At 38.6% G+C, this 72,089-nt stretch overlaps 2 long non-coding RNA genes across 4 annotated transcripts; both read left to right on the top strand.

The window, feature by feature from the left end:
- Window positions 1-36,707: 36,707 nt before the first annotated feature.
- On the top strand, window positions 36,708-49,777 carry LOC124777116. Of its 3 annotated transcripts, none has more exons than XR_007015688.1 (3): window positions 36,708-36,739; window positions 45,287-45,426; window positions 49,717-49,777. It is a non-coding gene; the product is annotated as an uncharacterized LOC124777116 (long non-coding RNA). The 3 variants fall into 3 exon arrangements; XR_007015687.1 differs by lacking the exon at window positions 36,708-36,739 and adding an exon at window positions 36,963-37,406; XR_007015686.1 differs by lacking the exon at window positions 36,708-36,739 and adding an exon at window positions 36,967-37,102.
- Window positions 49,778-49,791: 14 nt separating this feature from the next.
- Window positions 49,792-69,127, top strand: LOC124777114. Its single transcript, XR_007015685.1, has 3 exons — window positions 49,792-49,852; window positions 67,202-67,357; window positions 69,067-69,127. It is a non-coding gene; the product is annotated as an uncharacterized LOC124777114 (long non-coding RNA).
- The last annotated feature ends 2,962 nt before the right edge of the window (window positions 69,128-72,089 follow it).

Here is a 72,089-nt window from a genome sequence, read left to right as displayed (position 1 = left end):
TAAACTTCATCGACAAACGTAGCATATTCGTATAAGACACATCTTTGTTCACGTTTGTTAGTGCTAGTGAAATTACAGACCTAAAAGTGGACACTGAAGGACAACTTACTGACATATCAACGAAACCATTGTTTTCAGTTAGATTTCAATGGTTGTGTAATAATACTGGATTCTGTAAGTTAGTAAATAAGGGAGAGTGGTGCTGTATTTTTTTTTCATCTTTGGAAATTTAATAACTGAACTCTGTACCTTTGTTTTCAGCAGTTGGTAGTACAAGTGTGTAATCTTTTACCTTTTGGTCATGTGCCTTTGTTTGGTTTGGTTTTGAATAAAGCTTGCGTTATTCAACTGTGTAAATGTTCGTTTTTCTTCTTGTGTTTTTCAAGTGTCTAAATATTCATTTGTGATACAGTAACTCTCAGCAATATGTAAAATAACAAGATAATTAAGTCGATTGATCTTAAATAAGATTCGATAGATGTAAAAACGAAAACCTTCGTTCATTAGGAAAGGATGATAAATGTAATAGGCAAACGAAGGAAGTGCACAAATCTAGTCCCATTGCCCATTCAAATACTTTTAAGAACTGAAAACCTCCTCTCAAGTTCTTTTCGTGCTCATTTTATCTATTCAAAACTTACAAAAACATGTCTCTATCACTTATCAATCTCTCTCCATCAAAATCTCTTTTGTAAAAATTTTACAATTTAATCGACACCTGTAGGATGCCCAAGAGTAAATTTTTCCAATGATTTGAAAAATTTTGCAGATTGGTTCCCAAATCTACTCTTGAGTGATGCAATCAACTGGTTGAAAACTTCAGACTCTGATTGCTGGCAAATTCAGGAAGCGTTTTGAATTTACCTTGATCGAGACATTTTGGATTTTTGTGCTGACACAGAAGTTTAGATTTGCCAACAACAAGGTCAGCAACATCTTGATAACTTTCACAGCGAATTTCCTGAAATTTAAATTAATAGGTAACCATTCACCCTCAAAAATAGAAGCTAAAAAAATGATATGATTGTATCTGTATGTATGTTTCCATTGGTAACTTGCTTACACTGTCTATATTGCCTTCTGAAGAAGACGTTTTTATAGAAGTTGAAACTCTGGTAAAGGGGTTTTAATAAACCAGCCAATTTGCAGCTGATTGGCTGTGTTCTATCTCTAGAAAGAAAGTATGTTTAACCATATCACAATCCCTGTCAAACTCTTCACGCAGTATCATATCTCCCATTTAATCTTCATGTACATCCTCTTCCATTTCCATAATATTGTCCTCAAGTGCATCGCCCTTGTATAAGCCCTCTATATACTCCTTCCACCTTTCTGCCTTCCCTTCTTTGATTAGAACTGTGTTGCCATCTCAGCTCTTGATATTCATACAAGTGGTTCTCTTCTCTCCAAAGGTCTCTTGAATTTTCCTGTAGGCAGTATCTATCTTACCCCTAGTGAGACAAGCCTCTACATCCTTACATTTGTCCTCTAGCCATCCCTGCTTAGCCATTTTGCACTTCCTGTCGATCTCATTTTTGAGACGTTTGTATTCCTTTTTGCCTGCTTCATTTACTGCATTTTTATATTTTCTCCTTTCATCCATTAAATTCAATATTTCTTCTGTTACCCAATGATTTCTACTAGCCCTCTTCTTTTTACCTCCTTGATCCTCTGCTGCCTTCACTATTTCATCCCTCAGAACTACCCATTCCTCTTCTACTGTATTTCTTTCCCCCATTCCTGTCAATTGTTCCCCTATGCTCTCCTTGAAACTCTGTATAACCTCTGGTTTAGTCAGTTTATACAGGTCCCATCTCCTTAAATTCCCACCTTTTTGCAGTTTCTTCAGTTTTAATTTACAGTTCATATCCAATAGATTGTGGTCAGAGTCCACATCTCCTCCTGGAAATGTCTTACAATTTAAAACCTGGTTCCTAAATCTCTGTCTCACCATAATATAATCTATCTGATATCTGCTAATATCTCCAGAATTCTTCCACATATACAACCTTCTATTATGATTCTTGAACCAAGTGTTAGCTATGATTAAGTTATGCTCTGTGCAAAATTCTACCAGAGGGCTTCCTCTTTCATTTCTTACCCCTTTTCCATATTCACCTACTACATTTCCTTCTCTTCCTTTCACTACTATCGAATTCCAGTCACCCATGACTATTAAATTTTCGTCTCCCTTCACTATCTAAATAATTTCTTTTATCTCATCATACATTTCATCAATCTCTTCGTCATCTGCGGAGGTAGTGATCATATAAACTTGTTCTCCTGTGGTAGGCATGGGCTTCGTATCTATCTTGGCCACAATAATGCGTTCACTATGCTGTTTGTAGTAGTTTACCCACACTCCTATTTTTTATTCATTATTAAACCTACTCCTGCATTACCCCTATTTGATTTTGTATTTATAACCCTGTATTCACCTGACCAAAAGTCTTGTTCCTCCTGCCACCGAACTTCACTAATTCCCACTATATCTAACTTTAACCTATCCATTTCCCATTTTAAATTTTCTAACCTACCTGCCCAAGTAAGGGATCTGACATTCCACGCTCTGATCCGTAGAACGCCAGTTTTTTTTCTCCTGATAACGACATCCTCTTGAGTAGTTCCCCGCACGGATATCCGAATGGGGGACTATTTTACCTCCGGAATATTTTACCCAAGAGGACGCCATCATCATTTAACCATACAGTTAAGCTGCATGCCCTCTGGAAAAATTACAGCTGTAGTTGCCCCTTGCTTTCAGTCGTTCGCAGTACCAGCACAGCAATGCCGTTTTGGTTAGTGTTACAAGGGCAGATCAGTCAATCATTCGGACTGTGCCCCTGCAACTACTGAAAAGGCTGCTGCCCCTCTTCAGGAACCACACGTTTGTCTGGCCTCTCAACAGATACCCCTCCGTTGTGGTTGCACCTACGGTACGGCCATCTGTATCGTTGAGGCATGCAAGCCTCCCCACCAACGGCAAGATCCATGGTTCATGGGTTGGGGGGGGGGCGGTTATATAAATAAGGAACAGCAGAAGCTCTATAACACTACGTTAGGGAAAGCCTGAAATCTCTTCTGTTTTACGCGATGACTTTCCGTCAATTACTACGAACTGTGACCTCTCTGACAGGGCCGGCTGGGGTGGCTGACCGGTTCTAGGCGCTATATTCTGGAACCGCGCGACCGCTACGGTCGCAGGTTCGAATCCTGCTTCGGGCATTGATGTTTGTGATGTCCTTAGGTTAGTTAGGTTTAAGTAGTTCTAAGTTCTAGGGGACTGATGACCTCAGAAGTTGTCCCATAGTGCTCAGGGCCATTTGAACCATTTTTTCTCTGACAGGAAATTGCAAATCCAGTCACATAACTGAGACGATATTCCATAAGCACGCAATTTCACTAGGAGCCTCTTGTGTGGTACAGTGTCAAAAGGCTTCTGGAAATCCAGGAAAACGGAATCGGTCTGAAATCTCTTGTCAATAGCACTCAGCACTTCATGTGAATAAAGAGCTAGTTGTGTTTCACAGGAACGATGTTTTCTGAACCCATGTTGACTGTGTGTCAATAGGCATAGTGTTGTGGAAAACGGTGGACAGCATACTGCACATGTTTTGCGCCAGTCACATGGAAATTAATAATACGATTTGATTTTTATTGATGCTTTTTACGCGCTTTTTTGCTTCTGGACAATTAAAAACCGATGTGATTGATCCTTTTTATGCGGTTTTTGGCTTCAGGACAATTAAAAACCGATGTGACTGATACTTTTTAAGTGGTTTTATGCCTCAGAACAATTAAAAACCCATGTGAGTGATGCTTTTTATGCGGTTTTGACCTCAGGACATTAAAAATCGATTTTTCCCATCTTATGTGATATGACCTTGCCATGGTGGATGGGCTTACTTAACTAACAGTATCACAACTGTACACCCATGCACACTGAGTAGTACAGTTTGTTTAAAGTCAAACATACACCTTAGGTATCGTTGTATGATTCATTCTTCATTTTTAGTCGACCACTATTAAATCATGATGCTTACAGGGCCCTCTTTTGCTACATTTTGTAACTATTTGTTTTTCTTCTGCCATACGTTTTCCCCCTTCTCCGATAGTATTACATATCAATTTGAAGTTATTCTGACCGGTGGTGTTATTTCTACAGTGGTTTGAAAGTTTAACTTTAATTATAATGTTTCTGTATTTTTAATTATTTCTAGTTCATATTCCACATCATGGTCTCTATCCCATCTCCTTGGATTATCATTAACATAAAATTAGGTAGAAGCAGAAAGTGTGAAAAAGCTACCTATGATGTTAATGTTACTTAACACAAATTTAATCTTTCATTTTGTTGTCACAATGCTACAAAGGCCAGTTCCCCTGCTCTTGGTAATCAGAAGTCCATACCTGGCTCTAAAGCTGGGTTTCTACTGGCATGAATTTCTTACAAGTAGATCCCCTGCTACCACTCCCATAATTCAACATACGTGTGGAAACATACAATTTGCATGTTGTTATACCAACTTACACCTAACCTTTGAAAGTTAAGTGGCGTTCTACCTCCTCCACCATCATCTACAAGTTTCAGCAACTATGATTAGTGGATCTGCTCTCATTCTACTCTGATTCATTCAACAGCACAGATCTAGAATCGTTTGTTTATTTACGTGAAAAGTTAGCGTCATACCAAAATAATGTGCTTGCTCTTCAACTAAGTAAATGAATACCTTCTAAAGTGACAAAATATTCTTAAACTATGTGACAGGGACATCTTTTTAACATTCAACAACTCTTTATAATCATTTATTTGTATCAGAGTAACATATCATCTTTCAAAGCGATGAAATGATTAAACAGTATCGTTACTGGCAGAATGGACTTGTTGAAGTTCATATTACAGCAGAACACTCAATACTGTAAAGGTATTTTTTATTTCAGTATAGTGATAATAAGGTCTTGCTTTAGTCATTGAGTGTAAGTATGATGGCGAAATAGAAGTTTATTTTTAACTTTAGAGAATTAAAACTACTCTTGTCCATCATTAAAATACTATGCAAATATGACATTGTTCATATTGGTGCTGTTACTGAGTGATTACTTTTCTCCACAGCTTTGTAAATTTTGATTACAAAATAAGTGCTGCACCAGTGAAACAAACATATACAAATATTGCAGTGACTTCAGTTTGCCAGATGTTTCAGTGTTACTTCTAATTTAATGTGAGGTGGCATGACAGCTTGCATACGTGTACTAGATCTTGCTACAGAGCCACAAATATAGCTCAAAAAAGATTTCAAAATTGATGTTACTCATTCAAAAATGATTTTAAAATGAATGCTGTCTCAAGCAGATAACTTCCTTATTAGCATACTGGATGTTCCCAAGTGATTGCTACAAGATGTCCACTCCCATATCCAACTTTAATAAAAAAAATATGACCTTTTAAGTTGAAAAAACTTTTTGAGTATCCCATTCATCAAAAAACAAAGTTCATTGTATATTTTATTTTTAGTTTCAGAAATGTTGATGTACGAAATCATATGATTGTTTTTATACACACTGTTCATAATTCACTGGGTCTCAGCGTGGTTTCAGGCCCCAATGGTTCATATTCAAAGATGTGAAAATGTTATTTCTTTCGTGCAAGCTTCTTTTGAATCAAAACCATCTACTGAAGGCACTCTAGCTGATCTGAGTAATGTATTTGATTTAATAAACTGGAGATACCAAGGCATTATGGCACCCACGACTTGGAACCTTTGCCTAAGGATCAATTCTTCAGGCACTGTCATTTGTAATGTTTCTTAATGATCTTCAGAGTAATTTGTCATGTATATCTGTACATGATGCAGATGACACAATGACTGCAAATTCTGGAAAAGAGGTGAACAAACTGAAACTACAAAACGGTGAGTCCTTCAAGTTATCAAATACTTGGTTTAATGCCAATGAATATCTGGTAAACTACTTGGCATGTATATGGATGCAGATTTTATCTGTTGAGTAAACTACATAAATGTCTTTCTGAAAAACTGTACCTTTGTTCATATTGTGCATTCTTTCACTTTTATATAAGATTTGGTTTTGTTGGGTGGGGTGATTCTCCTGGAGAAAAAAATGTAGCAGAAGTAGATCATTAGCTGTTTCCATAACTGAAACATCTTGTGGGCCTTATTCCAAACAGTAAATTGTATTAATAGTTACATGTCTCTTCATACATAGTTGTCCCTTGCTTTAAAAGAAAACCACCGCCAGTATAGCCTAAGGCAGCCTGTGCACAAACATAATACTTATCAAATATTAAAAACAGATACACAAACAACTAGAGAAAACGCAGTGTAGTTACAAGTGTCTAGTTACAAGACGTTTTAGTATATTACCTTCATAGGTACCTCAGGTCTCACTAAAGTGGCTGAAAGAGAAGGTCTATCTTAAACTTGAAGAATATGAGAATTGTGTAGAGGTTGATCTTAATTAATAATTAATTAACAAAGTTTACAGCTTCCACCACCTGAGGAGGTGCAGTGGGGAATTAGTCCACATTAAAGAAGAATTACATGACTGTCAGAACACTCAATAAAGAAGTAGATCATAAATTGAAATAATGGCCGTAATCTAAACATACTGTCTCACAAAAGGGAAAACACTTCATCCTGACAACTCATTGAAGAGCCCAGCCTACGTCTGTGCTGTAAATCTGATAAGAAAAATAAACAGAAACCCAGGAAAAAATAACGATTTTGAAGGAGGTTTCATCGAAAAATATTGTTGTTGTTCTTAACTATGTGACCAATTGTTGAGATTACAGTAGCACACGAGCCATTACCAGCAATTCAATAAAGAAACTTTAGAATACCTGCTTGGTTGATGAGTAATTATTAAAGCCATCAACTCTGCTGTTGAAGAATGGGTGGGAAGATCGTCAATCACAGTTTCTAAGGACTAAAACTGTTTCATTGGTTCCACAACTATGTCATAGAATTGAGAAGTGAATGTGTCAGCCACCCATTAACTTTCAGCAATGGAGTCCACCTGCCACAGTGATCCAGCTCGTCATCAGTGTCCGCTACACACCATACTGCACAGCAACTGTGGTGAGCTGTACTTAATTCATACTACTTTTTTGTGACAGTAGTACCTACTGTGAAATAATTTAAAAGTGTCTACATCCAAAAACAGAGACGTTGAACGAAATATATATACGCCAGCTTGACAGTTCATGGGGTCGCGGGTAAATATTCAAATGGTCATTTCTTTTGTTATGTAGTTATGAATAAGCACTTAAATTTTGTGTGCATCCTTTACACCTTCCTTTGATAATTACAAGAGCCCGGAAACTAATTTTGCAATCTGGCAGAAAGTAGTGGAGAACATACTGAGCATAATTTCCAGTCTGCAAGTCCAGATTCATCTTTATGCTCACTGAAAGAAAATGTGCCTCTTTGCTGCTTACTCAGCAGGATCAGGAACTACGACTATTAGTAAAACTTTTGAGTTTTAACTGATTGCTATATTCTGTAAAAGTTCACATGTACAAAATATAATAATATCCCTGATAATAATAATAATAATAATAATCGTTTCAGAAACAGCACTATTAACAGTGCAGAGATGACCACTGTGGGAACTTCCAAGTAAAATGGTATATCATCCTGATTTCTAATCACCAAAAGTTACTTCATTGCCAATATAGCGGAAAAATAATTTCCTCACTTGCCACGTGGTTTTGTCAGCATTGTGGGCGACACACAGTTACTTCTGTGAAATTTAAGGGAACCAGGATAGTGGAATATCTTCACAGGTTCACTTCCAGCTTTTATGGAAAATCGCATTCAACTCTGCCAAGCTCTGACGTTGTCCAAGACACCAGGCAAGCAGGCATTTGACTGACATGAACATATTGATATCCAGGTTCAAAGTGTCTCTCCTAACTGCCTCTCTGGCCATTTTTATATATGGCCACAGTGGACCACCAAAGGGAACATCTGCTATCAGTCGTCCTAGGGACAGGGTCAGAATCTAAAAGGCCAATTTCTCGGACACGTATTAATTAATAATAATTGTTTAACAATTTGTAATCTTCTCAATTTGTATATAAATAGAATTAAGTTTGGTTTAGTTATTAAAATGTTTTAGCTGGCTACAATTTTTTAAAGCGGAATCGACAGTAGAACATGACCTCTGAACTGCCTTTTTAAGATTCCTTGTTCTCACAGTTATTTATGAACTCTCTCGAAACTTGCTATAGCTGTATTACCGCATTATTGCAATTGCGTGCTATAAGTACAACTTTCTATTACAAATACAAATTATAATCAATTATGAGTAAGGACTTCATTTCAAATTTGGTTTTTAGTAAATAATTTGAAAACCAATAGAGGTATCTTATTGGTGCTACATATAGAAAATGTTTACATCTTACTGAGGATGTTTCTAAGTCTAGTATTTAGAACCTTTAATTTTTCATAAAAACCCAAATAACTTTTGATTGTGATGTACATGATGTGCATTTGTATATTATGACCAGTTTTTAGATCTATAGTTCTATTATTTAGTGCCACTATTTTTTCTTAAGGTCGTATATTTTGCCTGACATATGAAGGGCTTATTTCAATAGTATAATTGAATATTTCTGGTATCTCAACCGCAGATTTTTCAGCGCTCATTTAATTTTAGGACTCCATATCTCAGAATGAACAAAAATGGACTTTTACAACTATTGAAATAAGCCCTTCATATTCATTTGATCATTCTGAGACCTTAAAATGTTAAAAATAATATACTTAAGCCTACACTGATGAAGTTTGGAGCATTTATTTTAGATTTAATGTCACAATTATATTATGGTGTAATCCTTTGTATGTTAAGCACAGATGTTATGATGATGTGACATTGGCAGTAGTGAACTGGAGTAAACCCCTGCACACTAGCTTTCCCCTGTGCCTCTTATAACGATACAGCACTTGTTTAGCCTCAAGTTAGCAGCAGTAGAATATTAGGTGCAAACTCGTTACGGATTTACCATATGCCAATATGAGATGGAAGAGCTATTCAAGGTTTTTGCAGAATTAAAATCTGACTTTAATAATAAATTGGATACTATTTATGCAAATATTGAAACTGGAGGTATTAAGTTAAACCCAGAGGCAGATGTACATTCTACATGTTTTTAAAGATATTTTATAAGTCCCTGCTTAAGTGTTGTGATGAATCCAAAAAACTGTTTTTCCCTGAGTTATTTGGAAGAGGATGGTGCTAAATGAGGAACCGGTCATTCGAAGAATTCCCTTCTTGGAATGATTTTCAGGAAATGTTTAAGAAGTACTGGTTGCCCAGCACACAGGAAAAGTTAATGCTAGAGTTATTTGGCCCAAAATATTATAGTAATAGTTGGCATCCTGGTAGTTATAAGAAATACAGAATGTCCCAAAATAATGTATACATTCTTTGAAACTGAACATCTCTTTAATGAAAGGGGTTAGAAATACAATTTTAGTGGTACTAGGTGCCTCATGGCCCGACTTAAAATGGTAAATGTTCAAAGTGGTGTCTGTCCATCGCAATACACTCTCGACAAAGACTTACAACTGAGCGACATGCCAATGTTATTGCTTCCAACGGAATAGCAGCACAGACTTGTTTAATTTGCTCTCTAAGGTCATCCAGTGTGTGTGGTCTCACAGTGTAAACTGTATTCTTGAGAGTACCCCAAAGAAAGAAGTCTAGAGGAGTTAAATCTGGAGATTGAGCAGGATACTCCACACTCCATCTTCGTCCTATCCATCTGGTACGGAATGTATGATTGAGAAATGCCTTCACATCCAGGTGAAAGTGAGGTGGCGTCCCATCCTGTTGAAAGTAATAATCTTCATTTCCAGACACAACGCTAAGACCAGGAGTTATCATTTACAACATTTCCAAGTACGAGTCACCCGAGACAGTGTTGTTGAAGAAGTACGGCCTGATTAACCCTCTAGAAGTCAGACCACAACAGACTGTTACTCCTAGTAGATTAATATGCCTTTGCTCAGTTACGTATGGATTCTCCCTGGCCCAGTACACGCAATTATGGTTGTTAATTGCTCCATCAAGTTCAAACGTCGCTTCATCTGACCAAATAATTCGATCTTGAAAACATTGCTTTTCTTCACATCTGTTAATGTGCCACTCACAAAATTCGCTTCGCCTATCAGGATCATCCTCGTTAAGAGCATGGAGAAGTCTTGGAATGTAAGGCTTAAAGTTCTGAGACGGCAAAATTGTATGAACACTGCTTCTGCAGATCCCAGCCCCATGAGAGCATTGCCTCACATATTTCTTCGGGGATCGTGTGTATGCCTGGATTACTGCATCAAAACCCTCGTTGTCTGTTGAACTTCTCTTTCGTCCGCTATGTCTCTTCTTCTCATTGTGCACTGTTTCTTCGATTTCAAACTTATCTCTGATTATTAGAATTGTTACTCTTGTTGGTGGTGGTATTCCAAATTCAGCTCTCCAATGTCTCCAATTTTTCCCGAGGACATGCAGCTTTACTGTATGATTACATGATGATGGCGTCCTCTTGGGTAAAATATTCCGGAGGTAAAATAGTCCTCCATTCGGATCTCTGGGCGGGAACTACCCAAGAGGACGTCGTTATCAGGAGAAAGATAACAGGCGTTCTATGGATAGGAGCGTGGAATGTCAGATCCCTTAATCAGGCAGGTAGGTTAGAAAATTTAAAAAGGGAAATGGATAGGTTAAAGTTAGATATAGTGGGAATTAGTGAAGTTCGGTGGCAGGAGGAACGAGACTTTTGGTCAGGTGATTACAGGGTTATAAATACAAAATCAAATAGGGGTAATGCAGGAGTAGGTTTAATAATGAATAAAAAAATAGGAGTGCGGGTTAGCTACTACAAACAGCATAGTGAACGCATTATTGTCGCCAAGATAGACACAAAGCCCATGCCTACTACAGTAGTATAAGTTTATATGCCAACTAGCTCTGCAGATGATGAAGAAATAGATGAAATGTATGACGAGATAAAAGAAATTATTCAGGTAGTGAAGGGAGACGAAAATTTAATAGTCATGGGTGACTGGAATTCGTCAGTAGGAAAAGGGAGAGAAGGAAACATAGTAGGTGAATATGGATTGGGGGGAAGAAACGAAAGAGGAAGCCGCCTTGTAGAATTTTGCACAGAGCATGACTTAAACATAGCTAACACTTGGTTCAAGAATTATAAAAGAAGGTTGTATACCTGGAAGAATCCCGGAGATACTAAAAGGTATCAGATAGATTATATAATGGTGAGACAGAGATTTAGGAACCAGGTTTTAAATTGTAAGACATTTCCAGGGGCAGATGTGCATTCTGACCACAATCTATTGGTTATAAACTGCAGATTGAAACTGAAGAAACTGCAAAAAGGTGGGAATTTAAGGAGATGGGACCTGGATAAACTGAAAGAACCAGAGGTTGTAGAGAGTTTCAGAGCATAAGGGAACAATTGACAGGAATGGGGGAAAGAAATACAGTAGAAGAAGAATGGGTAGCTCTGAGGGATGAAGTAGTGAAGGCAGCAGACGATCAAGTAGGTAAAAAGACGAGGGCTAATAGAAATCCTTGGGTAACAGAAGAAATATTGAATTTAATTGATGAAAGGAGAAAATATAAAAATGCAGTAAATGAAGCAGGCAAAAAGGAATACAAACGTCTCAAAAATGACATCGACAGGAAGTGCAAAATGGCTAAGCAGGGGTGGCTAGAGGACAAATGTAAGGATGTAGAGGCTTGTCTCACTAGGGGTAAGATAGATACTGCCTACAGGAAAATTCAAGAGACCTTTGGAGAGAAGAGATCCACTTGTATGAATATCAAGAGCTCAGATGGCAACCCAGTTCTAAGCAAAGAAGGGAAGGCAGAAAGGTGGAAGGAGCATATAGAGGGTTTATACAAAGGCGATGTACTTGAGGACAATAGTATGGAAATGGAAGAGGATGTAGATGAAGATGAAATGGGAGATATGATACTGCGTGAAGAGTTTGACAGAGCAGTGAAAGACCTGAGTCGAAACAAGGCCCCCGGAGTAGACAACATTCCATTAGAACTACTGACAACCTTGTGAGAGCCAGTCCTGACAAAACTCTACCATCTGGTGAGCAAGATGTATGAGACAGGCGAAATACCCACAGACTTCAAGAAGAATATAATAATTCCAATCCCAAAGAAAGCAGGTGTTGACAGATGTGAAAATTACCGAACTATCAGTTTAATAAGTCACAGCAGCAAAATACTAACGCGAATTCTTTACAGACGAATGGAAAAACTGGTAGAAGGGGACCTCGGGGAAGATCAGTTTGTATTCCGTAGAAATGTTGGAACACGGGAGGCAATACTAACCTTACGACTTATCTTAGAAGAAAGTTTAAGAAAAGGCAAACCTACGTTTCTAGCATTTGTAGACTTAGAGAAGGCTTTTGACAATGTTAACTGGAATACTCTCTTTCAAATTCTGAAGGTGGCAGGGGTAAAATACAGGGAGCGAAGGGCTATTTACAATTTGTACAGAAACCAGATGGCAGTTATAAGAGTCGAGGGGCATGAAAGGGAAGCAGTGGTTGGGAAAGGAGTGAGACAGGGTTGTAGCCTCTCCCCAATGTTATTCAATCTGTATATTGAGCATGCAGTAAAGGAAACAAAAGAAAAATTCGGGGAAGGTATTAAAATTCATGGAGAAGAAGTAAAAACTTTGAGGTTCGCTGATGACATTGTAATTCTGTCAGAGACAGCAAAGGACTTGGAAGAGCAGTTGAACGGAATGGACAGTGTCTTGAAAGGAGGATATAAGATGAACATCAAGAAAAGCAAAACGAGGATAATGGAACGTAGTCAAATTAAATCGGTTGATGCTGAGGGAATTAGATTAGGAAATAAGACACTTAAAGTAGTAAAGGAGTTTTGCTATTTGGGGAGTAAAATAACTGATGATGGTCGAAGTAGAGAGGAAATAAAACGTAGACTGGCAATGGCAAGGAAATCGTTTCTGATGAAGAGAAATTTGTTAACGTCGAGTATAGATTTAAGTGTCAGGAAGTCGTTTCTGAAAGTATTTGTATGGAGTGCAGCCATGTATGGAAGTGAAACATGGACGATAACTAGTTTGGACAAGAAGAGAATAGAAGCTTTCGAAATATGGTGCTACAGAAGAATGCTGAAGATAGGGTGGGTAGATTACGTAACTAATGAGGAAGTATTGAATAGGATTGGGGAGAAGAGAAGTTTGTGGCACAACTTGACTAGAAGAAGGGATCGGTTGGTAGGACATGTTTTGAGGCATCAAGGGATCACAAATTTAGCATTGGAGGGCAGCGTGGAAGGTAAAAATCGTAGAGGGAGACCAAGAGATGAATACGTTAAGCAGATTCAGAAGGATGTAGGTTTCAGTAGGTACTGGGAGATGAAGAAGCTTGCACAGGATAAAGTAGCATGAAGAGCTGCATCAAACCAGTGTCAGGACTGAAGACCACAACAACAACAACAACATGTCAGCATACGACACTCACATTCTCTGTTTTCCAGTAACACTTTAGCGTCCATTTCCTTTGTTCAAACGATAACGCCATGTTCGCTGACAATCCTGAAACAGAAGAAATCATTGTTACGTTTTTCACCGCCTTCTTAATTATTACCCATAAAAATTGTATTTCTGTCTCCTTTAATTAAAGATATTCTCTGTTTCAAAGAGCGTATACATTATTTTGGGACACCCTGTATATTGAGTGGTAGCTAAAAAGCTCAAAATACGTGGACAATCCTATAAAGGACAGCCTGTAATGAAAGTGTTAGTGCAGAGGATACCTTACTATGTCAAGAAAGATATATAATATTTTAGCAGATGACGGCAATCTGTTTATTGACATTAATCAAAGGTATTGATATACTGAACAAAGAATGAGGAGACTACGCACAAGGTGACAACTGCCAACCAGACAATAATGAAGAGGAAGGTATCCACACACATTTTAACGAAAAAGTAATACGAATTATTGTGAAGTAAGGATGTGGAATAATAATAGGAGAAATAATCAAGGAAGTAACGAGGGCATAGACAATTCATTCTAGTAATGTAAACAACATCATCAGAAACTAGGTTGACACTTAGTGTGGTGGCTGATGTGAAGGTGGCTGATGTGAAGGTATCTCCAGCAGCTGTCGCTCCCATCAGCCACCATGCCGAGTGTCAACTTGTTGCGTGAACAGTAATGTAAGTACTAATATGCTGATTGACTGGAGAACACCTTGCAGTTTGTTGTTCACTTTACTGATCAGATGAACACGAGCTCAATGCAACTCACTTTGCTTATGTTGCACAATAGACAGGGCATCACACAGCTGAGTACCATCAGCTTACAGTCATGTGATGCCTTTTGATACCACTGGAAAGTTGGCGTTGTTTTGTAAACTCACGTCACCAGTTTTGTAAAGGGCTCGTCGATACTGCTGTGGAGGCCGAGTTGCCACCGTGTTACGGCAGGCTGAGTTTGAGAGTTTGTGGAATGGCTTCTGGTGCAGTACACCGCTAAGACAATTTGTCCCTGCCACTATTACACAACTGTGCCCCAGGGTCAGGTGACAGGATAGGTGAATGAAGGTTCAACAACACTCCAACAAATTAGCAACAAAATCACACAAATTAGTTAAAAAGGTTTACTTGTCTTTGTGACTTGTTGAATGATTAAGTCTGCAATACTGCATATAATATAAGACAAAAGAGGCCCTCAATGGCTAAGTGCAAATGATTGAAGGTAAACTTCACAGTACATAGCAAATGAAATTTTTACAAGAACTGTCTGTTCACTTTTAAGAGTTCACTAAATGACGTTCCCTGTCCGAGTCAGCCCTGGACGATGATCTATAAACAAGTGGGCGAGAACTGCTCTTCTATCGTCCGAGCAGGCTTCTTTCCGTTGTCGTCTGGTCATTGGCGGACTGTAATCGGTCAGCAATTGGCTGAGGCGAGGTCGATATCTTTACCCTCAGCGCCATGGAGGTAAGAATAAGGGGAGATGGCGCTACGTATCCCAGCCGTACTACGTTTTGAAGCCATGGGGGCGTGGCTAGCTGCCATGACACTCTGACCAATACATTGTCAGTGTGCTATAGCGCTGCGTGTATTACAGTGGCTAATTGCACCATATACACATGTAACGTCATCAGATTGGTTGTTTCAAAGTTTTTGTTTAAAATAAAATCTCGTAAAGGCGAAATTCCGCATGTCTTCTGATTAAAAATAGTTTTTAATGTAATATTACGAACAGCTAGCCTTCAATGTAAACGATACAATGTTGTTAATTTAGTAATATACGTGTATCACAAACTAAATAATAGAAACTGAAAACTAAGTTAGCTATACCCTCCCTCCAAAGCCCCATAAATACATCTTGTTTGTAATACGTACTGGGACATTTCAGTTACGTTACACTACTGGGAAACACTCTTCATTACCACCAATATTTACTGAAATGTGGTACATAGAATGGCAAATCTACACAGTGTCCTGTTTAGGCCAGTTAATGTAGTGTTAGCTTTTAATTTGGTACATGATGAAGACAAAGTGAGTTACTCAACACTTCGATTATCGACGATACGTACGTATTATACTGAAACGTGAACTTGAAAACTAAGAATTTAATTCTTTGAATTAACATACCTTTTGCAAATGTTTTGGGTGTGTAGGGAAAACTGATGGTACAGCATTTTCTCGGAGCCTTACTGTTGAAACGGAAGTTCGGTCTATGTCCTCTTCTCGGAAATGCTGAGAACATATAGTGCTCCATTTAGACGCACACCAATTCTTCCTCCTCACGGCATTCTCCCACAGAGCTTTCCGACTTTCATTTTTAGGAAATCTACAGGAGAAAAACACGCTATAGTACAAGTACCGATGTAGCACACGTCCATTCACAATGAAGTTGTAAAATCACACTTAACGAGACAACTTACACATGAAATGTTATTCCCTTCGATTTCGCATCACAATCAGAAAGATTCGTACATCCGAACACCACACAAGTCACCATAATAGCGCAAAATCCTTCCAAAAGTGAGCGACAAGCCTATGCACACAAGCTTACAGCAGCAATGTTTCGGTCGGATTGAGATGGCTACCCTCGTCTTCACATAGCTTCACAGCTGTGACGTCATGGCGTCTCCCTCTATTCTTACCTCCATGCTCAGCGCCGACAGTGGCGCAGGTGGAACTCGCGCAAGTGGAGAGTCTCTATGGCACTGGCACCAGCTCGCATCTTTGCACCTGTGTCTTGTTCGGACGACACAGCGCGTTGATGTATGTCAAGTTTAGAGACAACGTATCTGTAAAGAACTCTTTCGCAGTTCTGATAGCACTTTATTAATCACTATCAGGCTCAGAAAAGATCATCTTGTTTTGGTGTAATAGGTACAGTAATACTCAACAACATTAACCCAAGAACCTCATTGTGTAAGTACAAGCTGAGGGGGAAATGGAGGGAAGCTCCTGTTCTATAATTTTTGTACTCTTAGTGGAGCTTTCACATAGATTTTCTTGCTAGAGGAGATCGGTTGGCTCACATCAGTGCAATTTAATTTCACCTCTTCTGCAGCTCTGTACAATGCGTGTGCAAGGCAAGTGATGTGTACCACACTGGGATAGAGACTCTGAAGTCTGTAGGCTGCTACAGCCATGTATGAAGCACCATTTATTGGTCTCTATTCACACCAACTAGCGACAGTAGCTTCATTGAGTTGTCAAACGCAAAGGCGGTTGTCGAGCTGTTTATTCTGCTGAGAGCTTCACACCCTTAGGAGAAACATTTCTCCAGGTCCGTCAACTTTAAGAACACCAACAAAAGTATTTACAATTTAACCCCTATCCAAATTGGTGATTTCCGATAGACGCCCTAATCTCTTGGTCAACAACTTTAGTTCGTATTTTGTCGAGCACTTCCTCGTAGCACACAGATAAATAGTCGTTTCTCAGCGTAGCTTCATCTGGAACTGGATTTATTTTGTACTTCAAGAACTGTCTGAAGCGAGGATTCTTCAGCTTCTCCAATAGGACATTGCAAGACACCACCTTCTTAAACAAGTTCTTGCACCTCTAAAGATGGACATGTCTACTCAAATAACAGCGTTCGTCTGCTGTCCTTTTCAGCACTTATCTTCGTGCAGCTACTGTGTTTGGAGGTGTTGCAGTGTTTTTACACGATAAAGCCATTTCCCCCATTAACCTTAACTTCATATAGTTTATAAAATAATATTTCCCCGTCATTGCTGAAGAATTTCTCCCCTGGTTTCGTCGAATAGGACTAAGTTTGTATTCAAACTGAATGGGGCGACTACTTGTGCTACGTTTATTACGCCAGAAGCCACCCTTGTTGGCTTCGAGAATGTTTTGTAGACTCTGTGCAACAATCTTTACATCAGTGAATGGACTACATAATGTGTTACACTGCTTGTCTACTATAAACCCGATAAATAAATCTTTGTAGTAATTGTGTTTAATTGTGACAACATTACCTCAAACATTGTCATGTGAGCAAAATTTTCGTGTTTATATTCTTGTGTACTTAAAAATACGACAAACATTTGGATTTCTGGAAAAAAATTTGGTCGAAATATGATTCATTATGGAAAAAGTTGTCCGAAATTTGACCTATTACTAAAAAAGATATAAACATAATTTTTGCTACATTAAAGCTTTGTGGATGAATTGCTGTAAAATTCACCCTAAAGTTCGGGAAAAAGATTTGACACTAAGATCCATGCCAAACTAATAATAGAATAGTAGGCCCTCATTCAGAGAAGACAGTAATCCTCACATGGCTGAGACCTATTCTTGAATAGTTGTTTAAAGAAGGAAAAGTAACAGCTAAGGAAGAACATTGTAAACCAATAGTAGTGAGTGACATTTTTGGAAAGAAAGTTGATGTTCACCTACATTCTGTGCATAAAATATCATTAATCTTACACCATGGCTAGCGCTAATGAGGAAGAAATATTGTTGCCTCCTAGTACCAGTAATGGGAGTGTGTGTTACTGGAACCACCTGTAATAAAGGGAAGCAAATTAAAAAAGAAACATGACTACCAGTTACGATTAAAAAGTGGAACTTCCATCAAACATTGTTGCTGGTGCCATAGATATCCTGTTAGGATAAGATTGGTTACTTGATAATTATTATCGATTGGATTTCAACCAGAAAATATTTGTGTGGAAAATAGGTAAAAAGGTAGCTAGCATAGCTTTCCAAAGTAATCCATTGAAATCTAAGCAAGGCCCATCATCAGAGGAGCATATTCATTTAGTTGTGTTTACTGATATTATTGCAACAGATGAAAATAAACAAGAAAAAGAAGGGAGGTATTAAATCAAGAGGAGTTGGCATTTAATCGATAGCAAGAGAATCACCTGTAGTGCCAGAAGAACAGAAATTTTAATTAGAAGGTATTCTGTTAAAACATAAAGATGTGGTCACAGATAACTTGGGACTAATGAAGGAATACTTCTGTAACTTTAAAGTAAAAGATGACACAGTTTTTTTCCTTTTGCAAGTCATATCCACTACCAATAAACCTTCGAATTGCAGTGAGAGATGAAATACGAAAGGAGATAGACAGCAACATAACTCAATGTATTTTTAGGGTCTGTTGTGGGTACTTAAGAGACTTGTGGTAGGTGTTCATTTAGTTTTAGATTCATGATCACTCCATAAACACAAAGAGACAGAAAGGGTTAGAACCCTGAGTACAGAAGAGATGTTATCTAACTTTGATGAAGCAGAATTTCATATTTCCATAGATTTCATGGAAGGATACTGGCAGGTAGCATTACATGAACACTCAAGGCCATACACAGCCTTCTTATTTGAAAGAAAATCTTTACAGTTTAAAGTAAATGCCATGGAAGTATTACAATTCGCCTTGGGTTGTGAACTGCACCAAGGAGAATGGAATCCAGGAGAGGGTGATCACAGAACAATAGCTTTCATTAGTTGAAGTCTTGGCAAGCATGATTGAATTACTCCATTACCGAATTGGACATTCCTGTGTCAGTTTTCATTCCTGCTCAATATTTATTAGGGAGGGAATTAGTGCAAGAATTAATAATGTATGTCAATGACTTATTAATAGTCTACAAGACTTGGGAAGACTGTTGACAATTATTGATATATATTTTGAGGTGACTGGAAGAAAAAGGGTTACTAATAAAAGTTTCTAAAACATACTTTTGGTGACAAGAGTTGACTTTTTGGGACACAGTGTGGGAATAATGGGAATACAACCATGTCCAGAAAGAATGCAAGTTATAAAAGACTGTCCAGAGACTAGAAATATTAAGCATCTATGATCACTTTTAGATTTGGCTGGATTCTATAGGAGCTTTGTAAGAGGCTAGGCTGTGAAAGATGCTCATTTATCGAACTTATTGAAATAGAAAACTATCTGGAACTGTGATGAAAGTACAAAAGAAGACTTTAGCAATATTAACCAAGCTACAGCAAAAGCATCATCCTAAAGTGAATCAGGTGTTCAAACTAACCATTGATGTATAATAATTCAACTTGGGTTGTGAGCTGTACCAAGGAGAATCGAATCCAGGAGAGGGAGCTCAAAGAAAAACAGCTTTCATTACCTGAAATATTGGCAAGCATGAGTTGAATTACTCAATTACCGAACAATTTGGAAGCAAGACAAGTCACTATTTCACACTGACTATGAACTTCACTACATAATAGATGAGAATAAATATTTTGTGAGTAATATCTAGATAAGTATGCATGAGAAGATAGCATTTACTATTAAGGAATTACTCATTACTCACAGAAGTCACCATAATTTACCACAGCTCACATTTAAAAAGAACAAGAGATCAGAAGAGACATCAGAACTGAATAGATTCTCTCTTACATGCATAGCCATCACCACATAGAGAGATGGTAATAAATGGCAAGAATATCCAGATTACATTCTAAGTCCAAAAAGGCTACTCTGTAAAAGGAACAACATATATTTTGTCAAGGACAACCTTGTTCTGTAAGTTCTAAGCTTTTCGATCTCTGATAGTGGCAGGAGCTGAAGTGGTGTAATAAATGAAGAAAATCTTAATATCGGTCTAGATGACTTTACTCAAAATAATGTTTCTTGCTCATGCTGAGTTGAACAAAGAGTAGTATATTTAAGAGACAGTCGTATATTTAAGAGACAGTAGTATATTTAAGTGGAAGCTCAGTAATAAGGTATGGGTTCAAAATACAATAGAATTAAGGTAACTAAAGTTATAAGAGGGAAGACGAGAAAATAGTGGTTTAATGGGAGTGATGTAATAATGAACAGGCTATGATACGCATATATACATGAATTATATTATGAATAGTGCAGGTGGGATAAAGGGAGTATTACTTAAGTTTAAATGGAGGAAAAATGGAGGCATATATATAGGGCCAATATAGCTATAAAATTTGAATGGTCTTTATGAAGGATTTTTCTGTAGGAGGAGGAGTATTTATGGGTTTCTGCAGAAGTAGGAGACTATTAGCTTTGAGGATTACTCCAAAGTTGCAAAATATAGGAATGAACCTGAGTTTTGTGGTCTAATTCTTATACTCATTTCAGAAATGGATAACTAGGACAGAATTGTCTTAACTTTGTGTGCTGCTCTTAACACAGAAAGTAGGAAGTTAACGAGTTTACTACACTAGTTGTTCTCAACATCTATTACATTTGATTGTTTGGAATTGACAGATTAATATATAAACTCCGAAAAGCTCGAAGTGTCTATGGAAAACTATAATTTGCTGTCAGAACTGAATGGATACATCCAACGACTTGGGATGTTTGCCTGTTTCACAACTATTCCTTAGAATGTTTCGTACTTTTCTTATGGTTAGCAGTACCTTTGTTTGGTAGGAGCTTTTTACGAGGGGAATTTTTACTTATTTTGGATGGTTAAATCACATGATTTAGTTTATACACATTTTTAGGGAATGTTAGCTTAACTTAGAATAAGTAGGTTAACTGCCTGCTTACCTTATCCTACTTGAAGGAAGTGTAGAGGAAATAAGAAATGAGGCTCCTAAGCCTATGTTTCCTCACAAGTTTAGTTGGTAATCCAGATGAAGATACAACTATGATCAATTCATAATAGGAATTAATAATTACTCCATGTCCAGTCAGCATGACTAGGCTATGAATACTCACTGTGTCTGAATAGACCATTGATAATTAAAACAGAGGCACAGCTGGTTTACCAGCCACCATTGTGGCTGGTCCACATACATAAATAGAGACAATGAAAAAATAATATATGGTCATAACATTTTAAGACTATAACTTACTTCAAGAATTCAAATTCCTATTGAAGAATGGTTACTTTGCACCAGTGTTTATCCGACCTCAAGCATAGTATTTGAGATCAGATACATTGAAATGATAAATTTTTACTGAGTCTTTGTAAGTAATCCACAAGTAATCATTAAGTAAGGTTAGGGCTATATCATGAGTAAAGATGTTTTGAAATGGAATTATATGAAATATTACTTAGTTCAAATACCATAAGTAAAGGGTTTTTATTTTACAAAGTTTTAACAATTTTCGTTTCTGAAGACAAATGTACAATCTGAACTAGCAGTATTATTTATTTCTCTATGTCCTGTGGTTGTGATGACATCATTTACATACACAAAAAGGTGACATACAGTATAACATACCACTTGGGTAAGGTAATGTGTTGCACAATGTCTACCAGGCCGACAAATGATGAGTATCATAGTGAGCATACCGGTTTTTTATAAGTTTGTTGTTCTAGAATAGCATGTTGTTTGGAAGTTTATGACTGTCTGTGCATGTACATGGGTAAGGATGGGCGCCACATGTCTGCAAGGTGGAATGACGGCAGCTGCTTTACTTTACTTTTGTGGTACTTGCTGGTTCGGCTGTTTATTCCATCGGAGATGTGACTTGCCATGAAACTGCATACTCTGTGACAATATGAATTATTGCATGCAGAGAAAAAAACAAAACAAACATTTTTTATATGTCAAAATGGATTAAGATAACTTTCATGAAGGTTAAGCAGAATGCATGTAACGTTACAGCTCATATTTGAAAACAAACCTTTATCAAGTGTTTTTGCATCATATATGAATGGTCAGTACAATTGTACTTCCAAAGAAATGCTATCTCCTAATTAGCAGAAAGTTACTAATTTGAGAAAAATATACAGCTTACAGCACCAGAAAAGTTACAGTGAAGAGAAATCCATATTAACAAATAATTACACAGACCAACAATGGAAAACTTTTTGGTGAAAATACCTTATTCTTTTTATTGTTAGGATGGGAAATCTAAATATGACACTTCAAAAACTGTATCACCCACCATTTCTTCACACTTTACAGTTAAATTCATTAAATTAAGCGATTTTTTAAAGAATTTAACAGCTTTTGTATAGTTAAAATAATTTAAAATGAGGTGTAATAAATGTAGATGAGAAACATTTGCTGGCGCAGAAGGTCAATTCTATTTTTGTGTTAACAGATGGTGGTTTGTATACTCTCAATCTGACTTCACTTTCTCGTTTCCTGTACATGTGCTCAATACAGTGTTTAATCGTGGTTGTAAAAACTCTGCTGACAGTTTTTGTTATATTTGTGTTGAATTTGTGATTAAAAACACCAAAGAAACATTGTTGACTTTTTGAAAAACGTTTATCTATCATACTTTCGATCTAAACTTGGTGATCAAGATAAATTTTAGGCGCCACACAAGGCATATTGTGTGTGTGTTGGAGACCTGAGAAAATGGTTCAAAAAGGAGAGAAAAGCCTTTAGATTTGTTGTTCCCATGATATGGAGGAAACCAAGAAATCATTCCGATGATTGCTACTTTTGCAGTGTTGATATTACTGGTCATTATGCGGAAAACAAAAAAGGTAATAAGCTACTCTAACCTTTCATCTGCCATCCGACCAGTAAGGTATGGTGTAGATTTGCTGTTTCCTGACCCACCAGATGATTTAAATTCTGTTCTAACAGAAGTATTTTCTGATGCACAATGTGATTTAGATGAACCAGATGATGATGAATTCCAATGTAATACAGAAAGTCTAGAGCCCAAATTGTTTACTGAGACCGAGCTTAACGATTTGGTTAGGGATCTGGGCTTAATGAAAGAAAAAGTTGAATTGCTTGGCTTTAGATTAAAAGAAAAGAACTTATTGACAGTTGAAACCAGCATATACATGCATAGAAAGAGTGAACAGCAATTTTCCAACTTTTTTCAACAAGAGGGTGATTTAGTGCACTGCTCAGACATTCCAGGTCTGATGAATGAGTTTGGTATTGAATACAACAAGGAAGACTGGAGGATGTTTATTGATTCATCCAAAACTAGTTTTAAGGCTGTTTCATTAGACAATTGTAACATGTATGCATCTATACCTGTTGGACATTCTGTACACATGAAAAAAAGCTATGAAAATCTAGAAATAATGTTAAATAAAATAGGCTATTCTGCTCATGGTTGGATGATATGTGGCGATCTAAAAGTAACATGCATGCTCCTTGGTCAGCAAGGTGGCTTTACCAAATTTCCATGTTTCTTGTGTGAATGGGACAGTAGGGCTAGGGATGAACACTGGTACAGAAAGAACTCGTCTGTGAGGAAGTCTTTAAACCCTGGTGAGAAGAACATTCTACACAAAACCTTGTAGATCCAAATAACGTCCTCCTGCCACCTCTACATATAAAATTAGGCATAATGAAATAGTTTGTAAAGGCTTTGCCTAAAGATGGACTACTTCTTTTTCTCGATCAGTCGATAATAGCTGACGTCGAGAGATTGTGAATAAGATATTGGCCACGCCTTCTTTGCCAGCCTCCTCCACTTTCGTCTCGCACGCCGCTGCTACGTAAGACCACCATGCAGCAGCGAATACTCGATCGCTGCTGCCCTTCGTTTTACAACTTATTGTTAAACCTAAATCGCACTACACTGACTTGTGACCGCTTTGAGTTTCCCGTCGTTTCGCCTCAGACGAAACTCACACACAGGAGTGGGTATGATGACAGTTTTTCATACCGGAAATTATCAGATTTCTAAATTACCACGATTAGTCGTAATTTTTTCTTCATACTTGGTGTTTATTCACTCATGCCGTAACTACGGCTATAATGGTTCTGCAAACAAATATGCTGCATGAGTGTGGAAAACCACAGGATGGTTGTTATTTGTCATGATTAACATTTTTTTAAAAACTTTCGAGAAATCGTGTTTTCACTAATAGAAGCAATAGATTTCTTTTATGTTGCCTCATTTGGTAAGAGGGTTTGAGTTGATTTGGGGTGAGGGGACCAAATAGCGAGATCATCGGTGGTCGCATCGGATTAGGGAAGGACGGGGGAGGTAGTGGGCCGTGCCCTTTCAAAGCTGTCACCCCGGCATTTGCCTGAAACGATTTAGGGAGATCACAGAAACTTCAATCAGGAAGGCCGAACGCGGGTTTAAACCGTCGTCCTCCCAAATGCGAGTACAGTGAACTAACCAATGCGTCAGCTTGCCCAGTCGTATGGCAAGAGTACTGCGCAAAAGAAACAGGAAGAACAAACTCCCGTAAGCTGCCGTCATTCCGTCGGTCACGTGGTGACGTGCTGACACGGGATTGGCTGCCTTGAAGTGGCGTGATACTCTCATAGCAGTACAGAGCAGGGTGTGGTCGCATCCACGTCATCTCAGCACACAGATCGTTGGAAAGAGTGATATTGTATTTCTCTAAATACAATTTTAATAACATTCTCGGATTAACACATCAATTCAAAAATGCAAAATTAGCCTCTCAGACAGTGCAATCTTTATGGTTAAAGCCTAACACAACTGTGAAGCTAGTAGCGGTATCCATTCCCTTTGTTTCCAGCGTCTCAAGCATAGTAATAAGGAAAATATAATAATAATAATGCTACCAATAAAACGTGATGTAGTTGTTGATGTGGTCTTGAATCAAAGACTGGTTTGTGCAGCTCTCCACCTTACTGTATCCTGTGCAAGCCTCCTCATGTTGGCTAAATACAGCAACCTCTAATTGAAACTGCTTAACTGTATTCATCGCTTGGCCTCCCTCTACAATTTTTACTCAGCACACTTCCCTCTACTATCAAACTACCGCTACCTTCATGCCTTAGGACATGTAGTACCAAATGGTCCCTTCTTCTAGTCAAATTCTTCTATAAATTTCTTTTCTCCCCAATTAGATTCAGTACCACCTCATTAGACACTCGATCTACCTATCTAATTTTCAGCATTATTCTGTAGTACCACATTTGGAAAACTTCCATTCTCTTCTTATTTGAACTGCTTGTAATGCACATTTCATTTCTGTAGAAGGCTACACTCCACACAAATAGCTTCAGAGAACACTTCCTGACACTGAAATTTGTATTAGATGTTAACAAATTCTGCTTCTTGAGAAATGTGTTTCTAACTACAACCAGTCTGCATTTTATATCCTCTCTGCTTCCGCCATCCTCAGTTACTTTGCTGTCAAAACAGCAAAAATCAACTAAGACTTTTACGTGCCTCATCAGTAAACCCATCACCTGATTCTTTAAAGATTCAAACTCATATGTATGAAACACCTTCAAACGTCTGATTAATATGCGAATGAGGTAAGGTGTTAAATATTCGACACTAACCATGTAAGGGAGAAAAAATTTAACAAAGATTTAAAATTACGTTTAAAGTTATGTTTCATGCTCTTCGATTTCATAACTGCAATACGGTGTGTTCGCTAGAAGTACATAACCTTATGCTCTCTGTATTTTATCCCAGCTACCTTTAGAATTTAAAAGACTGTATTCCAATCAACATTGTTGAAAGCTTTCTGTGGGTCTACAAAATTGTAAATGTAGGTTTATCTTCATTTAAACTGTCTTCTAAGATAATTCGTAGTCCCAGTATTGCTTTGTGTGTACCCTCATACTCCAGAACCCAAACACATATTCCCCAATATCAGCTTTAATGGTTTTTTCCATTCTTATGTGAATATTAGTGTCTGTATTTTGCAACCATGACTAAATAATTGATGGTTCGGTAATATTCGGACTTATCTGCAGCCGCCTCTTTTGAAACTGGAATTAATACATTCTTCTTGAATTCTCAAAGTATTTCGCCTGTCTCTTACATCTTGCACATCAGGTAAAATAGTTTGTCATGGTTGGCTCTCTACAGCGTCTAATAATCCACACTGAATATTGTCCACTACAAGGCCCTTGTTTCCACTTAAGTCCTCAGTGTTCTGCCAAAATTCTTCTTCCAGTGTTATATTTTCAGCTCATCTTCATCTAATTTCTTTTTCCTTTCCATAACATTACCTTCAACATAATTTACACTGCATTGCTCTTCTGTGTATATCTTCCACCTCTCAACTTTGCCTTCTTTGATTAGTACTGGCTTGCCATTGAAGTTCTTGACATTTATACAGCAGCTTCCCTTTCTCCAAAGGACTCTTTAATTTTCTGTGGGCGGAATTTATCTTTGCCTAGTTATACATGCTTCTTAATCCTTGCATTTCTCATATAGCAGGTCCTGCTTAGCCATTTTGCACTTGCTGTCAATCTCTCTTTTTGGACATCTGTATTTCCTTTTCACGGCTGCAGTTGCCGTATTTTTATATTTTCTTCTTCGTCAATCATTTCAATATCTCGTGCATTATCCAGCTATTTCTACTGGTCCTTTTCTTTTTACTTGTTTGATACTCTACTATCTTCACCATTTTATTTCTCAGTGTTACCCATTTGCCTTCTGTTGGGTTTCTTAAGCTTCTTTCAGTCGATAGTTGCCTACTTCTTCCTTGAAATTCTCATCAACCTCTGCTTATTTCGACTTATCTGTGTCCCATCACGTTAATTTCTTACCTTTCTGCAGTTTCCTCTGTTTTAATGTGCAATTCATAACCAATAAAAATATTTGCAGAATCCATATCTGCACCTGGAAATTTTTTGAGTTTAATATCTGGTTTCGAGATCTCTGTCCTACCATCAGGTAATGTATTTGAAATCTTTCTTGTGTCTGCAAGTCTTTGCCATGTGTACAGCCTTATTTCATGATTTTTAAACCATCTATTAGTGATGATTAAATTATGATCCATGCAGAATCTACCAGAATTTTTCATTCTTTCCCCCAGTCCTTGTCCTGCTACTCTTTTCCCTTCTTTTCGTTTTCCTGCTACCTAATTCCAATCCTCATCAAAGTTAAATTTTACTCTCCCTCAACTATCAGAATAATTTATTTTATCTCATCATAAATTCTTTCAATCTGTATGTCATGTGCAAAGCTAGTTGGGATATAAACATGTAATTTTGTAGTGGATGTTGGCTTCATTTTTTTCTTGACTACGATAATGTGTTCACTATGCTGTTCATAGAAACTTAACCTACACCCTTATTTTCTTCTTCATCATTAGACATATCCCAGCATTATCCCCAATTGATTTCGTATTTATAACCACGTACAGACCTGACCAGAAGTCCTGTTCTTTCTGCCACTGCACTTCACTAATTTCAAATATATCAATCTTCAAGCTATTCGTTTCCCTTTTTAAATTCTCCAAACTACCTGCTCGATGCACCCCATTTGCAAACAGCACTTGGCAGACAGGGACAGTGACACATCCGAGTGCTAGCCAAGCTCTACAGCGCTTAACTTGGGTCATCCAATGGGGATCGGTGTTACCACTGTGGCTAAACCATTGCCTACATGTAGCTATAGAGTTATGAACCCTGAAGTGCAGTAGGCATGTTGCACAATATTGTGACAACCTGGGGTTAGAGTAACATCTTGTTTCTTCAGTTCTAGGCTGTTAAGTCAGTTCTACTGGTTAACTTGAGTTTTTTGGGAGCTTAGAATGCTGACTGTGGGTTGCACATTATCCAACAAACCAAAAAAGAAGCTTCATTTTACTTTAATTATGCAGGTCAGCCCGAAACACTGGATTGTGTGAAAATAATCTAATAAATCCATTCACATGATCAGACTTTACATTTTGTAAGCCAGATGACTTCAAACTTACTATTTTAATCAGTCACTTTTTATTATTATTTTTGTGATATTCAACAAGGTTTATGTAGCCTGTCTGACTTTTTCGTTCTATTGCAGTATTCAGTGACAATCTAAACATTATAACTATATGAATGAAAATATCTTTAGTGAATATTGTCTGCCATAATTTCCCGATTTGTTGAATCATATGCAGATGTCATTTTCGATCGTTTAATTGAAAAGAATGTATCCATATTCATTATTACTAGTACAAAAAGACTTACTTTGCATTTATTTATGAAATATGCTTGCCTTTTGGGTTATGAAAGTAGTGTGTTCTTCAAAATATACTGAGTCAACTACCAATGCTTTGAGATACAATAAAACTGATAATACCATGTTACAATTTATTCTTAGGGTATAATTGTCTGCTGAGGGCCATATCAAATACGAAAATTTTAAAACCTTGACCACTCTTGAATAAATTTCTGCAAACATCCACGTTTGCTGCATTTAAATATGGCTGCCATCAATGTTTGCACCATATCATAGCTCAGAAAAGAAAATACACACTGTCATCTGAAGCTGTCAAACCAAACAAATGTGTCCCTTATTAGTTGGTTAGTAGATAACTGCCTATAACAGCTAATTTTACAATGGTGATGTGTAATGTCGTTCTTATGGCGTCAGGTTATAATTACACAATGACTTTTCAATCAAATTATCGTTTAAACAATTTCAAAGACAACCAAAATGATGTTCAGGTATCCTTACACTCTGTCTCTGTTGTTTGGAGGCAAATCGTGTTTGTAATATATTGACTAAACTGGTTTGGTGTGGGGACAGAAGGGCTAAAAGTTACGAAAACAATAATTACTACAAAATCAAAATTGTACATAATTTAATTGGTATATTAAAAGACTGTATCTGATTAGCACATTACGTATTAGGCGTCGGATTTTGTAAGGTTGAGTTATCTCGAAATTTGCTGCTACATCCTTATTTCTGTTTTAGTTAATTAATAATGACTAAAACATCTTCTTTTAGATTAATCAGATCACTTCCATCACGGCATTTTGACCTCACAGTTTGATCAATCTATCTCATATGCTTAAAAACTATATTTAACAAAAGTACCAAAAAGCAAAGTGAAACACACTTTCGTATCAGAGTTAGTGGGATTAGTCCATAGAAGCCATCCTCCACACACAATGTTACTGTGGGTGGTTCTGATTTCCACTAAGTGTTAGTAATTCTGATGATAGTTTCTAAATAAGAAAACTTAAATTACAAAGTGAAAGCTGATAAAGTAGATATAAATGAAAAGATTTATATGAAAAGTCACAATAACTTGATAGCATTTTTATGTTGTATTAGGGACTGTTTCTTATGCTATGAGTGACTGAAATCAGGAAGTACCACAGTGTGTGACTGGCATTTGCATGAAATCAGACTGTGACATGATGTCTTTCTCCCACAGTGTAATGTGCTCTTTGTCTTGACTACCACATTTATGAAAGCGCTGCTAAAGATTCGATCATGACTAAATATTTATGACAAAACGTTCAAATATGTGTGAAATCTTATGGGACTTAACTGCTAACGTCATCAGTCCCTAAGCTTACACACTACTTAACTTAAATTATCCTAAGGACAAACACACACACCCATGCCCGAGGGAGGACTCGAACCTCCGCCGGGATCAGCCACATAGTCCATGACTGCAGCGCCTTAGACCGCTCGGCCAATCCCAAGCAGCATTTATGACAAGCAAAACTATAAATATGGTTGCTGCTCATTTCATTTGCGCCAATTTAAGCTGTGCTCTTTGGTTTGTGTATAACCACACTCTCAAAAATCGTGGCTTATTTCAAAGAAACCACAAAGTATTGGTAACAAGCAAGACTACACATATGATTGCTGCTCGTTTCACTCGCAGTAACTTAAGCTTTACTTGTAGGTTCCCACCTAACCACACCCTCAGGAATCATGACATATTAAAAAAAGGTCAAGTATTTGTGATAAGAAAAAATATAAATTTCATATGATGTAAATGTCTTTACTGCTTGTTTCACTAGCAGCAGTTTCATCGTTCATTTTTTAAGCTTGAAGCCATGAAAGAGAAGAAACTCATTTCATGTAAATAACATCGAATATTGTGGGACATGCTTCTATTACATAAATAAGAAGACCCAGAATGTGTTACAAAAGCAAAGCTGGAGAGAAAAGGTATTAGTGTGTTCTAGGATATTATCCTACTTCTTTCAGTTCTGTAACAATACGTCTCTAACCACAGTGAATGCATTTCATCTTGAAATCTCTTAAGGACTGATGTGTCTAAGAGATATTTAATTATAACAAATCGTATATAGAGTGATGTGTTTGTGATAAATCTTCTATTTGACGTTGCCTTCAAATTGCATACTGTCAAAAAATCCAAGTTATAACATGGAAACAACGAAATATGATGGATACAATACTGTGTCTCAAAATTAGTGAGTGAGGAATGTCACATGACCGATTTCTGATTTCAACCAAACACTAGCCACTAATTTCTGATTTCAGCCAAATGCCAGCCGCATAACATAATACTTCCTAATTTTAGTGACTAACGATACGTTATGTCATAACCAGTGATTAGTATGTGAAAATTTATGTTATGATGGTACCACTGTTGTTCCAGCTGGTAAACATTGAGGAGCATTAAAGCAGTAAAGTAGGGATCATTTCAGTGCAGCCAGTAAGTGGTTCCATCTCACTGAATTTTGTATTAATACTGACAAACTGTAAATATTCTCTTTACCTTATCAATTAAAGAGGATGGCAATAACTGCTTCAGCTAAACTTCTTGACTTCTGTCTTCACACGAAATTAACATGGAAGAATTATACCAAATATATCTCTACTAACTTAGTATGTGTTACATATTTTTTAGGTAAACTAAGGTCATGTGTTAATGATAAGCTATTGCTAAATGCATACTATACCTTTTTCCAAGCACAATTGACATGCCATTGTGTTATTGAGGAATTTCCCTGGAGCAAAAAAAGATCACATTTGGCAAAAATAAGGAGTTCAGATGCATCTGTGGGGCTATAAATAATGAGTCTTGGAAACCCTATTTAAAAAAAAAAATACCAACAGCTACATTCCTCTTCATATTAAGTTGTCTAATACATACAAAAGAAAACTAGCATTATTACAAACTAAAACACTCTACCCATTGATGTTATTTTGGAAATTTGTGGTACGTTCCTATTGGGACAAACTGCTGAGGTCATGAGGTCATTGGTTTACACACTACTTAATCTAAAACTATCTCACGCTAAGGATGACACACCCATCCATGCCCGAGGGAGGATCCGAACCTCTGATGGGGGGGGGGGGGGAGCTGCAGGAACTGTGGCAAGGTGCCTCGACCCCGCGGTGGTGTAGCCACGTGGTCCGTCAATATAATACACACCTAAAACAGAAGACAGACATCACAGTCGCTAGACTTAAGGAAACTCTAGACAGTTACAAATACATGAGGGTAAAACAGTTTAATATGTTGTCACTACAGGTACACAATGTGTCACCAATATGTTTAAAGACGTCGCACAGATGTGGCTTTGAGAGATAAAGCATTTTATACAATAGAAGAGTTCGAAATAGGCTTTAAAAATTATCTCAGACGGTAATATAGTTTCATTACATTAAACTTATGTATGTGATTCTACAGAATACATCATGCGCAGTATGATGGACAATTTAATGTCGAATAGTAATTACGTAAAATATTTTTTAGTCTGTGCTTGTTATTTATGTAATTGTATTGCTATGTCTGTGTACACAAAAGATTATGTTGGTTGCATTTTTAAAGGTGTATAATAAATAAATAAATGAAACATCCTTCATCTGAAGCACTTGATTAGATAGAAAGTGTGTATTTGTAATTGACCTTGATCTTTTTTCCTTTCAGATGATTTTGCAGTTACAGTCATCTCGAATACAGGCTGCTGTGGCAGACTTATCTCCATTTATGGAATTTACCAAACTATTCTATTCGTTATGTTCGGCTGACGTAGAGACCCATAAATCTTCCTGTCTATTCCAGAAATTGGGAATCTAGCACTTTCTGTAGTGTTTGCTTATTTTTACATGACATCCATCTTCTCACTGTCGTTTCTTGGGGTGGTAGGTTTCATATTTCCACAATATATTATTTCCAACTAATGAGAACTAATCAAGTAGATATATATGCAAAACAGAACTAACAGCCCCTTGGTTTCCAGAGCTCTTACTTCCATAACATAAGGTGTGCAAAGTAAACGTATCTATAGAAATACCAGTAACTTGATGTTTTTAATTTCTGGATCTGCGTCGTTTACCAGTCATGATTGGACGGACTGTGTGAAGATTAAATATGCAAGAGTTATTTACCATTTTTCATATATATAAGGAAATATATATGATACACACACTGAAGAGCCAAAGAAACTGGTACACCTGCCTAATATCGGGTAGGGCCCCCGCGAGTATGCAGAAGTTTTGCAGCATGACGTGGCATGGACTCAACTAATGTCTAAAGTAGTCATGGAAGTAATGATACCATGAATCCTGCAGTGCTGCCCATAAGTCTGCTAGAGTAGAAGGGGGTCAAATCTGTTCTGAACAGCTTGTTGCAAGGCATCCCAGGTATGCCCAAACATGTTCATGTCTGGAGAGTTTGGAGGCCAGCGGAAGTGCTGGACGTGTGGGGTGTCGGATTGACCTGCTGGATTTTTCCAAGTCCGTCGGAATGCACAATGGACATGAATGGAGGCAGGTAGACATGATCTTTACATATATGTCACCTGTCAGAATCGTATCTAGAAATATAAGGGGTCCCATTTAATTCCAACTACACACGTCCCACACCATTACAGAGCCTCCACCAGGTCGAACAGTCGCCTGCTGACATGCAGGGTCCATGAATTCATGAGGTTGTCTCCATACTCATACATGTCCATCCGTTCGATACAATTTGAAAAGAGGCAACATGGTATCAGTCATTGTTGACGGGCCCTGGCGAGGTGTAAATCTTTGTGTTGTGCAGTTGTCAATGATACACAAGTGGGCCTTCGACTGCGAAAGCCCATATTGATGCTGTTTCATTGAATGGTTTGCACACTGATGGCCCAGCATTGAAATCTGCAGCAATTTGCGGAAGGGTTACACTTCTGTCATACTGAATGCTTCTCTTCAGTCGTCGTTTCTCCCATTCTTGTAAGATTTTTTCCAGCTACAGCGATGTCGTAAATTTGATGTTTTACTGGATTTCTTATATTCACCATATGCTCGAGAAATGGTCATATGGGGAAATCACTACTTCATCGCTACCTCAGATCTGCTGTATTCCATCTCTCTTACACTGACTATAACACCATGTTCAAACTCACTTAAATCTTGATAAGCTGCCATTGTAGCAGTAGGTACCGATCTGATAACTGCTCCAGACACTTCTTGTCTTACATAGGCATTGCCATATTCTGTCTGTTTATATATCTCTGTATTTGAAATCACATGCCTATGCCAGTTTCCTTGGCGCTTCGGTGTGTGTGTGTGTGTGTGTGTGTGTGTGTGTGTGTGTGTGTGTGTGTGAGAGAGAGAGAGAGAGAGAGAGAGAGAGAGAGAAGATTACTCTTTCATATCTTGTGCAGTTGTCCTTTTGAATGGTCCTGGTGACAGGAACTGCACTTCTGGGGCAATGAGTTGAATATTTTTAAAGCAACCATTGTATCAATGTTCCTTTCATGATTATGCATGTCCTGCCTCATGCAGATAACACCTTGGTTTTCTTTTACTCTGATGTGGTATAAAAACACGTAATGGATGTAGATTTCATTATTCCTAATTGGGTGAACATAGGCTTGCAGTGCTGCAGTCTTTAGCTTGATGCAAAGATTCTGACTACTTTTTTTATGTAGCACTGCCACATTCTTGCAGCCTTCAGAATATCACCATAACAGTAGGCCATGATTGATGTGGCTATTAAATATTGCATAATGCACTGTTATAAGGTATGGGTCAGCTAATACACCTGTTCTCCTCAGAAGGTATATTACTGTACACACAAACTAAGTTGACACTCGGCGCGGTGGCTGAAGCGAGTGACAGTGGAGGCATCTCCCAATTACAGTCATTCCCATAAGCCACGGCGCCGAGTGTCAACTTACTTTCTGCAGACAGTACGTCGGAGAGCTGGGAGCACACATACACTGTTTGTTCATTCATTATTAATTTGCTGTCAACCAGGAATCCCAGCAGTTTGATAGCCTCCATATTATCGGGGTATGCAACATTTGTAAGGCTACATGTAAGATTTTGTTGTGTTATTTCTTCATTCGTTTTCATTTTATTGTCGAAGAACCATTGTTTGATGTTTTGTAAGATCACATTTGTTGTTTGCAGAGCTTGTGCAGCAGTTTTTGTTTTCGCAGATACTAACAGTGCACTGGCAAAAAAATACACTCCGGGAAATTGAAATAAGAACACCGTGAATTCATTGTCCCAGGAAGGAGAAACTTTATTGACACATTCCTGGGGTCAGATACATCACATGATCACACTGACAGAACCACAGGCACATAGACACAGGCAACAGAGCATGCACAATGTCGGCACTAGTACAGTGCATATCCACCTTTCGCAGCAATGCAGGTTGCTATTCTCCCATGGAGACGATCGTAGAGATGCTGGATGTAGTCCTGTGGAACGGCTTGCCATGCCATTTCCACCTGGCGCCTCAGTTGGACCAGCGTTCGTGCTGGACGTGCAGACCGCGTGAGACGACGCTTCATCCAGTCCCAAACATGCTCAATGGGGGACAGATCCGGAGATCTTGCTGGCCAGGGTAGTTGACTTACACCTTCTAGAGCACGTTGGGTGGCACGGGATACATGCGGACGTGCATTGTCCTGTTGGAACAGCAAGTTCCCTTGCCAGTCTAGGAATGGTAGAACGATGGGTTCGATGACGGTTTGGATGTACCGTGCACTATTCAGTGTCCCTTCGACGATCACCAGTGGTGTACGGCCAGTGTAGGAGATCGCTCCCCACACCGTGATGCCGGGTGTTGGCCCTGTGTGCCTCGGTCGTATGCAGTCCTGATTGTGGCGCTCACCTGCACGGCGCCAAACACGCATACGACCATCATTGGCACCAAGGCAGAAGCGACTCTCATCGCTGAAGACACTCACGTCTCCATTCGTCCCTCCATTCACGCCTGTTGCGACACCACTGGAGGCGGGCTGCACGATGTTGGGGCGTGAGCGGAAGACGGCCTAACGGTGTGCGGGACCGTAGCCCAGCTTCATGGAGACGGTTACGAATGGTCCTCGCCGATACCCCAGGAGCAACGGTGCCCCTAATTTGCTGGGAAGTGGCGGTGCGGTCCCCTACGGCACTGCGTAGGATCCTACGGTCTTGGCGTGCATCCGTGCGTCGCTGCGGTCCGGTCCCAGGTCGACGGGCACGTGCACCTTCCGCCGACCACTGGCGACAACATCGATGTACTGTGGAGACCTCACGCCCCACGTGTTGAGCAATTTGGCGGTACGTCCACCCGGCCTCCCGCATGCCCACTATACGCCCTCGCTCAGAGTCCGTCAACTGCACATACGGTTCACGTCCACGCTGTCGCGGCATGCTACCAGTGTTAAAGACTGCGATGGAGCTCCGTATGCCACGGCAAACTGGCTGACACTGACGGCGGCGGTGCACAAATGCTGCGCAGCTAGCGCCATTCGACGGCCAACACCGCGGTTCCTGGTGTGTCCGCTGTGCCGTGCGTGTGATCATTGCTTGTACAGCCCTCTCGCAGTGTCCGGAGCAAGTATGGTGGGTCTGACACACCGGTGTCAATGTGTTCTTTTTTCCATTTCCAGGAGTGTAAGTTAAAATCTATGTGAATGATTGGTGCTGTACAAACAAAACACAGAAGGAAACGTATACTGGAGACTGCCCAACCGAATGAACTGCTGGACAAGGAAATATGCATGTGTGGTTGGACATTTAAAAAAGTAAAATTCGTAATGTCCTGTCGGTGCCGAATTCACTGAAGACATGATACATGCACGGATTGGAGAAGGATAGAACCGTCTCTGTTATTTTCCTTGAGTTATTTAGTGAGATTACAGAATGCATAAATCTGGCAAATGAGTCGAGGATTATACACTTCAGAAAAGTTGCAGTAATATTTTCAGTGATCAGACCACCGCTACGATCGCAAGTTCGAATCCTGCCTCGAGCACGGGTGTGTGTGATGTCCTTAGGTTAGTTAGGTTTAAGTAGTTCTAGGGGAGTGATGACCTCAGAAGTTAAGTCCCATAGTGCTCAGAGCCTTTTGAACCATTTTTTGAAACTAGTAAAGAGTATAGGAAGGTGTTTTATACTGAGTGACTAAAACAGTCAAACAACACTTCGAAAATGTGCCTCTGTTTAATGGTTTTGTTCAAATTTAAGTAAGAAACTCTCGTGTTACAATGAGCCAATAATAGCAACCAAAGCATTAAGCCGTAAAAATCATATGCAAAATTTACTATAAAGATAGTGACATTTATAATAAGTATCCTTTACTTCCGAAGCAATTCGTATTTTCTCCTTGAGTTTCATTCTTCTACACATTTTTCTAACGCACACTGTGGACATTTTTATAAGCGGAGGTAAGTTTCTGGAAATTTCTTGTTTAGTTATTAGTGTAAGATCTACGGTCTCTATTGGATTGGATTGGCTTTGTCAATAATGATTTTTAATTCTGTCATCAAATGCCCCCACTTTCGAAGTCAGTACTTTAATCTAAAAAGCCATGGATTCATGTCAGCAAATAACAACTCTGCTTTTTCCTTCACATTTTAAATTAATCAAATAAACTGGCTTGTTCTAGTGCGTAGTTCTGTTGCTTTGTTGTCTTTGGTTGTCGGTATTATTAAAATCCACTGCTCCAGTATGTCTTCATTTATTAAAATACAATCTCTGAAAAGCAGTTTGTTTGGAGGCGTACGAAATCCAGTGCTGTGTTTATCTAGGTTTGTTATTTTGAGTATGCGTATGGTGTCCATTGTCATGTAATCGTATCGGGTTAAGAAGTTATTTGTGTGTTCGAAGTTTGGTTGCGCGTTGCGCGATTACTTGCTAGTTGCAAGCAGTTATTTTTATCGGTGTACTGCTACAAATTATTCGATTGTTGTAAAAGACGTCTCCAGGGCTATTACGAGTCATAACATCTCAAAATTGATGAAAATACGTCCTAAAATAATCTCCCTTCGTTGTCTCATACCATTATTATATATACTGTCTGATGTTTTGGAGCATTAGTAACATCCAGTACTGGTATGTAATTTCACTGATAAAATAAAACCATTACCGTCGCACCCCTCCAGTTCTGTAGGACTACGGTTTTGTTGAATACAGAGTTTTTTAATATTGAACTGTATTAATCATCCCTTTTATGTGTAATCATGCTTATTTCTAGACCTCGGTATATTTATTTTATTACGGATTGTATCGCAGTCATGTTTTACGTGAAGTTTCATTGCTCACATCGAAATAATTGTGACGCATTGGCATTATTTCACCTAAACCAAGTATGTAAAGATCTGTATTTACGAATACCGGTACATGAAATGTGTATCTATTGTAATTGGAATTGTGAATAAGTTTTGTTTTAATTGTAGCGTAAATCATTGGTAAGGTCTTGGTAGCGTAACCATGACTGTGTAGCTAATATCTAAACCCCAGAAAGCACCAAGCTGGTATTCTGAAGGGGGTGTGGAATCTGAGAAACAACCAGTATTCAAGAATATTGCTATCAAAAAGATGTTTTTGGGAGTTAATTTGACAAACTTAACCATGATAGCCTCATGATACTTATTCAAGAAACTGCACTAAGCAATAAATGCTTGTGTGTGAAAAAATAAACGTGTTTAGGGTCCAGTGAACAACATGAGCCATAGGTAGCCTATATGAACTGTGATGTCATATGGCATCTATGATATTTTGTTTGTTTCAGTGAAATATTTTGAGTGTGTGTTTTGATCATAATATGAAGTTTATTTTTTGTGGCTGGTAGCTTAGACTGTATTGTTTGCTAGGTGTACTTTGAGTCTAGGCCTACTGGAGATGGTGTTCGACTGGGGGAATGCTTGTGGCATACAAGATGTATATATGTGTTCATTTACATTGACAGGCTGATCTGTAGACTAGTGTAAACATATATCTAGGATAGGTTGGGTTGGTAGGTCATTCCACAGATACATTTAAGGTAGGTCATTCCATAGATACATTTAAGTACCTATGTGAGGCTCCATTTTCGAATTATGGTCTGGTATTTTCAAGTTTTTAATATATTTGAAGGACTAATAGAAAGAACATCATGGGCCCAAAACTACCTTTTCTCACAGAGATCCTGTTAGTCTCTAGCATTTTATTTCGCTAATGTTTTCGTGTTATTAGTTATGTGAGCAGTTGATCAGTTCTGTGTCTTATATCTCCACCACGTTAAGGGTGTTGTCGTTCATAAGCTTGGTATCACATTTTTAACTAATCCTGTTGTTGGCATTTCAAAGATTGATTTGGACACAACAGTTCATAACCAGTTCTTTGTCTTGCCTTTCTCCAACCAGTCAGTTATAGAGAGGTCTGTGGTTTAACATGAACGCTAAAAACAGTGCAGTTTTTATATTAACAGATTGTTGCCAGAGGTTAAAGAGTGATAAATGACAGAAGAAAGGGGTTGTGACATTTTGAAAACTTAAAGTAAGTGCAATTTTAGGGTATGCCTTCTTAGTCACTGTCCACGTTCTCAGACTAACATGTAAAAATCTTTTTATGTACCATGATATCATGTCTTAGAGTTGAAGTTTGTTGTCTAGATAACAATAGGGGGAACAATCTTACACGTGAGGTGACATCAGTGCAAGAATCCAAATATTAAACAATGAAGTTATTAAGGAATTGTTTTATAAAGAAACAGTATGGCTGGTCACTACTGATAGTCAAGGAAGCAAGATCCCAGGAGGCCCTACTGCTGATTAACACTTTTAAAAGTGAAACACTAATCTTATTTTTCAGAACTATTCATTCTTGTCCTCACATCCTGTCTGTCTGCGTGAGGTAGGAACTAAGTTAAGGGGCCATTGGAAGTGTTCTATTCCACCTGTCTCCTTTGACCCATGAGATAATGGTGTTGTGTGTGTGTTTTTGAATTGGTTTGTGTTTGTTGAGTTTAACATGTGATATTGGGTTCATTATCACTAAAGTAACATGGGTTTATTTGAGTCTGGGTAGCCAGTGCTGCAATGTGGATTTGGAAATCTTCATTTTTCAGTGATGGTTATTTATGTGTGTGGCATTTTGTTAGGTTTGATTAGTTTTTGTGTGTGTGTGTGTGTGTGTGTGTGTGTGTGTGTGTGTGTGTGTGTGTGTGTGTGTGTACACGTGTGTGTACGTACTGGTAGCGGCGGTCAACCTAGGTGATTTTGTTGCATGCTTTTGTTGATAATAAACTTTTATTTTTGTTTTAATCTGTAGTAATTCTGATGTTCTGTCTGTTTTACATTTATCGTACTTTGGTTGGTTTTAATTGATCTGGTGTATATACAAGTTTTTGCGTTTTCGAGTTGTTGAAGGTTTTGTTTTTTGTGGTGTTTTTTGAGTTATGTTGGTGTGTGAAGTTTACATTGTTTTCGTTATTATTATTATTAGCGAATGTCCCCATGGGAGAACGATAAGCAGGTGATTAACATTTCTTAATGTTCTTCTTATTTTCCCAGTATTTCTTCATTGCCTCCCAAAGGCCTTCTTCCTTTCTTCGGTCCACTTTGGTCGGAAAGGTTTAGATTCCGTCTCTGGAGTAAACTTCCACTTGTCGATTTTTCTTCTGAATGTATCCCGGTCTGATGTGTTTGTTATGTCAATTTTTGCCTTTTTCAAATCCTTCTTAACTTCAGTTACCCAGGGTATTGTTGCCTTAAGTGATGTCATATAGTCCAATAGACGTTTAGTTAACCTGTTTCCAGGTAATCTGTCTATATGTCCATAAAACTTCATCCGCCTCTTCCTGATATCTGCCTCGATGTTTGATATTTTTTCGGTTGTCTCGGTAGTCTGCAGCCTGTATCCATCTTGTGTGTATCGTGGTCCTAGGATTTTTCTAATAATTTTTCTCTCTACTTTCTTAATTTCGTGTAAATCTAATTTTCTATTCAGGGAGAGTGTTTCACTTGCATATGTGACTGTTGGTTTGATGACTGTGTTGTAGTGTCTGATTTTAGTGCCTTTTGATAGACATTTCTTGTTATATATATTTTGAATAAGTCCGAATGCTTTCTTGATTTTCTGTAATCGGTTTTTTTGTGCTATTTTCTCAAGTCCTGTTGGTTCAATAACTTCACCGAGATACTTAAAGTGCTTGACTCTAGTTATTTCACCATACTTTGTTTTTAGTTTCGAAATTTCTAATTTTGAGCAGATGAATTCTGTCTTCTCAAAGGAGATTTGCAGGCCAACCTTCTCAGCACATTCTTTAAGTGTCTCAATTTGTTTTACTGCTGTTTCTTCACTGTCAGTTATCATTGCCAAGTCATCTGCAAACGCTAAATAAGGGATGTTCAATTTTCCTTTACCTCTTCCTAGTTCAATTGGCTTCCAAAAGCTTTGTTTCCTTAGTGTTACTTCCCACTCTTTCATAACTTTGTCCAAAACTATATTGAATAATAGTGGTGAGATCCCATCTCCTTGTCTTACTCCTGTTTTAATTGAGAATGGTTCCGAAATTTCCCCTCTGAATTTAATTTTTGATTTGGTTTCTGTTAGTGTTTGTTCAATTAGTTTTCGGGTTTTAGTGTCTAGGCCTCGTTCTTCGAGAATGTGACATAGAGACTGTCTGTCTATGGAATCGTATGCCTTTTTGAAATCAACGAATGTGCAGATTATTGGTTTTGACCTGATTGCTTTAATCTTTAAAATAGTTTTAAGGTTGAATATCTGTTCCGGGCATGATCTATTAGGACGAAAGCCTGCTTGGTAGTCTGAAATTGTATGTTCTAGTTGTTCTTGTGCCCTCTTTAGGAGACATGCAGATAGAATTTTGTAGGTAACTGGTAAAAGTGAAATGCCTCTGTAGTTGTTTACGTCTGATCTCTCTCCCTTTTTGTGCAATGGGTGAATTAGTGCACACTTCCACTCCTCTGGGATATTTTCTGTCTGCCAAATTTCTTGGATGATGCTAGTGATCTCTTTTAACGAATTTGGACCAAGGTTTTTCAGTAGTTCAGCTACAATTCCATCTTCTCCCGATGATTTATTATTTTTGAGTTTTCTAATGTGACTATAAATTTCTTCTTGAGATGGTGGTAGTGAAGTCTCATTCGTGTGTTCTGGTTGTAATCTGGGGAATCTTGTACTTGGTTGTGGGCAATTTAGGAGTTGTGAGAAATATTTAGCTAGTTCTTGGCAATTTTCTTTGTTAGTTAGTGCCAATTTTCCATTCTGTTTCCGGAAGCAGAGATTTTGTGGAGTGTATCCTTTGATTTGATTTGCGAATATTTTATAAAAATCTTGAGTGTTGTGGTTCTTAAAGTTTTCTTCAATTGTGTTTAGCTGTTCATTAAGGTATTTTCTTTTAGTTTGTCTAAGTATTTTAGCTGTTTGTTTTCTCACTTTGAAAAATGTTTGTTGTGTGGTTTCTGATTTGTCACAATTGTAATTTAAAAAGGCTTGTTGCCTCTCTTCTAATGCGTTATCACAATTCGAATTCCACCATGGATGCTTGGATATTTTCTTTAACGGAATCAAATCTCTTGCTTTCTGTATAATTTTCGTTCGGAAATCTTTCCAGTTGTTTGTTGGTTGTTTATCCCATGCTTCTGTAATTTCTGATTCCTTGATATTTTTCAAGTCAAATTTGGGAATTAGTGGTGATTTCCTTTGGCGTTTCCTTTTTGGAGTGAATTTAATTTTAACTCTGGTAAGGTAGTGGTCAGAATCTATATTTGCCCCTCTGCGGACTTGAACGTCGTGTATTTCTTTCTGGAAGTCATAGGAGATCGCAACATGGTCTATTTGAAATTCACCAAGCTGAAGGTTTGGTGATCTCCATGTTTTTTGTTTCTTGGGGTCTTTTCGAAGCGATGTTGTCACGATTTTTAGGTTGTTTTGCTGACATAACTCGATGAGTCTCATGCCGTTCTTGTTTGTGAATTTGTGTGCAGGGTAATTACCGACTGTTTTTTTATATTTCCTCTCTTTGCCAATTTGCGCGTTGAAATCCCCTAGAAGAATTTTTACATCCTCCTCTGGAATTTTGGACATTTCAGTTTCGAGTTTTTCCCAAAATTTTTCTGTCTTCTCCGGTTCTTTTTTGTTGGCAATGTTGGTAGGTGCATGAACATTAATAAATGTATATATTTTGTTGGTGTGCTTGATTCGCATGGTCATTAGTCTGTTACTGATTTGATTCATGTCTATAACAGAGTCAAGGGTGTCCTTATTTACAATGAAAGCCATGCCAAATATTGCAGCTCCTTTGCCAATTTTCTTGTCTGTTTTACTTTTAAAGATACGGTAATTGTTGTAGTCTATTGTTTCTGAATCAGTGAATCTGGTCTCTTGGAGAGCAAGGATTTGAATTTTCTGTTTGTTGAGTTCTGTTGTAAGATTATGAAGTTTGCCTGTCTGAATTAGTGTGTGAATGTTAAAAGTGCCAATAAATGTATGGGACTTTCGTGGACGTTTACTAGAGAACTCCGACTTTCTCTGTCGTACGAGCCCAAGCTCCCCAGAATCCGATAGCTTGGTTGTCGCCACAGGGCGAGTGGATTGGCCACCTGGGGTAATATTAATTTTACTTGTACGAATCATACTGCTTGTAATTAAGTTCCAGCTAATGCTGGGTAGTTAGAACCAGGGATTGTTAGTTCCTGGAGCTTGGTGTTCAGCCGCACCTCACATGGTGAACAGACGCTGGCCAGAGTACCGGTGGTTGCCACACAGACGTGTCTGGGCTTTTCAATATGCTTTATCTTGTTGATAATGCTTGCCTCTTCCGCCAGTTCCGCCGTACCGATGATCTTCATCTCCGTCTTCACTACCGTTATTATTATTATTATTATTATTATTGCTGGTAGGTATTGAGAGCTGCATTTGAGCTACATAGGTCAAGGGAAATGTCTGATTCCACTCTTCGGGTTGTAGCTATTGGTTCCTTGGTATCTGGGCTTCCTTTCAGCTGTATTGGTTCCTTGCTATCTGGGCTTCCTTTCAGCTGTATAGGTCGAGGGAAACATCTGATTCTGCTTTTCGTGGCACTTATGCAGTCTAGGGAGTACATGCGCTGATCACGAGAAAAGTACCTATTTTTGAAGGAAACACGTATTTCTGAAGATATAAGCATATATATGCGCTGAATACCAAAAATTTTTTTATTTCAAAACTTGAGTGTTACAGTCATATCTGACGCGCTCTTCACCAAAAAAGTACTTATTTTTCATTTGGATGCAAAAAAAAATCAGTTAACTGTCTCAAAATTTTTTTTTGTATCAAAAATGACATATTGCATATGTATGCACGGAATTTAGTTTTTTTTTCCTCTCTCTCTCTCTCTCTCTCTTCAAGAAAGGTGGAATTAATAACTAAATTGTGGAATGGATTTTCCCAAAACATTGACGCCAGAGAAATTCCGCCAGGTAGTTATTCAGCATAGCACGGTGAGTTCTGAAAGGCCTTATAGGATTTTTTTCTTTAGCTTTTTGCCAGACTGACTTCATGTGATTTGTGGTTGCGTTTGTAAAGGGATCGAGAAAATAAAGCGAATGATTAACAGCCAGATTATTGTAGCCCAAGTTACCTATGGTGTTGTAAGTTGCCACAAATCAGAAACTGCTGTGGTTCCAGTAGCAAAACATACTGTTGCAAAATTGGCAGCAAATGGGTAGCATCACATTGTGGCACAGCAACCATAAAGCTTTGCTTTGTCTCAACGTCATAACCACCAAAGACCCATTGCTCTCGCACCTATGACTTCGATGGTGCTGACGAAGCAGCTCTCGTCTATTTCAACAGTATGGCCAGGGCCGCCCAAAACTATTGGCTCAATTAAGAAATATTCATGGCAGATATCTCTACAAAATTGGCACCAATCGACCACAGTGTGCTCACTGCCAATTTTGAGCTCCCTCATTAAAAACTTTTGCCTATTGAGTTCGAAAACCCACATGTAAGACAGTTGCAAAATTTTAGAAATGTCTAAATGACTGCCAGCAAAAAATGACATTTTCCTGATTGAACATTTCTTTCTACAGTCCCTGCGAATGGAGCAGCTCCAAATTTCGCCATCTTTCCCTGTAGTTTTCTCCAGCTTCATCTCGTTGTATCCAACACAATACCCGTTTTCACACACCATATCGTTCTTCATAAGATCTTGTTGCCTAGCCCATTGTATTGAGCTTCGGGTGTTCTCCATAACATGGTATAAATCTTCCATTACAAAGTCGCTCAAATCTGTAAAATTTCTCGCCATTTTGGCACACGCAGTAATATACGATACTTCAAAACGGACAGCCTCAACAGAAAAATATAGGTTGTTGGGCGCACTGATCAAGATGCATAACTGTGAGCAACAGGGACATATACCATATGCAACAATATGCAAAGCCAACAATAGCTATCATGGTTAGGATGTATGAAACTGTAAGCATTACCTATGGCTAAAGAACTCTGTGAAGAAATATATTAAAGTGTCTGCAGCATATTGGCATAGCAACATGAATAAGCTGGTGAAAGCAGACAGTTAATTAATCTTTTTTTTCCCCCACCTCCATATGAAAATAAGTACTTTTTTGGTATTCCGCGCATATATATGCTTATATCTTCAGAAATATGTTTGCTTCAAAAATAGGTATTTTTCTCATGATCAGCGCATGTACCCCCTAAACTGCGTAAGTGCCATTTTCGTTATTGCAGATGTTGGTTTTTTGGTATTGTGGGCTTGGTTTGAGCTATATAGGTCGAGTGAACTGTATGATTCCTGCTGGTTTTGTGGCTGTAGCATTATGTCGTAGGTTGAGACTTTTTTTAGGGGTGATGTGATGTGATGTTTTGTATTGTTAAAATTAGGTTGTCCTTGCCCTAGACCCCTTATTTCCCGCGGTTGTTCTGTAGTTTCATTTTATCATTGAAGTAAGATTACTTTCACTGTTTCTATTTTCCTGCAGGTTTGTTGGCATGTGTACATAGTGACAATATTGACGACATTTTGTATACTCTGGACGTAGGCGTTTCTGTCATATGGATGACGTCATGGGTCAAAGCAGATGGATTAAATCGGATGCTTCCCTAATGCCGAGTTCCGAAGGTTTGATTGGATCTACTGACACTGCCTTTGACTGGTAGCATGCTACTGATGATGTGGTGTGTGTGATATCCATGCACAAAACTTCCACACAAACACATGGGTCGTTTCACAATGCCGTAATTAGTTTCAACCAGTCAGTGGTAGTCTTCAGACGAAAGGCATATGCTGAAGCTGACGGTAGACAGAGATTAGTTTCTGTTGTGTTCAATGTTGTTGAGAACAGAATGGAAACCAGTATGTGCCTTTACCCTAAAGGCGCTAGCTGGCTTGTCAAAATTGGATACAGCGTTGTGAAATGCTTGTGAGATTATGTCAAAAAATATATAAAAGAATTTTAGATCCCTTATCTCTAAAACAGTATGTCATTTTTTTCCATATTTATATTGCTTCTGCATTATTTTTAAAAAGCAAGTTGAGGAGCCTATGATTGTTTCGTTATGAGAATAGATAAAATTGTCGTTGCAGTGTGTGGCTGATTTCGATGAGTGATTTATGTCCAGCATTTTGATTATGTGATAGGTGAAAGCAGACGGTTGGTATTGATAAAAATCAAAATTTCTGTTATGTAAGCTAGGACTAGTGGGCCAGGGAAAAAACTAACTAGTCGCTCGGTCATTTGAGAAAAAAATTGATATTTGCTGGATGAATTCCCGAATGTTTAATGGGTTTAAAGACATTTTTTAAAAAATTTTATTCTCAACATTTAGGAACAGTGGCTATTTTTTGCTTTTACAGGCATCTGTTTTTCTTTTTTTTTCTTTTTTTTTAAAAATTATTCAGTACTGAGTTGAAGAATCATTAACTGGACTATAAATTAAAAACCATGATAACCATGCTGAATGTATTCCTTAATATAGGCCCTACTTTTAATGGCTCAAACTTGTTGATTGCAAGCTAAAAAAGCGTATTCTTTAAACTATTTAATTGGATAGATAAAAATTCTACTCATCAAGCAGCGGCAGAACACATACATAAAAGACAGCTGTAATTGGCAAGCTTTTGGAGCCAGTGGCTCCTTCTTCAGGCAGAAGGGTGGAAGGGGAAGTAATCGAGTGAAGGAGAAAGACTGGAGAGGTCTAGGAAAAGGGGTAGATATTGGTTAAGTCACCCAGAACCGCGGGTCAGAGGAGACTTACCGTACGGGATGAGAAGGAAAGACATTACTTACGGTAAGTCTCCTCTGACCCGCTGTTCTGGGTGACTTTCCCGATATCTACCAATTTTCCTAGACCTCTCCAGTTCTCTTCCTTCACCCCTCTTCCGTCTTTTATGTGCGAGTTCTGCTGCCACTTGGTGAGTAGATTTTTTATCTACCCTAATTGTATTTTTCCAAAGTAAGAGTAATTTCTCAGCCTTAATATTTATTGTGCTATTACACTATACAGTATAACTACTTCTTATAGTGAGAAGCTTACACAAAATGTACACTATTTTAAAAAATTGATTTTTTGAATTTTTTCATTCTTTGACCTACAATATCTTTGTAAGGAGAGCAGATAAAAGTCTGAAAATTACACACTTAATGGATCTTCATGATATCAAACTTAAATTGGAAGTAACAAACAGAAAATATTGTGGGGAAGGCTAACCAAAGACTGCAATTTATTGGCAGTACTAAGGAGATTGCCTACACTACGCTTGTCCGTCCTCTTTTAGAATTCTGTTGCGCGGTGTGGGATCCTTGCCACATAGGACTGACAGAAGTACATTGAAAAAGTTCAAAGAAGGGCAGCACATTTTGTATTATTGCGAAATATGAGAGAGAGTGTCACAGAAATGATAATGGATTTGGGCTGGACATCATTAAAAGGAAGGCATTTTTTGTTGCAACAGAATCTTCTCATAAAATTCCAATCACCAACTTTCTCCTCTGAATGTGAAAATATTTTGTTGACACTGACCTACATAGGGAGAAACGATCACCACAATAGAATAAGGGAAATCAGAGCTCGAATGGAAAGATATAGGTGTTCCTTCTTTCTGCGCTCTATACGAGATTGGAATAATAGAGAACTGCGAAGGTGGTTCGATGAACCCTCTGCTAGGCACTTAAATGTGATTTGCAGAGTATCCATGTAGATGTAGACAAGCCTGTACAAATCTGTGTGTTGTCATCCCCCTTCCACCAATATCTGTTCACTCACACTTAGTTAATAATGAGCCCTTGAAGTGTGCAGTTGAACAATGGAGTCTCAAAATAACGAGAATAGTTTTTCTAAGTGTTGGTTACTAACCTTGAAAACTCAATAGTGTGTCATTTAATTGCCAAAGTCAGGATAAATTTCTGAAGGGCAAAAGCAAACCTTGGCAGTTGATGAATGTATAGTTCTTGCTGACTTTTCTGAAAACTATTCCTTTGTTGTTCAAGTGAAATACAAGGGCGCCACTGGGTAAACAAACAGGCCACAGTTTGTCCATTTGTGTTCTGTTATAAAGATCCAGATAGACTAGAGTCATAGTTTTTGTGTTGCAAATGATTACTTTGAGCACAAAGCTACAGCAGTGCATGCTTTTCACCTGCAGTTAACAAACTACGTAAAACAGCATGACAGTTCCATAAACAAACTGATGAACTTCTCTGATGGTGCTGCAAGCCAATATAAAAGCAAACAAATATTAATATCTCCTTTCTCAAAGAAAAAAAGACTGTCGGCTCGGTGCAGAATAGCACTTTTTTGCATCATGTCCTGGGAAGAATGAGTGTGATGGCATAAAGGGTACAACAAAGCGAGCTGTCACAAAAGCTATTTTGCAACGGACCTATGGGAACCAAATCTGGACACGTCAAGAAATGTTCAAATTCTGTAAAGAATAGGTAAAAGGGATTACGTATGTTTCATTAAATGTGAGGAAATATGAGAACTCTATGCCAATGTCTTGGAGGAAAGATTCAAAACTTGTCAGAAGATTAAAGGCACCCGATCTTTTCATTGTTTTATACCTCAGTCATACAACTTGCTCAACTGTAAGTTCACATCAACATCCTCTGATAGTGAATGTCATCACTGTGGAAAACTTGTACCACTGACACTTCAAAGTAAGGACATAGTGGCTTGTGTCTATGACGAACAGTGGTGGATTGCCAAAGTTGGTAACATTGCTCGTCAAAACCAAGATGTGGATGTTACATTTTACCAGCACCAAGAATCCCATTTAAAAAATTTGAAAAGGATCAACACGAGAGGCCCGTTAAAAATGCATTAAAGGAGTTGTCTTCTCCCCTGGAATTTATGACTGTGACTAGGCGAACATTTAACTCTGTACCCAACATGAGTGAAGAAATATCTCTGTTGTTCAATAAACAACGTAGCAAAAATAAACAAGTTGAGAACAGGATAATGTAATGAATTGTCTCATTTTTTAAAGAGTTATCCTAGATATTTTTAAATTATGTAATTTATACACTGTTTCCATCAGCCCAGATATTGCAAACAGTAAGAAACATATTTTTGACTCATATTTGAAATTTTTTTTGTCCATGGAATCTCAAGGTTGAAATTTATACAGAAGTTTGATATCATAAAGGTCTATTAAATGTGTAATTTTCAGATTTATATCTGGTCCATTAACAAAGATTTGCAGACCAAAGAATGAAAAAAAAAAGGTATCTGTACTGAGTAGTGTAATACCACAAAATGTATTAAGGCTAAGAAACTACTCTTTGGAAAGATAGTATTAAAAATGGGTTTTTTAAATTTACAACCAACAACTTTGAGACATTAAAAGTGTATTCCCTAATACATTCAGCAGGGTGATCATGGTTTTAATTTATAGTCCAGTGTCTGCTGAAATAAATACCTCTTATATGAAAGGTCTGGGGCAATCCATTACTGAATAATTTAAAAAAACCACAGACGCTTATAAAAGTGTAAGAAAGCCTGAAACAAAAATGGCTGCTCTTTCTAAACGATAACCAATAAATGTTTTTAAAAAATATTTTTGAGTCCACCAAACATGAAGGAATTCACCCAGCGAATTCTTTCTACGAGAATGCAGTTGTCTCTCTTTGTAATTTTATGGCTTTCTCAAGTATGTTTCCCTTTGGATACAATTAATTGATAGTTTTATGGTTTGGATGGTGTACGATCTTCCACGGAATGCTTGTATTTACTTAATAGGCACACGTTTAAAAATCCAAATATTAGATCATTATTTCTCTGAAGGAAACATTGTTTCCAGTATAAATCCTAGATGCAGAATTGTATTGTTTACATTGTGACTGCAGCACTATTCTTCTCTCACGTGTTGTATATAAATATTCCTGGAATAATTTTAACATCTGTTTAACAGGACACTAATGACAGCAGCAGAGAAGCTTGCCGCTGTTCCTGATGTGGATATCGACCCAGAAGGAACATTTAAGTATGTTCTAATACGTGTCTTTGGTCCAGAGGGTCCTGATGGCAAAGAACCGAGCAAATTAGTGGTCAGTAACTGGTAAACTAATATTTGGTCAACTTTGTTATACATTATTATTTGAGAGACAGTCGTTAGCATCATTTTTCAATTTTCTCAGTTGAATTTTTCTTCTGATGTCGGTGACTTGCAATGGGGAATTGTAGCCTAAGGTTGGTTGTTATCTGCATAACATAGTGTTTCAGTGTTTACTGTTAAATTGGAAGTGAGATGGTGGATGGCGATACAACTGAAAACGCACAAAAGATTTTCACTGAAACACTGTTGAACTACAGTTATGGCCCTGTGTGCTATGGTATCTTTGCCAGATAGTGTTGACAGAGGACATAAAAAAGCATTCAAAGAAGAGCAACTTATGTTGTTTTATAGCTAAGAAGGGGGAGTGTGCCATGGACATGCAGGGTGTATACGACCCGGAAGATCCGGGGAAAAACCCGGGAAATTTTTCATTGTTTTTGTTTTCAGTTAAATTTTTGTAATTTTGATTGGTAAGAACCGATACTCTAACAAAGGATATTACTGTGTCTCAATACTGCAGCAATAAAACATGAACAAGAAAAAAAACGAAAATAAAACTTAAATTTCAGGGGAAATGCACCATATACAGCAACAAAACAGTGCTCATACAAGTGTCCGCCAACAGTAAAATGTGTCAAAGGCTTTAGGAAGACTGTGCAATGCTTCGTAACAGCAAATTGCCTCTGCTGAGCGTGACGTCACAACTGTTTACATTAAATTCATTTTAGCAGTTACGAGCTCGATCATGCGCATGCACAGTTGAGTAGTACCTTCTCCCGCTTCTGGCTACAGAAATTGTTGGCTGTGTAAGCAGTCGCAGCAAGCAGCTAGATGCTACCGGGAAAAATTTTACTGGAGCGCCCAAGCTGCCAGATTTATACATGCGCAGGAGGTCCAAATCTAGGGGGGGGACCTTGTTTCACAAAGCGACTCGCATCCAGCGCACGTTAGTTCGTTAGTTTATCGATTATTCATATTACTTTGAAACTCATCCCTGTCGGTTTTTGAACATTTTTAACACATTCTAAGTTGATTTTGAATGAATCGTAAGTTGATTTGTGAATGCGTGCGTAGTGTACATGTTTCCTCTGTCAGTGGAATCTGACAGAGCTGAGCGAAGTAAGGCTGAACGGATGAATACCAACCGCTGTCTGATTGTGTGGTTGATTGTGTTTGCGAATGATGAGCGTTGTTGTAATTACTAGCGGAATCCATAGATTCAGACTACAGGAGTGGAAATAAACGAATAACAAGTAAGAATGATTACGTATTACCTTCGCGGTGTATACAAGAAAATGAAATTTTGACAAAAAATTTTTGGGCAGATCGCTATACTAGTTGCGAGTTGTACAGTCCCCAGCTAGCAGCTACTTTAAGTTCTGTTCTGGAAGAAGCACGGAAAATGTGTTGTACGACCATGTAACAACGCCTAACCGGAGAATAATCACGGGATAGCTAAACCGGTGATTCTGGTAGAGTTAATGAAGTTAACCTGCAAATAAGCTTTGGCATTGGCAGGAATAGTTACAGAATTAGCGATAACAAGACTGTTTGTTAGAATGATGAAGGAGAAGAAATGGGGGCATCACACAAATTATGGAACAATATGACGATTCCAAGTTCGTATAAAAATTTCATACTACTACTTTTCGATCTCGTGCTTGAGGAACTGGAGTGTATGAATGAAGTGTGAAACTATTTCCTAACGTAAAGCTTTTTGCTTCTAGTTGGCCTAATAGGCATTTGATATTGATACTTTGTGAATTATTTTCTGTCCTTACAAAACAGACCGTTTGTGCCAAAACAGTCTCATTTATTTTGTGTGTATTACAATTGTTGTAGTATTAGAAAGGCCTATTTTGTTTTATCTAGCAGACAGTGACAAAATAGGTGTAATCAGATCGGGAAACAACACCAGTCTTGGGTCCTATTTGTATTAACAGCTTTTTCAGTATTAGACATTGACATTTCGACTTTTCATGTAGCAAAATGTTTGATGAACTTTGATGAGGTAATAGATTCTTTCACAGAAGGAAAGCACTCCATGTACAGCTGTACCAAGATTAGAGGGTACAAAATTCTAGGAGCTAAGGATTGAAGAAACATGTATTGTCCTGCTTGTCTCATGTCTTTACTGGGTTTATATATCCTATATTTAATTTTATGTCACACAAAGCAGCAAGTTGTTAGCTGATAGGGAACAAAGAGTGCACATTTTCTGAAGAGTTCTTTTTTTAAAAAAAAGAGGGACAGAATGTCAAACCGGCCAACTGTAAACAGGAGAGGCACCACAGGACATTTTAATTTCCACTGTCCTGAATATGGTTTGATGGCATCCATTACAAAATATACACATTTCAATTCCACAGAGCGAAGTACAGCGACGTGCGATAGGAGAATGCTGTGTGAGGAGACGAGACACTGCACTTTGGCACACTTATGACATGTCTTACATTTCCTCAAACACACATGTTGCATGCATCAGACCCTTCAGAAAGACGTGCACTACAAAATGAACATATTTTTGGAAATATGTCTGTATGTGTGGATGGATATGTGCGTGTGTGCGAGTGTATACCTGTCCTTTTTTCCCCCTAAGGTAAGTCTTTCCGCTCTCGGGATTGGAATGACTCCTTACCATCTCCTTTAAAACACACTTCCTTTCGTCTTCCCCTCTCCTTCCCTCTTTCCTGATGAGGCAACAGTTTGTTGCGAAAGCTTGAATTTTGTGTGTATGTTTGTGTTTGTTTGTGTGTCTATCGACCTGCCAGCGCTTTTGTTCGGTAAGTGCTGGCAGGTCGACAGACACACAAACATACACACAAAATGCAAGCTTTCGCAACAAACTGTTGCTTCATCAGGAAAGAGGGAAAGACGAAAGGATGTGGGTTTTAAGGGAGAGGGTAAGGAGTCACTCCAATCCCGGGAGCGGCAAGACTTACCTTAGGGGGAAAAAAGGACGGGTATACACTCACGCGCACACACACACATATCCATCCACACATATACAGACACAAGCAGACATATTACACGTTTTTTCAAAATTTTCCCGAATTTCTCCATCCTTTAACGTGTTTTAGCGGCAACACAACCACCTAACCTTGATGCACATCGCTGTCTACCAACCCAAGTTCACCACAGGATCAACTTAACCAACACTTTTTCGCCTTTTTTCATACCAGATCTCCAGTTGCTTTCTAGTTCACCTTTATCTCTCCCCATATATTTTTATCTTTCATTTTCATTTCAACCTCATGTTACACTTTCCACCTTCTAATACCATGTCACCCTCACAACACACCCACAAAAAAAAATGGTCTTTAAATATGTCTGCTTGTGTCTGTATATGTGTGGATGGATATGTGTGTGTGCGCGAGTGTATACCCGTCCTTTTTTCCCCCTAAGGTAAGTCTTTCCGCTCCCGGGATTGGAATGACTCCTTACCCTCTCCCTTAAAACCCACATCCTTTCGTCTTTCCCTCTCCTTCCCTCTTTCCTGATGAGGCAACAGTTTGTTGCGTAAGCTTGAATTTTGTGTGTATGTTTGTGTTTGTTTGTGTGTCTGTCGACCTGTCAGCACTTTCATTTGGTAAGTCACATCATCTTTGTTTTTAGATATATTTTTCCTACGTGGAATGTTTCCCTCTATTATAACCATATCATTAATTTGAACCCAACAATTACGTTTGTTATTGTCGCTGTTGCGTTTCGAAATCTTTCCTGTCGTCTTATTTTCCTTTATTTTCTCTTTCTGTTTTTACCAGTAGTCTCACTTTGTATTCACCTTCCCCTTTTTACCGTAATCTACTATACAATTTTATCCCGCCTATATATACACAATAATATGTAACCCACTTCCAAAACATAACCAAAAAAATTTTATTTTCCGCTTTCAACACTACCGCTGCTATAAAATCCACCGTTTCTAGTTCAATAACAGCTGCTTTCACGTATTAAACAACCATTTCGGCTAGTTCTAAGAACTTTCACTTTATTTCCACTTCCGTTTTTGCACATCACTGATCATTTTTAGCCGCTCCCCACAGGTTTTAACGTCATTATTTCTTCGTCAGACAATTGTTAGCCCCATTTTCGTAATCTTTCACCACAACACCACTCCTTTTAATACATTTACACGTTTTTTCGAAATTTTCCCGAATTTCTCCGTCCTTTAACGTGTTTTAGCGGCAACACAACCACCTAACCTTTATGCACATCGCTGTCTACCAACCCAAGTTCACCACAGGATCAACTTAACCAACAAAAGCCTTTTTTCATACCAGATTTCCAGTTGCTTTCTAGTTCACCTTTATCTCTCCCCATATACACTCCTGGAAATTGAAATAAGAACACCGTGAATTCATTGTCCCAGGAAGGGGAAACTTTATTGACACATTCCTGGGGTCAGATACATCACATGATCACACTGACAGAACCACAGGCACATAGACACAGGCAACAGAGCATGCACAATGTCGGCACTAGTACAGTGTATATCCACCTTTCGCAGCAATGCAGGCTGCTATTCTCCCATGGAGACGATCATAGAGATGCTGGATGTAGTCCTGTGGAACGGCTTGCCATGTCATTTCCACCTGGCGCCTCAGTTGGACCAGCGTTCGTGCAGACCGCGTGAGACGACGCTTCATCCAGTCCCAAACATGCTCAATGGGGGACAGATCCGGAGATCTTGCTGGCCAGGGTAGTTGACTTACACCTTCTAGAGCACGTTGGGTGGCACGGGATACATGCGGACGTGCATTGTCCTGTTGGAACAGCAAGTTCCCTTGCCGGTCTAGGAATGGTAGAACGATGGGTTCGATGACGGTTTGGATGTACCGTGCACTATTCAGTGTCCCCTCGACGATCACCAGTGGTGTACGGCCAGTGTAGGAGATCGCTCCCCACACCATGATGCCGGGTGTTGGCCCTGTGTGCCTCGGTCGTATGCAGTCCTGATTGTGGCGCTCACCTGCACGGTGCCAAACACGCATACGATCATCATTGGCACCAAGGCAGAAGCGACTCTCATCGCTGAAGACGACACGTCTCCATTCGTCCCTCCATTCACGCCTGTCGCGACACCACTGGAGGCGGGCTGCACGATGTTGGGGCGTGAGCGGAAGACGGCCTAACGGTGTGCGGGACCGTAGCCCAGCTTCATGGAGACGGTTGCGAATGGTCATCGCCGATACCCCAGGAGCAACAGTGTCCCTAATTTGCTGGGAAGTGGCGGTGCGGTCCCCTACGGCACTGCGTAGGATCCTACGGTCTTGGCGTGCATCCGTGCGTCGCTGCGGTCCGGTCCCAGGTCGACGGGCACGTGCACCTTCCGCCGACCACTGGCGACAACATCGATGTACTGTGGAGACCTCACGCCCCACGTGTTGAGCGATTCGGCGGTACGTCCACCCGGCCTCCCGCATGCCCACTATACGCCCTCGCTCAAAGTCCGTCAACTGCACATACGGTTCATGTCCACGCTGTCGCGGCATGCTACCAGTGTTAAAGACTGCGATGGAGCTCCGTATGCCACGGCAAACTGGCTGACACTGACGGCGGCGGTGCACAAATGCTGCGCAGCTAGCGCCATTCGACGGCCAACACCGCGGTTCCTGGTGTGTCCGCTGTGCCGTGCGTGTGATCATTGCTTGTACAGCCCTCTCGCAGTGTCCGGAGCAAGTATGGTGGGTCTGACACACCGGTGTCAATGTGTTCTTTTTTCAATTTCCAGGAGTGTATTTTTATCTTTCATTTTCATTTCAACCTCATGTTACACTTTCCACCTTCTAATACCATGTCACCCTCACAACACCCCCACAAAATAGGTCTTTAAATATGTCTGCTTGTGTCTGTATATGTGTGGATGGATATGTGTGTGTGTGTGTGTGTGTGTGTGTGTGTGTGTGTGTGTGCGCGAGTGTATACCCGTCCCTTTTTCCCCCTAGATCCGGGACTGATGCGCAGAACAGTCTGAATTACAGTTGGGAAGTGGGTAGTCTACACGTGACCCATTTTTACATTTAGTGTTTTTGCTGTTTCCTCTTCATTTACTGCTCCCACATCAAATGAAGACAAAACAGATTTCTGTGGCCGGGAGCTATCAAGTGAATTAAAATACATTCACATAATAATGGAAGGCTAAACTGTGTTATTAGTTGCAGATTTTATTTTATTTCCATCTTTCTGACAATCAAGCGTTAATTGCCTTTTAGAACAATGAAGTTATTTTTGTTGGTTTGCCAAAGAAATTTTCTTTCATTAATCTTTTCCACTAAGGCAGACAATATATTTGAGACAAAGTGTTTAATTCCACACACTGTGTTTGCTGCATTTCAAGTGCACATTTTCAACTTCTAGCACATTTGGCATTACGCCATAATAAAGAACCAAACATGAGACAGGACAGTACTGGTACTCCAAGAAAATTTACATCCCAAAAACCACATAGAAAAGCTTAATCTGGAAACATCCTCCAGGCTGTGGCTAAGCCATGTCTCCGCAATATCCTTTCTTTCAGGAGTGCTAGTTCTGCAAGGTTCGCAGGAGAGCTTCTGTAAAGTTTGGAAGGTAGGAGACGAGGTACTGGCAGAAGTAAATCTGTGAGTACCGGACGTGAGTCGTGCTTCGGTAGCTCAGTTGGTAGAGCACTTGCCCGCGAAAGGCAAAGGTCCCGAGTTCGAGTCTCGGTCGGGCACACAGTTTTAATCTGCCAGGAAGTTTCATATCAGCGCACACTCCGCTGCAGAGTGAAAATCTCATTCTGGAAACATCCCCCAGGCTGTGGCTAAGCCATGTCTCCGCAATATCCTTTCTTTCAGGAGTGCTAGTTCTGCAAGGTTCGCAGGATTGCTTCTGTAAAGTTTGGAAGGTAGGAGACGAGGTACTGGCAGAAGTGAATCTGTGAGTACCGGACGTGAGTCGTGCTTCGGTAGCTCAGTTGGTGGAGCACTTGCCCGCGAAGGGCGAAGGTCCCGAGTTTGAGTCTCGGTCGGGCACACAGTTTTAATCTGCCAGGAGGTTTCAGCTTAATAACAGGTTGTGGGATTCTGGACATACAAATTTGCACTTTAAATGTGAACATTTTAGTATGGGTCACGAAATTCCGATTCTCTTGGAGTATCCTCTGATGTCTTGTTTCTTACACAATGTAAGATCTTTTAATGTTTCACACGTACGAACATGCGGGCTCCCTACGACATCGTAGCTGCTCTTGCGCGGTGACGCCTGTCATCTGGCGCTCTCTGGCAACTGCAGAAACGAACCTATTTCTAACAGGTCGTGGGAAAATATTTCGAATGGTGGGTTGAAAATCGTTACCATCAAAGTACCATTCTAGCAGTTACACCAGAACTATGTGAGATAATGTACGATGAATTTCTTAAATCACAAAGTGTTTGACTCTCATTTAAAAATCAACTCTTTGATGATGAGCCATTTAGATGAATTTTGAGCCTGGAAGATCAGACATTTATGTCGTTATTAAAAATTTTACTGGCACCTTTGTGTGATACATCTTAAATTGTAATACGCGCATAAAAGACCAACATTTTATGAGAAAGCTTAGCTTCTCTTGCAGCGTATTAATCTGATAGACCAATATTATATGTGAAGGCTTTGCGTTTCGTTTAGCAACACTATTTACATTAATTTGAGCCATTAACTTTTTCTGTTTGTGTGTTTGCGCTACTTAACAGTGATGTTGCTGTTGGTTGACTACATCACGTGTCCTAAGCTCTGAATACCTGCTGTGATCGGCTGGCGAAATCGCATGAAATGAGCTATGACTAACTTACAAAAGCGCATCCCAATCTCAATTTCAATGCTTTGGAAAGTAACATGCGGTGTTTGGTGGAATTCGAGTTTATACTTTCCTAATACAAAAATATGCAGCATACATGTTGCTGCACATCAAAGATCTTTCCAAAATGCGTGTTTTTTTTCCTTAAAGCACCAGGAAATTCTACGCCCGTGTATAAAACCATAATCAAAGGACTTATAAGTTATACAGTTCCAAGAGAAAATATACCGTCAGTTAACAGGGAAAAAGTATGTTTTCACTTGGGGGAAAGTGTATTTTTGACTGAGAAATCTGGGAATTTTTTTTCCTTGTCCGCATATACCCTGACATGATATACAAGTTGGGGTGACAGTCATTAAAACAAAAGTGTTTTTTGTTATGATGAGATGTTTTCAAGAAATTTCCTCTGAATGGCAAAATATTTTGTTGGCACCCACCTACATAAGGAGAAATTATTATCGTGATAAAGTAAGAGAAATCAGAGCTCCCACAGAAGCTGTTGAAGAGTGGAATGTTACAGAAATAGTCTGAAGGCTTTTCGATGAATCCTCTGCTGAACACTTAAGGATACAGGATACTTATAAATGGTGGAAAAATCAAAATTTTTTAAATGACTTTATTAAATTCTATAGTCTTTCCTGATTACATTGATATATACACTGTAGGGTTTGAAATGAAAAATGACCTATACATACCAAATTTTAAAGTTACGGTCATGTACGAGGTGCGACAATAAAGTAATGAGACTGATTTTCTTTGCAAGATGTGGCACCCCTGCAGGCTTGCGTAGGCACAATATCTGTGACCTTGGTCTATAAGCCGCTTCTAGTTCAAGCGGCATGTTGAAGCAACTGCTCAGTCATTAGTTGTGCTGTAATAAGTTAACACATGTTAGTGTCTCTCATCACAGAAATGGAACTGCATAATATTGCGCAACAGTATGCCATTTCTTTTTGCGTTAAATTGAGTGAAAACGCGATGACAACTTTTACGGTAAGCTTAAGAAGGCTTTTGGAGAGGAGGTTATGTCAAAAGCTCAAGTTTTTGATTGGCATAAAATGTTTAGTGAAGGCAGAACAAATGTTGAAGATGAAGACTGCAGTGGACGACTGTCAACCTCACGGACGGATGTCAACTTGGCCAGGGTGCATGAACTCATAAAATCTGATAGAAGGTTATCCATGAAAATGATTGCAGGAGAACTGCACATCAATCGAGGAACGGTTTGTCTAATAATAACATTGCTGATAATTGGATTCTGCATCACGATAATGCACCATCCCATACTGCTCTGTCAGTACAGTAATTTTTTACCTCAAAACAAATTTCGGTACTGCCAGAGCCACCTTATTCACCAAATATTGCTCCGTGCAACTTTTTTCTCTGTCCAAGAATCAAAATGGCGGTCAAGGACACCATTTTCAAACAACACAAGATGTCCCAAAAGCTGTGACGAAGGTCTTGGAGGATATTACAGAAGATGAGTTCCAGAAATGTTACCATCAATGGCAGAAGTGCTAAAAAAAGTGTGTGCAATCAGAAGGGAACTTTGAAGGAGACAACACGAAAATTGACTAAAACTGTAAGCAACATTTTTTTTCACATCAGTGTCATTACTTTACATTCACACCTTGTATACTGCCATGCCCCCTTTATTTCTGTTACAGAAACCAGTATTATTTTGAAAAGATCTGTGCACTTTCTTTCTGTTTCCAGCGATTATGTGTATGATACATTGTATATGTTGGTAACAGTGCAGGTTTCTAGCATCTGTAAATGATTATCTTTGCAAGTATTTACTTTTGTGTTCTGAAGCAGTTTGTTCACATGTTAATAAACGTTTGTTTCCCAAGCGCTACATATATTTGTGAAAATACATATTTTTTAGTGTGCCACACATCAAGAAATTCAATGAAAGGAAATTCTGTGGTAACCAGTTCACAAACAAAACAAGCCACACTGTTGAAAGTAACCTACGTGTCAGTTCTTCAGTGAAGAAATTCGCACATGGCACGCCTCCTGGTGATTCAAATTTTTGTGTTAAAAATGACGCTGTTTGTAGTGGATTTGTTGTTGTTGGTGTGGGTATCTTATCTTCTTTGATAAAGGAAGTGGAAAAATGTAAACAATGTGATGGTGTAGGCTGTCTGGAAATAACTGAACAACAAAGTAGCAGGAAGGGTTTAGCGTCAAAATTAGTTGGTCTGTGTAGATCCTGCAATAAATCTACCTCGAAAATGACTTTGAACATTGTGCATAATTCATATGATGTGAATTTGAGGTTAGTGTACGCAATGCGTGCAATAGGAAAAGGAAGAAAAGGCTGCACAAACGTTTTGTCATTTGATTGACCTTCCTCCTCCCAGTAGGTTCAGCAAGTACATAAGAATACTTTTAGGTGCCTTGACGGTTGTGTCTAAAGCATCTATGAAATGTGCAGCAGAAAAAACTGTTAATATTAGTGAAACAAGGGACATTGCTGTTGCACTTGATGGGACATGGCAACATCGAGGACATCGTTCCTTGAATGGTGTTTTAAGTGCTACTTCTGTGGAGAATGGAAAAGTTGTTGATGTTGAGTGCATATCTAATTATTGCCACATCTGACATAGTAACACTGAAGGACATATTGAACATCAGTGTTATAATAATTATGATGGTTACAGTAGAGGTATGGAGTGTGATGGAGCTCTAAAATTATTTCAGAGGTCAGTGCCCGTTTATAACGTTAGATATACAAAGTACCTAGGTGATGGGTACTCTAAAGCTTTCAATAAAATTAATGAGTTCAATGTTTATGGTGATAGCTTCGTAACAAAACTGGAGTGTTGTGGACATGTGCAAAAGAGGATGGGTGCTAGATTGAGGAAGCTAAGAAGAGAAATGAAAGGAAAATTGCTATCTGATTGAAAATCTCTGTCTGGCTGAGACAGATTGACAGAAACTGAAATAGACCTCCTTCAGAGGTATTAAGGACTGGCCATTTGACAAAATGCACCTCTGAATGATGATACAGCAATGAGGAAAGCTGTATGGGCCACCTACTTTCATAAGTTGTCCACAGATGACCACACTGTTCATGGACTTTGCCCTAAAGGAGCAGATTCTTAGGTGTGGTTACCAAAAAGCAAAGGAAAGTGGTCAAATATACTATCAAAATATCATAAGCATTATCTTCTTGAGCCTGTTATGAATGAAATAAAACCAATTTTTAGAGATCTGAGTGGACCCCGTTTTGCTTAGTACCACATTTACTCGAATCTAAGACGCACCTGAAAAATGAGACTCGAAATCCAGGAAAAAAAATTTTCCCGAATCTAAGCCGCACCTGAAATTTGAGACTTGAAATTCAAGGGGAGAGAAAAGTTTTAGGCCGCACCTCCAAATCGAAACAAACTTGGTCCCTTGTAATATGAGACACAATTTAGGTGAAATGAATGACGATACAGCTACAGTAGTTTGGTTCGAGTCGTAAGCTCAGTAGTTAAGCTTTACCAGGTAGCCATTGCTATGCGTCAGGCGCTCCGTCCGTATTATACGGGTACCCTTCCTCTTTCGCGTACTTCGTTAGCGAAACAATGGCAAGAGACTGCTATTTGCTGTTACCTACACTCCTGCTTTCTTTGAGAATGATCAACAAGAACCAAATAATAGACAGCGTATGATAGAAGATATTCTGAACGGGAGTTTAGCGAAAATTTTTCTCCGTTTGAAAATCTTTGCAGGCACTTCTTTAGTACATTACATTCTGCACTGAAATTAGTCATCTTAGATTTAAAAATCTAGTCAATTGCCGTGCTTCATTTCTGACTGTATCACTATTAGGCATAAGAATAATACAAATATAAACATGGGATGATATCTATATTTTTCCGCGTTTGCTGTTGTCTCACTCTAGTTTCGTAGTTTATTAGGCAGACAGGATTTAAATGAGTTAGCAGCAAACATGAAAGAATACATGGCAAAATGTTTATATTCTAATTATTCTTATGTGAAGAGAATACTGCATGCTATTCACAATTCATAAAAGTTCCTATAAGGAACCATCTCTTCTCACAGTTAGGAAAAAATTCAGAACGTAGAGTTGGCCATATTGACAAACATCCCAAACAGTCTTGCCAGTCGGATTTTCGTAGTGCATTGGAATGCTGCTACATTCAAAGGTGCACAATACGGAATTTGTATTTACTTCGTTGGATAATGTATGAAAATGCAGTGGTCGAAACTCGAGACGGAGGAAAAACTTGTCTGCCACCCCCCCCCCCCCCCCCCCTTTTTTTTTTTTTTTTTTTTTAATGCACTCATGCAGAGGGTTTGGCGCCAGTATTTATCTTTGTGCCTGCAAAGCATGCCTGTGTAGTGCTACATATATTCGACAGCAGAAGTTAGTTGTGGCGGCACCTACCAACATTTTCCAGAACTTCCGCTTACTTTGCACTCGATTCTAAGCCGCAGGCTATTTTTTGGATTACAAAAACTGGAAAATAAGTGCGGCTCAGATTCGAGTAAATACGGTAAATGTCTTCATGGGGGCACTCAGAATACAAATGAAAGTTTCAACCATTCCATACGGGAAAGATTACTCAAGAATGTTTTTGTAGGACTAAATACATTAAAAGTTGGTGTACTAGATGGTGTGCTATGTTTCAATGACGGAGTGATAGGAAGGTAGGAAGTCCTGAGAAATTTAGGCATAAAATGTGGCTCTAATATGAAAGATCAATTTCTTCTGTGTGACAGACAACGGGTGCATGAAGCTGAAAGATTCGCTCTTCAAGTTACCAAAGAAGCAAGAAGTGCTAAAAGGAATGCCAAGAGGAAGCTTGAAGATGAAGAAAGGCTGCAGGATGTAGACTATGCTTCAGGAATGTTCTGAGGCACAGTTTAATTGGACTCATATGTTCATTCGCAATTTCCCGCTAGTTGTTTTCTTCAGAATTCAGGTACAAATATTTCCTAAAGTTTATAAAGCATTGCTCTAATTTTTTCTGTAACTTTTGGTAGTCCATACTTATGTAGTAGACCTAAGCTTTATTGCAGAATCAGCTAAATCATAGAAAAAATAACATTTTTATTTGGAAAAAATTATAAATATTAAAATGTAAGATGTGATACTTTTTTATCCTTGTAATATACATAATAGGTGGAATTAAATAGGTCTAGTATCTCAGCCATGTCATGCATGTCTGGTAAAAATTTGGTCTCCTTCAAATGTATAACATTGGATTAAATGGTACCTCAGTTTGAGGAAGAATTTCCTTGTTACTTTTTTTAAATAACTCTAAGCAGGTTCAAAAATATTCAAAATACTTCTAATTTGTTTAGAAAGTGTGCTCTATTACCTGATATCAACAAAAAATCTTAAAACATATACATTATAAACAGTGCCTGAAAGAAATATAATATTGAGCTGGAAAAATGCCCTGTATCCTTAAGTGTGAACTGCCAGATAGCCGTGTAGATTTACACGAGAAATATCGTCTGGTTTGCACTGATGATGTAATGATGTGAGGGGGCTGAATGCAAATTTTTTTTTTTTTTTACGCCTGCTTTGGTGACGGAAGCAATGCATTTAACTTCCAGAAAGAAATTATCTCACAAAACAGGCCTTTGACTAAACTTCATAAAGTGCCGTACTGTGCTGGTTTATGGTATAGAGCAGATGTTGCCAACAAGTATTCCATTGGTTCTCCATCATTTGAAAAAACGTCGTTTTCACTAAAACACAGCTACATTTACAACTCCATTTTTCCTGTACAGTGTTCTATAATACATACAATTGTGACTTTAAATGATAGCTTTGAATTATCAAGGGCATCAGTTTTTTTTTTTCCAAATTTAATGTGCCATTATCAACAGAATGATTGCATGCAGATCATTATATTGGCGTGTGAGGTTTTGGGATTGACATTTATTTTTTTTATCGCGTATCTTGAGACTTTGAGCCAAAGCTCGTGGGATGAGGTGGTACCTAGTTTACAGAAAGCTGAATATAAAATTTATAAACAAAAAATTACAGAATTAATAAAATATGAAATTAAGAGAAATTAGGATAAATTACAAGTTGCATAGAGAAGTTCTCATGTATTGTGAGGGTCTCTTGTGCAGAATTGTAGCATACCACAAGGTAACCTTTGTGTGTGGATTTGAATACTTACGTGTATCACTCTTTTTTTCTGCCCTGCTGGGAAATTTGGAAAAAAAACCTGGAGAAATCTTGTTTTTTGTCTCAGTAGATGAAACAGTTTGTTTACTGGGATTTCCTGCATCGTCGCTGGCTGGATGCAGCTTAATACATGCACCGCTTCCCTACTCCCTCATTCTTACTGCTTCTCCACTTCCTGCCACTCCCCTCAGCTTGCAGTCAGTGCTGCCACCACTTCTTGCCACTAGCCTAGTAGCTGCCGATGGGAGGCGTGAGGGGTGGTTTGTTTTGATATGATTCTTGGAGATTGTTGACACAGTGGCTGGAGACAACGGTCATATGTGCACGAGTTGTGTCTGAGTGATTGTGTGAATATGTGTGTGTGTGTGTGTGTGTGTGTGTGTGTGTGTGTGTGTGTGTGTGTGTGTGTATGATTTTCTAAGAAAGGCTATGGCCGAAAATTTAGTTGTGAGAGTGTGATTGTCTTTTCTACGTGTCTGTCCATGGTTCAGCGATCATCTTTACGGTGAGTTGCTACCTATCTTCATTAGCATTAATTCTCAGAGTATTTGCACAAATTGATGGATTTATCACCACCATCTCATTTCGTCAACATAATGTCAGTGACTTGTGTAAAGCTGGCCACATGAATGGACTTCCATGATGGGCCAAAACCACAGGCCATTTCTGTGGGTCTCTCTAACGGATTGGGGCTGCCGATTTGAAGCCCATCGTTTCCCAATAATGTGCAAGCCCTGCCCATCGGATCTAATCTCGCCGATCTGCTCCCAGGCCGGCTCTGTTTGTGTGTGGTATAATGCAGTGGGTTTTCGTGATTTATCTGAGGACTCAGGACTGTGGTGCCCCTCGGCAGGCCAGAGGCCACGGGCGATGGAGTTCAGGAATTGTGACTTTCTCACTGCAAGTACATTGTGCGGTACATTGTTTTATAAACATTTTATTTATTCTAGTACATTTTGGGGCTTAGAAAATAATTTATACGGGAAGTACATATCTTTTTTTTTTTTTTTACGAACATTCAGTACGCGAAACATGAGTGACCCGGCAGACATCAATACAGTAATCGAATTCGTGTCATACCTGTCCCAGCATGGCATCGTCAATTGTGATATTTGTTTCTCGTATTCTCTCCCGGAGCTCCGCTACATCACGTGGTAGAGACCATACATACACCGGATCTTTAATGTGTCCCCACAGAAAAAAAAGTCACACGGAGTGAGATCTGGTGATCAGGGAGGCCATTTCATGAAACAGCTGTTCCCTTCTGTAGCACGGCCAGTTCATCGATGCGGCAGCTCCGTATTCAGGTACCCACAAACTTCACGATGAAAATGGGGTGGAGCCCCATCCTGCTAAAAGATGAACGGAGAGCCCAATTGCATCTGAGGCATCAGCCATTACTGCAACATATCCGAGTAGGAATATCCAGTGACAATGCTCTTGGCGAAGAAGAATGGCCCGTACAGTTTTCGACACGACAAAGCACAAAAAAACATTTACATTTAGCGAATCACACCCAAATTCAATGCATTCGTGTGGATGCTCTGTACCCCAGATTCGACAATTATGCCTGTACACTTTTCCATTAGTGTCAAAAGTGGCTTCATTGCTAAAACTTAAGCGATCAAAATTCCATCCCCGTCCTTATTCAATTGTTGCAACTGTGAACAAAACTCAAAACACTTGTCTTTGTCGTCGTTATTGACCTTCTACCCTAGCTCCAATTTGAATGGTTTCATAGACAACTTCTGTCGCATGACTTGCCACAGTCAGTGGAGCCATTTCGAGTTCATGGGATGCACGACGCACCAATTTCTTTGGACTCCTTATGAATGTCTCTCGTATGCAATCCAAATTCACTTCACTCACACTGGGATGTCTGGTTCTCTGTGCTGGGCACAAGCAACCCGTCATAATAAATTTGTTGTGCCTTCCTTGTTGGTGGTTTCTTACCGTACTTTGTTCTAAACATCCATTGAACAGCTGTAGCACACACTTTTTTTGTCGAACTCCAACACACAGAAAGTTCGCTCCGCACCTGAACTTGCCATATTTATGACTGGTGCTATCGGCAAATCACCAAAGTATGCTGTGGTGGTATACATGAAAAAGAACTTTCAGGGTTTCTCTTCAAAATGACATGTGTGTGATATCTGTGCTATGTTTGGTTCTTGTGCAATAAATAATTGAAAGTGTTCCCAGATGTAATGTACACCCTGTATATTAGAAAGTATGAGCGATAGGAAGAACAACTTGTGGCAGTCACAGGCGGTTTGTATGCTATGTACCTGTATATTTTGGCCTGCCTTATATACTTCTTTCAATAGGCCTACTTTTTTCTGAGGTTATTTCTGAAATCAGTGTAGGTATTTTAAATCTGTCTTGTGACTCCAAGGAAATGCGTATTTGTGTCACCAAATATGTTTAGTTTTATTGAAATAAAATAACATCAGTGGTCTTAATGGAATATTATATACCATTGTCTTTCTTTCTCCATCTAAAAACTGTTCATTACAAAAGATGCTGAAATTAGTACTAAGATTTTTGCTCATGAGGGGAAGAAATACAGAAGTCCTTACAATTTTTTTTTTTTTTTTTTTTTAACTTGTCTTTACTTGCCCTTGAGACCTTGAAATTTGTCAGGGAAAAATGCTAAAACTTGCTGGAAATCGGGGAACGTCACTTGGGGAAACTTGCGGCAACCCTGAATGTTCACAAGCTGACACTGCAGAGCTTGCTGACTGCATTTTTCAGGGATGAGAATATTCTTGCCAAGTGCACAGAATTGCCCCAAACTATAACACCATATTAGATAACAGAGCAAAAGTAAACAAGCTTTTGTGTTTGTGTCCAAGACATAGTGTATAGTGAAGACAGAAGTGTTCATTTTCTGCTTAAGGTGTTGAACATGATACTTCTGAGAGAGCTTTTCATCTATCTTCAGTCTTAAGAATTTAAAATGTCTGTTCGACCAGCTCAGGACAAGACTATTTCTATTTTACAAGAGTTCAGTTGTTGGCAGTGAAGTATTAATCCGTTCTCCAAAAGCCATGTGCTGATGTTGCCAACTACCTTGTCAGCTAGATGATTTACGTTATGTTCAGTGTTTTCCGAGAGAACACATGTCCGAATATACAAAAGCTTTCATTTGCATTTGCAATAGGTATGGGAAAAAAAAAAGAAAAAAAAAAGAAACAGAAGCTCCTGTGCGTGTTTCCTATAGATAGTGGATATAACAACAGCTCCTTTAAGTTATGTTTTCAGATTATTTTTGATGCCACAATTTCCATTCACGTTGCTACTTTTGTGTTTTCTTCTTGCTTAGTACTCTTGATACATTTTGTTCAAAGTTTGACTATGGTTCCTGTTACTAGGTGCGAGGATACAAGTGAGTTGGCTTCCATTCGGACGTCTACGATGAGACGATGGACAGGGTGAAAGGCCTCGGCGTTGATACCGAGTGCACTGGTGGTGGCATAATACAGCACGACCCCAGTGCCAAGGTCATCAAAGTGTACAGCTACTCACAGGTAGTACCAAAAGCAGTGAGTTGTAGAAATGACAGTATGTGTCATCTTGAGCTGTTATTCAACTTAATTTTTTACTGTGTGACTGGTTTCAGTTGAAGACCATAATGGTTTCAGTTGAAGACCATTTTCAGGCACCTGTTGTATATACATCGCGGATACGAGAAAATTTGGGATGAAAAGAATGTTTGAAAATTATAGTAACAATACAAGCAACACTTACAGAATTTGATTACCAGCAAAAACTATATATATCAAAAGAATACAATGTCAGAAATATAAATTAAATATCCACAAGCATTGTATGTATTGTTACTACAATTTTGAAATATCCTTTTTGCCTGAATTTTTCCTGTTTCTATGCTGTGGGAACAACAGGTGCTCGAAAATGGTCTTTGACCAAAACTGGTTGCATCGTAAAAAAAAATTATCAACAGCTTGAAGTGTTACATGATGTCATTTCTACAATTCGTATAAGCTGCAGACCACAGTTAACAAAAGGTATTTTAAGAACAGTGAAGTTTCTGTTCATACGTTGTGTGCCCTATAATTCAAGTATTTTTAAAGCTTTTAAGAATGTTATACGCCAAGCTCCTCCATGGGAAAGCAGTTTCTGCTTTGGTTACATGGCACAAATTATAGAATACCTTGTTAGATGGTCGGAAGTAAATGTCACCAGATGTTAATACCTGTAAATCATCATCATGCTTCTTACAACCGTGTACAATAATTTGGGTGTGGTGTTGTGGACAAGTGTTATGGTTGAAATGGCTACTGTTGTTCTGGGTAGCAGCCATGATTATGAAACTTCCTGACAAATTAAAACTATGTGCCGGGCCAGGACTACATCGTGAAACCTTGCCTTCGTGGACAATGCTGATACCAACTGTGCTGTTCAATCTGATTCAGGATTTTTTTCTTACACCTTTCAGATTACTTTTGAGGCCACAATCCTTGCTTCCACTTGTATATTTAGCGAGAGAGAGTTGTATATGTAGCGAGAGAGAGAGAGAGAGAGAGAGAGAGAGAGAGAGAGAGGATCTTCTGTCCCATAATTTTATGACATTATTATTATTAATATTATTATTATCAGCTTCTGTATCTTTTGATTGAGTATAGTTACGGCAGCACATGAATTGTGGTGAGCCTGGTGTTTTTACAAGACTTTTTCCAGTTGCCAGGACAGTTGTCATAATTACTCAAATCAACAATTCCTTGCACTTGGAGCAGACCAAATAATTCCTCTGTACCCCTCGCACCTATTTTATACTTTTCAGACTGTGTTTCACACATTTTGTGACCTACCTGTTTCATTTAACACAGTTAATACAGTTGCAGATTGTGGGTACGTGTTTAATTTTTTTGCACGGTTACTGCTGCTTGTGTTTCAGTGTTGTGTACAATGCCAGACCCATCAATAGAAAAATTAATTCTGATGCTGCATCTTGCACATCTGTTCCGATGGTTTTTACACACTCCCTTTTTCTGCTGCTTTTGTGTTGTGATGTGTGGTGTAGAAAATTTCAGATTGCTTTACGGTTTCATGTGCTCTGTATTAGATGCAGTTTTAGTGTACGTACAAGCACATTGTTTACTTAGGATGTAGTTGTAGTTAAGAGTTCTCGTTTTAGTGTTTAATTATTATTGTGATATGTAGCACACTGTTTAATTGTACTTTAGTTTTAAAATACCCAAGGACTGCTTCATTTCAGGGGTTTGGGAAGGCAGACCACAGCAAGACTGTAGAAATTCTGAAGACTGCATATCCTGTTTACAACATTACTTGGAGTGATGAAGGATACTGATCTGCTCAGGTAATTAAATTTACATATGTGTGATACATTCAAAATGTCTCTGACATTACGACAGCCTTCATAATGAATGAAGGTGATATTTTTTCCATTTAAGCTGTTGTATTTTAATAAGACCTCTCCTTAATTATACAGGGTGATTCAAAAAGAATACCACAACTTTAGGAATTTAAAACTCTGCAACGACAAAAGGCAGAGCTAAGCACTATCTGTCGGCGAATTAAGGGAGCTATAAAGTTTCATTTAATTGTACATTTGTTCGCTTGAGGCGCTGTTGACTAGGCGTCAGCGTCAGTTGATGCTAAGATGGCGACCGCTCAACAGAAAGCTTTTTGTGTTATTGAGTACGGCAGAAGTGAATCGACGACAGTTGTTCAGCGTGCATTTTGAACGAAGTATGGTGTTAAACCTCCTGATAGGTGGTGTATTAAACGTTGGTATAAACAGTTTACAGAGAATGGGTGTTTGTACAAAGGGAAAAGTTCTGGACGGCCGAAAACGAGTGATGAAAATGTAGCACGCATCCAGCAAGCATTTGTTCGCAGCCCAGGAAAATCGACTTGCAGAGCTAGCAGAGAGCTGCAAATTCCACATTCAACTGTATGGAGAGTCCTACGAAAAAGGTTAGTTATGAAACCTTATCGTCTGAAATTGGTTCAAGCACTGTCTGCAGCTGATAAGATTAAAAGAATCGATTTCTGTGATTTTATCCTTGCTCAAATGGAAACAGATGAATCTTTCGTTTCAAAGATTGTGTTTAGTGATGAAGCAACTTTCCACACTAACGGGAAAGTCAACCGTCACAATGTCTGTATATGGGGCACTGAGAATCCGCGGGAAACAACTCAGTATGAACGTGACTCGCCTAAGGTGAACGTTTTCTGTGCCATTTCAGCCAATAAAGATTTTGGTCCCTTTTTCTTCGAAGGTGCTACTGTAACTGGACTACAGTATCTGGAGATGTTAGAGAATTGGCTGTTCCCTCAGCTCGAACAAGAAGCACAATAATTCGTATTTCAGCAGGATGGAGCGCCACCACATTGGCACTTATCTGTCCGTAACTACCTGAACGTCAACTACCCGAGGCGATGGATCGGCTGCCAGGCAGCCCGTGACAGAGCACTTCATCACTGGCCTCCAAGAAGCGCTGACCTTACCCCCTGCGATTTTTTTTTTTTTTTTTTTTTTTTTTTTTTTTTTTTTTTTTTTTAATGGGGGTATGTTAAGGATATGGTGTTTCGGCCACCTCTCCCAGCCACCATTGATGATTTGAAACGAGAAATAACAGCAGCTATCCAAACTGTTACGCCTGATATGCTACAGAGAGTGTGGAACGAGTTGGAGTATCGGGTTGATATTGCTCGAGTGTCTGGAGGGGGCCATATTGAACATCTCTGAACTCGTTTTTGAGTGAAAAAAAAACTTTTTAAATACTCTTTGTAATGATGTATAACAGAAGGTTATATTATGTTTCTTTCATTAAATACACATTTTTAAAGTTGTGGTATTCTTTTTGAATCACCCTGTACAGTTAGTTCTGGCCCAAAAAGCCATTTTAAATGTTTTTAAAGTACAACAAACAGTAGCATTTCTACTGTAATTTGTAAGCCATGATGAACAGTAGCACATAGTGTGAGTTTGCTGTCTTTTTATTTCTGTGAGACCTCGCTATGTGTGTAAACCGAAAAATGGCTTTTCGAGCTGAAACTAGTTGCTTAACTAAAAATATTTTTAGTAACTATATTATCTTAAGTTGAAAAGTATCATTTTCATCCAAATGACATTAATAATTTTTGTGTCCTCTTTTTCACTTTTGCCATATGGGTGTGTTCTGAGAAGGTCTATCACATGTTTGTTTCTAAGATTGGTACAGTTGTTTTCTGTCATTAGTTATTGTATGCTGCTTTTGACCACTGAGAATAAAATTTTTCAACTGTTTAATATCAGGATTTAGCAGCAAGTTTTTTTACTCAAGTGTTTAAAGGTGTTGTATCTAACAACTACTATTTTTCTGATCTTCACAACTATTTTTCTGATCTGAAGATTGCCATGCAGGAACTCAACAAACTAGTTCTGATCTGATTCAAAGATTGCATTCATTTTGTTGGTAGAGACAGTGGGGAGCTGTCCTCTTCAGTCATCATTATCCAGAGGTGAAGCTAGTTTCCTTCAGTAGTGGCTGTCATTATTGACTTCAGTCTTCAAGAGTGTGTCTCAGAAATCATTACATCAGCAGCAGACTGTTGGTTTATTGCATGAAGAGATTCCAAATACTGCTTTAAATTCACTTCTATCTTAAATTCAGTGCCATGTATGAATGTCTTCTTTTAAACTCCATTGCTACCTCAGTCTAACTGATGTGTGTACAAAAGGAGTGAACAAGTGGCCCGTGTAATATGCCTAGTGTGTTAACAGTGTACACCACTACACTGTCTATTTTAGAAAATGAATCACTCTGCAGCAACCCAGAATGTCTCAGAATTCCCACACTATGCAGTACAGTATCCAAAGATTGTTATTCTGTGAAAAGAAATCCATTGGTGTTAATTAGATGTGTACTGTACTCTCCATTTAATGTACAAAAGCAGTTGTCCAGTAGCAATCCATTGCAAGAGGAGGGACAATTTCCAGTTTTGTTATTTATTTTATTTACCCATTTAAATAAAGCTGACTTAGGAATTTTCCCTTATGTGGGGACTGTTTGTACTAGATAATGTGTCTATTTGAAGTTCTATATTAGTATATTTTGCTGTTCATGTCACTTCTGCGTAATTTTTCATTGATTGTATCGATATTTGTTTGAATTCTGATATGTTGTGAAATTTCAAACATTTGGGAATCCCGTGATAAACTAGTACTATTAGCGTCAATTGTAGGCTTAAACTAAATTGTGCTCTTTCAAAAATTTTTAGAACAGTATGCCT

The sequence above is a fragment of the Schistocerca piceifrons genome, chromosome 2 (genome assembly GCF_021461385.2).
Source record: "Schistocerca piceifrons isolate TAMUIC-IGC-003096 chromosome 2, iqSchPice1.1, whole genome shotgun sequence".
NCBI lineage: Eukaryota > Metazoa > Arthropoda > Insecta > Orthoptera > Acrididae > Schistocerca > Schistocerca piceifrons.
Note: the sequence above shows the minus strand (reverse complement) of the source record. Positions and strands in the feature narration are given on the sequence as shown.